Raw genomic sequence first — 72,089 nt, 5'->3', positions numbered from 1 at the left:
TGACAAAATCTTTATAAGAAAGAAAAATTACAAACTTACCTTTTCATGATCACAGAAGCAAAAAATCTAAACAAATGATTAACAATTTAAATTTATGACATGTGAAAGAATAATACACCATTAGAAAATTAGTGTATTTCTGGCATGCAAGATTGATTTTAAATTTTTAAAACATCAATTTTGTTTTTAACATTAACTAAATAAACTATACTATTTTACCACAATGGATGTAAAAGATATCTATTAAAATTAAACATCATTTATGACAAAAAGTCTCATCTCAAACCAAGGGTAAAAGGAAAGTTCCCTATTTTGACAAAATGTACCTATAAAAGTCTATATCAAATACCAAAATTAAGGACAAAATACTTTCCCTGCTGAGATCAGAGAGTAAAAAAAAAATGTACATTATCACTGTATCTGTTCAACTTTGTATTGAATTTAGCCAATAAATAATACAAAAAATAAGTAAAATATATATTGAAGGAAAGAAATAAAACTGCTATAACTATATAGGATGATGTAAGTGTGCAGAACAAGTTCCAAAATTTAAATATAAAGTCTTAGAATAAATAAATAAAATTAACTAGGTAACTAGCACAAACTCAATGTAAAAAATGAGATACATTCCTATATATCACAAAGTGGTAAAATTTTAAATAAGATATATTTATAATAGTATCAACATAGTCAAATACCTTGAAATAAATCTTAAAGAAGACATGTGTAAAATCTACACCCAAAACCATAAAACATTGTTGAGAGAAATTAAAAATTAATTAAAGGGGACAGATATATTATGGTCCAGAATTAGAAGACTCAATACTTTCAAAATATCAGTCTTTACCAAGTTGATTTATAGATTTAATATAATCACAGTCAAAATTCCAATAATTTTTTAAAATGAAAATTGATAAGCTGATTCTAAGATGAAAAGGTAAACATACAGGAATAGTAAAAGAAATTGTGGAGATCAAAATTGGAATATGTGTACTGCTAGATATCAAGTCTTGATTACCATAGCTTTATAATAAAACAGTGTCATATTGACATGAGGATTGATTTGGAAACCAATGGAATAAAGAGTCCAGAAATAACATTTTAACACTCTTGAACATATATGGTCTCCTGATTTGTGCCACTGATTTGTGCCACTGGTGACAAGGCAAAGTGTGGAGAAAGAATACCATTCCTATAGTAGTGGTGAGTCAATTGAATATCACCATGGTTCCCACTTAATATTGTAAGTCAGTGGGGACAGTTTTGACCCTCCTTCTCCCATGGACATCTAGCAATTACTGATTGTAGTTACCAAGGATGGGGCATGCTATGGTACTTAGTGGGTACAGGCTAGGGATGCTGCTAAGTATCCTACAAAACACAGGAGAGTCTCCACACAATGAAGACTTGCCCTGTCCAAAATGTCAACGGTGCTAAGATTGAGAAACCCTGCAGAAAACAAAAATCATTCTTAGGAGAAGTGTAGGCTTATACATGAATTTAAAACATTAAAGTTTCTGAAAGGTTATAAGAAAGAATATACTCATGACCTTGTATTGGTGAAAATTTCTAAAACATGACACAAAAGAGCAGTAAGCATAAAGGAAGAGCTCCATAAAGAAGAATGCAAGTTGTTTATCAAACCACATCCCAAACACAGTAAGATGTTAAGCCATGAGGCAGCTATCTGCTCATGGATATAACCAACAAAGTACTTGTATTCGGAATACATAAACAACGTCTACAAATCAGTAAGAAAAAAGACAACTCAAGCAAAATGAGCAAAAGAATCTCTTTGACAATATGTATATGAGAAAGTGCTCAACATCATTAATCACGAAGAAAATAAAAATTAAAAACTGAAAAATAACATTATACACTCACCAGAAAGATTAAAATGTAAAGGACTGGGAAACTGTCTTAATCCCACTGCTAATTAAACTGTGGAACAACTCAAATTTTCATACACTGCTGACAGGATTGTAAATTGGAACAACTGCTATGGAAAACCATTTGTATCTACTAAAACTAGACATGTACATAGCCTTGTTACTTAGCAATACCAGTCCAACAGAAATGCATACATACGTGTACCGAAAGATACATGCATATATGCACCAAAAGATATATATCTTCTATCATGTACATACTTACAGATTTTACATGTTATATCATAAACATATGCATACACATATATATACACATACACACATACACCTTCATATGTATAAAAATTTATAGGAGCATTCTTCATAATAGTTAAAAACAGGTAACAACCTAGTTGTCTAACAACAGTATGGATAAGGTCTAGTATATTCACAGAATGGAATTTCTCACAATGATGAAAATGAATAAACCATTGTATAAACAATAACATTAATAACTCTTACAATGTTGAAAGAATGTCAGACACAAAAAGGTACAGGTACATACGATGTCATTCATTATATTAATATAAAAATTGGATGTTGCAATTCAGGATAGTGTTACCTTTGGAGAGCAAGACAGGGTTAGGGACTGAGAGAGGGCCAAGGGAGGGTTTCTGTGGTGTTAGTGATATTTTATTCCTTATCTGAACAGTGGTTATGCAGGTGTGTTAATTGTACAAAAATTCACTGAGCTTCACACTTCTGATTTGTATGCTTTTTCTATGTGTGTATCAATAGAAATATTTATTTGAAAAAATGTGTAAGAGTGTGATGGAGTGAGAAAAAAAGTTGGTGCAGAAATAAAACATGCTCTTAGAGTCAAATACCATATAACATCATTTATAAGTGGGTGCTAAATAATATATCCATATGGATGCATAGTGTGGAATAATAGACTTTGGAGACTTGGAAAGGTGGGAGGATTGGATGGGGTGAGAAATTACTGAATGGGTACAATGTACATTATTCAGGTGATGATTACATGAAAAAAACTAGACTTCACCACTGTGCAATATATCCATGTAAAAAAACTGCACTTGTATCTCTTACATTTATACAAATTCTATATATATACACACACACCCCCACACACTCTCTTAAAATGTGTATTCGCATTTGAGTTTGCAAGATAAAAATTTCTGACCATAAGTTTCCTATCCAAAATACTGGAGAATTGTAATGCATTTTTCTCAATTCCCTTATGATAAACAAGTTAGCAAAACAGCAGGTATTTGTTTCTTACCAAGTATATCTAGTTTAAAAAAAAAATTAGTATGAGCCTGAATTATACAAACTTTCTTTGTCCTTTCCCTTCCTCAATTTAGTTTACCTTGCCCACAAGGTCGAATCTGAGCTGTTAGAACCATAGTCTAAAGACCCCTCTTGTATTTATAAATATTTTCTTCTTGAGAGAGCTATTGGCAGAGGAAGGAACACTGTTCTGAGGGTCGCATTCCTGAGTGGCAAGGAAAAATCATGTTCCCATTCTCAGGAGTACAACATGGCATCTATCAGTTATTACAGTGATGTAACATGACAACAGTAGATGACTTCTAGTATACGGTGGTTTTTTGTTTTTGTTTTTTGAGATGAAGTTTCACTCTTGTTGCCTGGGCGGGAGTGCAATGGCACAATTTCAGCTCCCTGCAACCTACACCTCTTGGGTTCGAGTGATTCTCCTGCCTCAGCCTCCCGAGTAGCTGGTATTACAGGTACCTGCCACCACACCCAGCTATTTTTTTTGTATTTTTAGTAGAGACGGGGTTTCACCATGTTAGCCAGGCTGGTTTTGAACTCCTGACCTCAGATGATCCACCTGCCTTAGCCTCCCAAATGCTGGGATTACAGGTGTGAGTCACCACACCTGGCCTAGTGTTTTTGCTGACGAATTGTGTTAATATGTTTTCCCAACACACATTTATGTAACCTCCACAAAGTAAACTGGCATCAAATCTGTACCATTAAATGGATAATTATTATTGTACTTGATTTCCTTCTTTTACACAATAGTCTCATTACTTTAAGATATGTTCATACATGTTTCAAATTCACTGAAAGAGCTTATGGTTATATTTAAGAGAATCTATTATTTCAAAATTTTCAAAGCTACTGACCAATTTTTACATTACAGCCAAATTAAATTCTATCCATTTTCCTAAACTTTTGGACAGTAAAAGATTATGTCAAAAGTCTGTTTCAGTTATGCATAGGCTCAAATTTAGTTTTCAAAGCTATTCTACAAATTAAAAAAATGTTCACTTTAAAATTTTAGCTCTAGAATAAATGGGATCTTTGAAGGTAGCAAATCACACTGCCATGTGTTTACCTATACAACAATCTTGCATGTTTTTCACATGTACTCCAAAACCTAAAATGCAATTAAAAAAATAAAAATAAATTAAAAAAACAAATTAAAAAAGATAAAATATCGAATTTGAAAAGAATCTGAGAAATTGACATATTTTAACTCACACATTTAAAGAATTATTTAATCATAAAATAGACAAAGTATTATTGTTTTTATCCTACAGTATGATTATAGCTTTAATAAGAGAAATTCCTTTTACATTCAATAACACTCAATACACTTGAAAAAAAAAAAAGAATAAATGGGATCTTCTTGAGACATCACTGAATGTCAACAAAAGTTATTGCAGTCATCCCTCCCTAACCATGGGGGATTGGTTCAATAACCACACTGATACCAAAATTCAAGAATGCTTCAGTTCCTAATATTAAAAAGGTGTAGTATTGGCATATCACCTACACACATCATTCTATATATTTTAAATCATCTCTAGATTACGTGTAATAATACAGTGCGAATGCTATGCAAACACTTGTTATACTATATTGTTTCTCCATTTGTATTATTTTTATTGTTATATATATATTTTTTTTACTTATTTTCCTGAATATTTTTGATCCACAGTTGGTTGAACCTGAGTGTGCAGGACCCACGGATATGGAGGGCTGACTACACAGAGAGAAAAATGGGAAGAGAAAACACAGAGGAGACTTTTGTACCCTAACAGAGCCTTTCCAGAAACTCCCATCTTGCAATGACATACTTTTGTTTTAAACACGTCCTGCTGGAATTATTGCAGCTGTGGTGCATGTAGCAGAGAAGGACTGTTCCTGAGGATGAAATAGTAGTCACATTCTGCAGTGCAGATGAAGTTGTATGTGCTGTGGGGAAGTAAGAATGGGCAGGGACAGTGAAAGTAGGAGAAATCATCACTTAAAATTGGTATAAATTCTTTATTTCTTGCTTACTATAATTGCAAAAGAACTCCAAAAAGATAATACTTAATTATGTGGACTTAATGCCATGAGTGCATGAGATGAGAATGAAGTGCATCAAAGAACTTGGAAATAAGGGAAATGAGGTCACTCTGTGAGAATCATGCCATCATAATGGTGCACATGGAAAGAAGCATAGGTAGTTACCTAAAAGAGACCTTTTCAGCAGGTGAGGGAGCTTCTCAGAGAACTGCTTTATATGTGCTTCAGTGCATGTTCGATTCTTCTGCACTGGCCTCCTCACTTATTGCCATGATGTCACCTTTCTCTTTGCTGTCCCTTCTGGGACACTGGATGGACTAATGACTAAAAACTAATGGAAGCTATACCTACCCTCCTGAGCCCATTTGCATGAGAGGATCATTGTTTGTATCATTTTTGCACAGGTCCTGCCCCAGGTCCCCACAATGCAGCATTTATAACATCATGTTATAAATTTAATGAGGCTTTACTTAAGGTTTGAGTAGAAAGGCAGCTGTAAACTCTGGGGAAGAATTGATAATGGTAAGTAAGCCCAGACTCACCCTCAAGTAAACTCCAGGTGTGGTCTCTGTTCTCTCCCAGGCTACTGCTAGGTGGCTCTGGGCCACCCTCATCCTGCCTTCACATCCAGACTTCTTCATACATCTGAATCCAGGAAAAATGGTCTTTGGCTCCAGGAAGAATTTGTTATTGCTTTCTGCCATCCCAACTAAGGCCCTCTCTATTACGTAATGTGTCTGTCTTGATCCCAGAGGCATTTTTAGCACCCAGCAAAGGGCCTAAGACTTGGTGGGTTACAGTTTATTCATGCAATAAATAGTAGGTTAATGAAAAAAACAAGAATAGTCATTTTGTGATTGTTTATACCTCTCTGGAGACTTGACAAATACATTTGTATTAATCAAATTAACTAGCACTCTGATCATCCTTTGGAAGAAAGCAGGGCCCCCTGAGGTTATCTGAGGATGTATTTTCTGACTGATACATACTTTATAGGCCAGATGACAACTGCCATTTGTTCTTTCTCTTTTGGTTTAGGAATTTGATAACACAGATTTCTCAAAGTTTTTGAAACCCTGAAAGTAATTAGGTGAATTTTGATCACATGACCCAGTGTGCTGATTTCTAAGATGGTTTTGTAAATTGCTTATCTCAGACAGAACAATAGTTTCGGTTAGTTCTCTGCAGCCCTACTTGAGTGTGGTCCCACAAGAACAGTATCAGCATCACTTGGGAGTTTGTTTGAAATTTAGATTCTCAGGACTCATCTAGAACTTCTGAATCATAATTTGTATATTAACAAAATACGAAAGTTAAAAGAGGATGTGTGTAGGCATACTAAAGTTTGAGAAGCACTCCAAGGGTCATGAGTTTTCGGACTCTTGTTTAAATTGCTTGCTTTGAGAGCAGTCCGCATTTACAGAGGAAGAAAAATTTCCCCTTGATTGGGATTTTCTTTCTGTTTCTCCTCTCTTATTCAAACATCGCAGCTCTTTTGATCTGAGTGAAAAGAGCAGGGTAGAATATGGTGAAACATTTGCCTCTTGCCTTCCTCTATACACTGGTAAACTTCAATACATAAGATATGCACCAGAAAAATGTCTAGATATTATGTCTGCAGCACCAGCTAACACCTTTGAAGAGACTGGAGTTCGTCACCATCAATCCAGCCACTTCCTGGATACTCTGTGCCCAGATGGAGTAACTGCTATTCAATTTACCTCTTCTCAAACTTTTCTAGCCCTTTAGAAAATTCTAGCTTCTAGATAAATGTAGGTTACTGAATCTAAACAGCAAATAATTGTGGCCTATTCAAATCTCAAGAAAATGGCCTAGCTGCTTGGAAGGCTGAGGTAGGAAGATTGCTTGAGCCTGGAAGTTTGAGTCCAGCCTGGGCAGCAAGAAATACCCTATCTCTAAAAGTAAAACATAAAAAATAAATTACATTTAAAAAAAAGATGGCTTAGTTTTTGACTATAGACCGACTTTAATATTAGGGCTGCTTCTAATTCTCTATTCAGACCCTGAGCAAAACATCTATTTTATTAGGATTTTCACCTCAATCCTCATGAAATGAGTGTTAGAGATTATGTCAAGGTTGTTTCATTTCCTGGACCATTTTTTAACCAACAGAATATTATGAATGGGTTTTCTTCTTTGCAATTATTTTTGTGCTTATGTCAATCTGCTGTAATAGCTGCACATATATACAAATATATGTAAATATATATATATAGTTTATATGGTCTATATTATTTCCATGGGTAAATTTTTAAAAAATTTCCCATCTCCACCAATTTTCAGGGCTGTTATGTGGGGTTACATGTTTATATTTTCTCATCATTTAAGCTTTTGATCTCTATGGTATCTCAGACCTTCTACATTCTTTTTTTCTGGCTGATTTAAGCCTTGATTTCTTTGCTCTCCCTTTTCTGTACTAAAATAATTTTAAAAACCGCGAAGGCTCTTCTTGATGTAGCAGCTGCCAAATTAACTAAAATGTCCCGTCGGTTACCATGAGTTTTCCTCTGGATAAGATGGACTCCTTTTTTTTTTTTTTTTTTTTTTTTTTTGGACAAAATCTCCCTCTGTCACCAGGCTGGAGTGCAGTGGCACAATTTTGGCTCATTGCAACCTCTGACTCCCTGGTTTAAGTGATTCTCCTGCCTCAGCCTCCTGATTAGGGGGTTTCACCACATTGACCAGGATGGTCTCCATCTCCTGACCTTGTGATCTACGCACCTTGGCCACCAAAGTGCTGAGATTACAGGTGTGGGCCACCACACCTACTCGACTCCTCTTCCTACCATCTTTTCTAACAATGTTACCAGATCCAATGCATGCTTTGATACAATTTCTCCTACTGCTCTCTGTTAAATAGTAGTTTCCAGAAATTCCTATTTCTAAAAGCAACTTTGTTTCAAAGCAGATTTTCTAGAGACAACTCTCAGTTTCTAGAACCTAATGGTTTCCACAACAGGCTGAGCAGTCTCCCAGCCAGCTGGTGCAGTAACTGGCCAGTGTCTCTAAAACTTACCCAGGCTGGATTCTAACCTACCTTGACACCCAGCATTCTGACGTTCCTAGCAATATTCTTTCCGTTGCCCTTTTTCTCTGAATTTTACTTTAGAAACTCAGCATTCGAAAGACTGAACATAAAACAATCACCTTCCGCATACCACCCTTTCCAAGTACTTCTGGAAGACTGTGGAGTAGCATCTTCACTGCATTCTAATGCTATTTTCTCAAACATGCGCACACTAGTCCTGAATGTTTTCAGTCATGTTTATTTTTGTTGTTTTCAAAGGACTTTCATTTCTGTAATATTCAAAATTTTTTCTTTTAGATTTCTTTCTCATTATCCTGCCAGCTCATTTTCACTGACAGTATTTTTTGAGTCCTTTTTTAAAAAAAGAGATATAATGTTATCTCTAATTTTATTTAGATTATGGTATTTTTAGATCTTCCATTTCCTTGATTAATTGTTCTTTTGTTTGTACATATTCTTTGCATGCCTTTTGTTTATATTGTTCTCTCTCTCTCTCTCTCTCTCTCTCTCTCTTTTGCAGTTTCTTTGCATGTGTTCATACCCTCATCTCTTTTCCGATTATTAGCTTGTATTTGAAATGAGTCAAATATTTGTTATACAGTACTCTAAGGAGGGGAGCGATTAGGGGGTGGGATAATGGCAGGAAAAGCAGGAAAGCATGAGGTGCAACAATTCACAATTTCTGTCTGGACTTTAAAAAAAAAACAAACAAACAAATAATCATTCACCAAATAAGTTCTATCCTTCTCCTGGTGGCATGATTCTCACAGGATCTTCAGCATTTATGATGTTGATGCATCAGGTTTCACCTCACACTTTCCTGTGGGTAGGTGTCCAGACTGTAGGCAATAAAAATGATTGGTAAGATAATTCCACCTTTGGTATATCTTTGTATCCATATCTATGGGATGTAACCTAATTCTACTAGATCCTATGTCTCTATTCAGATACTCACTAGATTATCACTTGAGGATGTGATCATTCTAATTAATTAATTAATTAATTAATGTGAAACTATATTTCGACAGAATATTTGGCAGGAACACTTTGTATTTTGTGACTATTGCCTTGTTTTGATGAAGATTCATTCTCCCTTTTTTGTTAGGTGAATTTATTATGGCATCTTTCCCTATATCCTTAGACTATAGTTTTCTTTTTTCTTTTTCTTTATTTATTTTTTTTAAATGAGGGTTGATTGAAGTTTTAGAGAAAATTGAGCAGAAAATCAACATAGAGAATAGAATAGACCTCCAAAACCTAGATCAACCCTTAGTATATTGAACTCCTCTTAGGATGAATAACGAAAGAGACCTCCATTGCTTTTAGATGGCAGCCTTATTTAGACAAATAGGTTTGTAGTTTAGCTTGAGAGTCCCACAGTACAAACATAAGATAATGTGCTGTAAATACATTTCCAAATGTCTTGGTTATTCATTTGCTTCCAAGTTTTGTTATTACATAAAGAAGAAATGTGGCAAACAGTAAAGAATTAATTTCCAGCAATGAAAGCACAGAAGCAGGATAGTTGGAAGGGCAGCTTTTGTTAGGACTCTCTAAGTCCTCTCCAGGGGATGTGTCCTCTTTAGTAAGCAGTTATTTTGTCTCCTCATTGAGTTGCTGAGGGCCACACCCTATCAGAATAAATGCTTTTCAACATCTGAATCAATATCTGAATATGACCCTTTTATTCTAAGTCCATTCTGACTCTTTCAAAATTTGATTTCCTGTGTAGTTTGTCTATAGTGAAAAATATATGCAGGCCTGTCACAACAGCTCACTCTTGTAATCCCAGCATTTTGAGAGGTCAAGGAAGGCAGATTACATGAGGCCAGGAGTTTGAGACCAGCCTGACCAACATGGTGAAACCCCACCTCTCCTAAAAATACAAAAATTAGTGAGGTGTGGTGGTGTGCAGCTGTAGTCCCAGCGACCTTGGAGTCTGAGGCACGAGAATTGCTTGAACCTGAGAGGTAGAGGTTGCAGTGAGCTGAGACCCACCCACTGCACTCCAGCCTGGGTGACAGAAAAAGAAATTAGAATTATACATATATATATATATATATATATATATATATATATATATATTCATATAGCATGGTTTCACATTCCTAACTTAGTCTCCAAAACAAAGATGAAGTAGAATTTCAGAGCATTCAAGGCTAATAGCAGCCCCAGAATATGGTCATCACACCAAGTATATGTACCTGAAGGGAGTCAGTCTTGTCAGTCTTGTAGACAAGACACGCTTTTCTGGCGTTGCTGCTTCAGCAGGATAGGGCCCCTTACATTTGAAACCCCACCATGTATACATTGTTTACCTGGAGGAAAAACTGATGGGACATTCAAACACTGGTAGAGTTAGATTTATCTAATAAAAGTATTTTTACAACTCAGCCTTCCACACAAGGCTTCCAAGCTAAGAAACTTCCAAGCCTAAAATAATTTTAACCAATGTTTTGAGTAGGCAGGTCCATGCAAACCTACCCCAAAGGCAAGGAAGAAGAAAGGTCAAAAAAAGAGGCTGACAAATCCACTTGTTTAGAAGGGAACATTTAATAGGGGCTTATGAACAGAACCCATGTCTGCATCTCAGATGGTGACAAGACAAGGTGGTAGATCCCCATGCCACTGCCCCCAGATTTAGGAATTATACCCGTAAGGGAAGGGCACATGTGCTTCAGAGGGAATGGATAGAAATTTGCCACCCAGGCAGAATTTACGGTCAGCACTGCTCTTACACAAGGAATAATAGAAAGAAAGAGAGAGAGAGAGAGAGAGATCACACCCAAGATGGAAGCTGCAGCCTCTCGAAAGCACAGCCCATCCCAGTGGCCACATTCTATACCTTAGAAATGTGTCACTAAGTCCAGCCTGCACTTCAAGGGGAAGGAAATTAAACTCCACCTTCTGAAAGGAGAGTCACAAAGAATTTGCAGACATATTTTGCAAACCACCAAAAATATATTGTTTTGTCATTATCACCTTGTGAAATTTGTATACTATGTTTCAAGACATATATTATGCTCTTTTATGTTATCATTAGAACAAATTGCGTATTACACATTTTAACTTAATGAACCTAAATGTATTAGGGTGTTTGTGTGTGTGTGTGTGTGTGTGTGTGTGTGTGCAAAAAAAGAGAGAGGCTGGGAGAGGGAAAAACAGTACCTATTTAAATAGTGCAGGGGAAAGAAAACACAATACAAGCTACTTCATGGATTCAGGTTTGAATTAACCAGCTCTAAGAGATATTTTAAGGAATACCACAGGGAATTTGAATGTAGACTGGATATTAGGTGATCTTAGGAAGTTAGAAATTCTATTAGGTGTGATGATGATATTGGGCCGTGAAAGAAAATGTACTCTTTTGAGAAAGGTAGTGACTGACATTTTTCAGGGTGAATATGATATCTGTCATTTATTTTGCAATTTTAACCTCCTCCCAAAAGGTGAAGCAAATATGACAAAATTAGCGTTTGTCAAAACTTAGTAAAGGTTATGCAGCTGTCTGATTTACTATTTTCTACTCCTCTGTGCTTGAAATTTTACAATAACAAGTCAAAAAACAAAAACCAAGCAAACAAAAAATTCTGTGCAGTGCCTCTGCCTCCACTTGGAGTACACAGACCAGGGAATGAGGTTGATGTGAGAGTGCGGGCTTGCTGCAGGGTGAGTGTCTTGCCATTCTGAAATAAAATCTGTTACAAAATGATATTTTACTTGGGTTTGTTCATTTATTAAAAAAAGACTTTATTGTCTATTTGTCTAAACAAAATTGTTTATATTTTATTTCATAGGCTATTTTAGGGAATTGGAAACTATTTTGACATCATCTAAGTTTTGCCTATTATAATGCTGTTAGAACTGAAACCCAAGTGACTATTTTGTTTTGTGTGTGTGTTTGTTCGTTTGTTTGTTTGTTTTGAGACAGGTTCTGGCTCTGTCACCCGGGCTGGAGTGTAGTAGCACAGTCTCTGCTCATTGCAACCTCCACCTACCAGGCTCAAGCGATCCTTCCACCTAAGCCTCCCAACTAGCTGGGACTACAGGCATGCACCACCATACCTTTCTAATTTGAAGAGACTGTTTAATAAGGATGTCTAAAAAAGGCCACCTAAAGCCAGCATGTTTTGGTCTGTGCATTACAGGCAATGGCAATACAGGATTCTCTCTGGTTCTCAGTCTGCCCAAATGATCCAATCGAAATGCAGTGGGTTAGAATGTGTGAAAAAAGGCAACCTCCAAGCCAGGTGAATGTATATCGGGATTCATTTTGCCCCAAATGAGAAAGCTTCAGAGGAGTAGCTTGGATTCTCTAATCTTTGTAGCTCAAGTGTCTGATTTGCCCAGGCTCAGTGCTGGATACTGCCAGCTTGGGCTCGATAGGCTGAGAATACTGTGGAAGAGGCAAGGTCACCAGATAAGAGTGTGACCATGAGACCAAGGGGTAAAGAGAGGTCCAACAGTGGGGAAATTGGAATGGCAGAGGAGGATGAGGGCTCAGAGGGAGCTGGGAAGGAGAGGCGATTGCAATTGAGGTTGGAACCGGAGACCGTTGTTGATTTTAGGGTCAGAAAAATCTGTTGTCTAGATGAAGAATTAAATAGAGCAAAGACAATTGTTGCTCCAACTCCAGGTTTCACTCATAAAACAACGTGGGGTAGATCTGCAGTTACCAAGTGAAAGAAACCTTGTGTCTAATTGATCCTTTAGAACATTTACCTGTAATGATAGAATTAAAACATGATCTGTGCAGCGCTCCTGCTGAAATGCTTCAAGCGTGCAGTGCACGGGGGGGCCAATCAGATCTCATGCACCCTCCCACTAAGGCGACACTCAAATCTGTCATAACCATTCTCTGAATTCCATCTGTCACGAGCCCCAGTTGGAGCAGTGTGGATTTGAGCCCTTTAAAAATGGTTTTCCCTCAAAAGCTCTTTTATTGTGTGTGCTTGTGTGAACTTCCCAGCAAATCTCAGACTGAAGTTTACCTAGACACAATTACTACTCAGTAACTTAGTAATAGCTGATATGTAAGCATAGTTTCCACGTCTGCTTGTAACAAAGCTGATTCCCATTCGTTTGCCAGAACGCCACAAAGCTCACCAGAGTTTTGCAGTGGTTTTGCCCAGTCTGCAGTGCTCATGTCATATTTTTATCAGCGTTTGTCGGAGACTCAGGGTTGAAACTATTGGAGGTCCAGATGACATCTGGCTTCTCAGTTCCCCTGGAATACTGGCTGCAGTGCTTATCAGTGCATTATTCATCAAAACTGATGATGCAAGGTACAACATGCTGTCTGTCGTTCAGTGTATGAGTCAAAAAGAGTTGGCAGAAATGCCTGGTGTTCTGTGAGCAGCATGTAATCAATAGTCTGGGTGCTTGTTCACTTCGTGTTGATGACTATTCCCTCTGGTACATTTCTGTATATTTTTGGGTTCACTGTACTACCAGCTGTGCAATTTTTCTTTCTCTGTTCCTCATACCAGCCCTGATAGACAGAGCAGAAGGAACAAACTTTTAGTGCGGTGGGTGTCAAATCAAATAATCTAACGACCAAAAGCAGGGCAGCAGGCACTGGCAAAAAGAGACAGTTCCAATAATTTCCAAGTGTACTCAGTAATAAAATCAAATGAGCTGCGCTGCTACTCAGACTTTCTGCTACTTGACTCAAATTAAACAATGCCAGTACTCCCCTTTGCTCCTTCTCAAATGACAAACAAATCATGGGCATCCCTTCTCCCATATTCTCCATTGAGAGAGAGAGAGAGAGAAAGAGAGAGAGAGAGAGAGAGAGAGAGAGAGAGAGAGAGAGAGAGAGAGGAGAGAGAGAGAGAACCCACTACTATCTGTAAACCCCATTCCCTCTAAGCAGAGGGAATTGAGTTTCCTTTGTTAAAGACAAATGCTCAACATTGTCACTGAGTTGAAGAGTGTGAGACAATGTTATTAGAAATTGCACAAGATGATGTTCTAGAATCAATACTGAAACCCACCTTGTGATATCTGAGATGAATAAATTAATTTTCACTCACAAATTAAGCAACTATCCATTCCTACAGCTTTCAGAATTTGATTATTATTTTAAAAAGATGTTTGTTCAGACATAAGGAAAAATAGATGTTCAAATGAAAAAAGGTAGTTTTCAATGGTCAAATCAGTCTCAAGTTTTAATTAACGTTTTAGCAATTATCTTAGAAAATCTTAAGATTTTAACATTCCTTGTAATTTGGAGTTTTCAAGAGCTCATTTAGAGGCCCCACTGGCTCAGGCAGCAGTGAAATGTGTTGTTCAGCAGGTGATTTGAAGGCTGGGTGGCCAGCATGCACCCTGTTGTTGGTGCCATGTCCATGGTTTAATAGTTGTGTCTATCATTTTTGTCAGGCCTGATGATTACTCCATGATCATTACAAAACGTTAACTGGTCTAGTGTCTCCACACCTCTTAGGCATTAAAAAAAGAAGGATTATCTATTTTTAGAATGAGTAAGTCCAGCTAGCCTGATTTCTAGTTGACAGTAATATTATTTTGTCACAATGAATACCTCAACAGGAACTTGCTTTGGACTCAACACATCTATCTAGTCTTCAGCTGAGCTGACATCTACCTCCTGACAAATGAATCTCCCTGGCCCCTGGACCTTTAACTTGAAACACAGCTTAAAACAGGTAAGTACATAAACAATATGCCACAACTTGGTGCAGCTGTAGATGGGATGGAAACAAAAGAGGCAATTATTAGAATAGTAGCTGAGACCACAAAATTCAATTTTGGATAGTGTTATGGTTCCATCACTGGTACTCATTCAGACTGCCCATTTTCAAATCCTGGCTCTGCTATTTACTAGCTCTGAAGCCACTAGTAATGTTACAACATCTCTGTTGTTCAATTTTATTCTATGTTAAATGTAGGTAATAAAATTAGTCAGAACATAAGTTATCATCAGGAATAAGTTGAGGTATATAATGTAAGGGATTAACAAACCCCTGGCACCTAATAAGTGTTCAGTGAAAGTTATCTATTATTGCCAATGACCAGCACATTGAGACTTTGTAGTATTATTTTCATTCAATTCTATTCAATGGCAACAGTATTATTGAATATCTAACATGTTAAAGCATTATCCTATGTGTTGAGGGATAAAAGTATCACCAAATTATGGCTCTGACCTCCAAGAACTTAGCATTGATAGGGTGAAGTTATATATGTATATAACTGTAACAGTGATGAAGGTTTGAAAATACCAGAACAGAGGTACAAACCATGTCCATACATGATTTGGGCTGGAGGAGAATCTATGATTCTTACATGAAGTGGAAAGAAAGATGGTGGAGGAAAGCCAGCTGATCATTTGAGCTAGTCCTGGGATGACAAGTCAGAGTTATTAGTAAAAAAGAGATTGGAAGTGTGAGAGGCTATTCTGATGGATTACGAGGTGCAGGAAGGTGGGAAGTTGTAGGGATTTCTCTGAGACTGACAAATGGTCTGATACATATGAAGCATGTATCTCATTTCATGGGAAGCCTGCATGACAGCTAAAGGAGCACCAGCTTTGGAGTCAGCTTGATCCAGTCAGCTGTGACTGGATCTTTGTTCTGTCTCAGTAAACATGGCCTGGCTATAATGTGGAATCTCACTTCTGTTATATATGTAATGATGATGATGATAGTCATGTATGTCCCATAGTTGTTGTGGGCATTTATGGGAATAACATATGTAAAGCCCCTGGCATATGATGGACACCAGTAAATATTTTCTTTGTGGGGCATAGGAGGTTTGCTCACTAGTGTTTTAGATAGCCCAAATGCCAGCCAAAGCGCCCCTGTGCTCTGAGGCTTGGAGAAAATTGTCTCAAGCCCCAAATGCACTTTTTATTCTGGCTCCACGTTACCAGATCACTCCTGGTTCTGTGCTTCACTCTAACTCTCCTCATGCTTCTTGCTTCTCTTTCAGAAGCTGTCCTTGTGCTGAGAATGGTAGGATGAAGATTTTTTTCCCTTAGGCAGAAGGAACAGTAAATGCAGAGACCCTGAGATGAGGAAAGGGTGCTTGACTTATTCAAAGCAGAGCAAGGACACCCAAAGACCAGAGCAGAGTGCAGGAAAGGGGCAGTGGTCTGAGATACAGCCAGAACAGTGGTAAGTCCCCACAGTCCATGGCAAAGACTTCAGATTTCATCCTTAATAGGAAGACAAGTCTTTGGAGAATTTTGATCAAGGAAGTAAGATGAAATATCTTAGGCTTAAAAACAACCATTCTGACAGCTAAGTGGAAAATAGATGGATGAAGAAAAAGAAGCCACAAGGAAGCCAGTTCAGAGGCTACTGAAATTTTCAAGTGAGAGATGATGGTGGTCTGGAACAGGAATATAAGAGTGGAAGTGTTTAGAAATGCTCCAGGGAGAATTAAAATGACTCACATATGGATTGGATACAAAGGTGGGAAAAACAGGAGTCAAGGGTGTGTCCAAGGTTTTTAACCAGAGCAACTGGGGGCATTACCATTTATTCAGTGGAGGAGGACTGAAGGAGGACCACATGTGGGAGGGGAAATCATGGGTTCTGTTTTATATATGTTACATTTGAGATGCCTTTTCCCATTGATCATCTGTGCTAGTCTGTTCTAACATTGCTATAAAGAACTACCTGAGACTGGTTAACTTAAAAACAAAAGAGGTTTAATTGACTCACAGTTCCACATGGCTGGGGAGGCCTCAGGGAACTTACAATCATGGTGGAAAGTGAAGGAGAAGCAAAGCACATCTTACATGGCAGCAGGAGAGAGAGAGTGCACAGGGGAAGTCACCCTTTTTCAACCATCAGAGCTCAGGAAAACTCCCTCACTATCAAAAGAACAGCATGGGAGAAGCGGCCCTCATGATCCAATCACCTTCCACCAGGTCCCTCCCTCCACAGGTGAGGATTACAATTCGAGATGAGATTTGGGTGGAGACACAGAGCCAAACAATATCATCATCCATCAGGTGAAAATGTTGAGCAGGTAGCTGAACACACAATTTTGGAATTCAGGGGAAAGGTTAGCGCTCAACAGTAAATTTGGAAGTATACCATTTTTGACTATTAGATGAAGACATTGCATCTGCAGCTTGAAACTGTGGGCAAAAACATGGATTTTTATTTTTGACAAGGAGGAATTAATTTTGTTCTGGGTTTGTTTGCTGTAAAGACCAAATAATCTCAGTGCCTAGGAGGCAGGAGCCTGTGAGTAAGTCCAGCTCCACATGTTGGCCTGTGTGTGTTGTCCAGTGAGGAAACTGAGAGTCCAGCACCAATGAATGTAACACAGAGACCGAGGTCTTTAAAGAGGAAGCAGAAATCAAAACTGGCTCCAGAGCACATCTGGAATAAACAAGCAAAACTCATCTTCCTTTATTTTGTGTTTTGTATCACTGAGCAATTTGATTAAAACAAATCAGCAGGACAAAAAATGAAGTTGCTTTTCTGTGGGGAAACAAAATCAATGAGAAGACTCAAGGTTGAGTAAATGTCCTATGGATACTCAGGGAAGATAATATTCCAATTTTCAAAATATAAAGGAAAATTTTCAGAATTAGTTGTTTCCTAAAACATGAAGTTACTTTTGTTTTGTACCTTAAATGACATTGAAAGTATGGGACACATGTAAGGGTAAATAGCTCATACCTAAGAAGATCTCAAAAGTGCTTATAATACATTTTTACTTGATAAGATGTGGACGTTTAAAATAAAAGAATGTCTTTATGAAAGTAATTGCATAAGTGATTTAGATAGAGTAGGCATCTAAATCAGATTTGGCAACACAGGTGAAATGATCTGATTGGCTGTCATAAATTTCAACCCATGCAATCACACTGGAAAAGAATCAATGCCTGCAAGTGGTAGTCATGGTGGTGCACCACTCAGAGATGCTTCCAAGGGTGAACCTGCTACAAGGAGTGCTCATGGCTAACAGTCCCTGGCTGTGCTGACCCTGGGATCTGCCTCAGCTTTTGAGCAGATGCCAAGGACTTGCAAGGCAGCCTCTTGCCAATGACTGAGCAAAGCAGCAGCAGTAGACAGGCTTGCAATTTATTTCCGGACAGTGAGATGCTCCTCTCTGGGCCTTTCTTGTACCAGAGCTACTCATTGGGCTAGCCGAGGCTTTCCCAGAGCTACACCACGGTCTAAGGCTCTCCTTCCTCATCTTTCTTCCTTCCCTCACACCTTTGCAAGGTGTCAGAGCTCCATCATGGTCTAAAAGGCTTTACCTAACTGCTCTTGTTTCTTTTTCCCTTTCTCTTTCAAGTCACATTCCCCAGTTAACGTCTTGCATTTCTAGTTCTGTCTTGGCATCTGCTGCTGGGAGGACGCAACTAGTTTATTGGATTATCCTTTACTTTGTCATATCAGGGAGCCCTCGGGGAAGATCTGGGACTACAATAATTAAGCTTGCTTTTATTGTTTTTCATTTATTTATATTTCCCCATTAATACCAATTTTTGCTTTTTAGGAAGATATGACATACTCTAGGACATTCCTTGTCTCCAATTGCTGCTTTTCAGATTTCTGCTCTGGTTAGGTTATATAGATTCTTTCTGAGACAGAATCTGGCAATTTTTGAAAGAATACTAACCTTTGATTTTTTTAAAAAATATACATCTTTAAAACATACATTTTACTCTGACAGCAAAAAATACTACAAATTATCAACTATATTCTAATTCTTCCTTGAAGTCCTCTGATGCAGAATTGGTTTCTACCAAATATAACAGATTTATATTCTCTAACCACAACAGATTTAGAAAGGAAAGATTGTGATGGTGAATCTGAAAACAACTGAGATGAAGTTGGGATGGGTTCACCCAAATCCAAGGCTTCCTCAGACAAGCATACCAGGGTTTTCCTGAGCACAGGGCTCACTGTCATCGAATCCGCACAATTGCCAACCTTTTAGTGCCCATGTATGATTATTATCAGATTTTTGTTTTATAAGTCTTACAAGACCTATTATCCTTCCTTCTTATTTGACGGCTGAACAGAATCCCAACATAAGTTTGGAATCATGAGCCCATGACATCAACATAGTCAGGTCAAGTATGAAGAACACTGCACTGTGAAGTCAGGGAGCCTGGTTTCTTCCTGGTTTCCACCTTAGCTCTACATGTGACCTCAACCAAGTCACTCAAGCTGTTAGTCTCTCTATATGGATGAAATGGAGAAGTTGAAATAGCTACTCACTGTGATCCCTTTCAGCTCTGAATGATTATAATTCTATGAAACTAGAAAAGAATACAATGTGTTTAAAGTCATTCTCTGACACTGCTTCTCCTTCTTTAATAAACAAAACAAAACACAATCTTAAAACATGTTTGTTTTTTCAAAGACAGTTTTTGCTTTTATTCACACTCCTTCCTCTGTTTTGTGGGATGATCTCAATGAATTTCTGAGGGACTGAGAAGACCAATTTTCAAATCATCTGGAGTAATTAATTCCAGTGGTTGGAGTTAATTATGATGAGGCAATTCATAAAGTATACAGTAGAAAAAAAAGCAATTGATGAAACTTCATCTGCAGTGAAATTTTTTTCAAAGGCATTCTTCTGGTAATGCATTTCAAAGTTAAACATATGTGTGCTTCAATGGTGGGAAAATAGTTTACAAGGGTGTGAATTACATGCATATGGTCCTATGTATATTTTTACAGATATGATACATACCTAATTGGTGTATAATATGGGAGAATTAATAACTATAGCAGGCACCTCAACTCTATCATGTTTTTTATACTATTTACTATAGTATATTTACCAAAATGTCCATTAGTAAAATGGCATGATATTATGAAATAATTTTAATATCAATGTGAAAAGTTAACAGGAATATATTGAGTATAAAAACAATAATTTGGGAAGCATTCTGTATTATAAACATAAAGAATTTGTAATAACGCAATAACAGGCAATATTTCTGTTTTATGATTCTGATAATAAAGCACTTAAGTTCCACTTTCATGGTTTATGCTGTTATCAGAACCCCCTGATATAATTAGATGGCCTTGTTTTAGATAATTACTTATATTTTGTTATTGCATAGCAAAAATCCCACTGGAAAAATCCTCAATATTTTAAATGTAAGAGCTATATTGCTGGAATAGGCCAAGAAAACTGGAAATCAAGTTTATTCATAATACAAGAGCCAGTTTTTTTTGCAAGCTGAGTAAAAATGATAATTCCACTCTCGTCCATTTTTACTTTTTTTATAGTTCACAAATTGATTTTATTTTTATGATTTCTCTTATATTATTCTCTTACCACTCCTGAGAGGTAGTTGTTATTATTCTCATTTTATAGATGGGGAAGTTCATGCTGAGGGGTTGTGGTCAGACTAAGTGGTGGAGCAGAGATTCAGACAAAAACCTGTCATCTTACTCTGAAACTCCATTCAACTCCCAACTTCTGAAATTACAAGAAAAACGATCTGGTTAAGAAGCATCATGAGCATGGCATGTTTTGCAGTAATAATTGAACCTTTCTCAGAGATGCCTATGCTACACCTTCCACCCTGGAGTTAGATGCCTGGGTTCTAAGTCAGGTTCTGTTATCAACTGACTTTGTATCCTTAGCCAACTAACTTGTCCACTCCCAAAGGTGGTGGTGGTGGCAGGGTTTTGACATTTGGGAGTGGGGGTGCGGTTGAAATATTTTTCTAGATCTAAAGTATCTGATTCAAATTTTGTTAAACTAAAATTAACGTACTGCCGATTGATTGACCATATCACTGTCATTTATGACACTGTACTGTAATGTTATAGAATGCAATCAATCACTCAGAAAGTTATCTTCAATCAAGACAAGCTAAAATAAGCTTGCATAAGATATTTACTTAGAAAATCATTATATCTGGAAAGTTTTTTTCTCTAAAATATCTTGTATAAATAGGACTAAACTTAGCCTACTCTGTTGAAACAAGAAAAAGAAGAGAAATAAAAGGAACAGAAGGAATAGGAAAAAAGGGGAAGGGAGGGAAGAAAAATACTCAAACAGATTAATATACAGTGTCTTAATAATTTTCATATTTTTAATTAGGTTGATGAAATAGTGATTGTGATTTTGACATTACTTTTAATACTAGTTTTGGATCAAGATCTATAGAATTTTTTTTAGTTATGTGAGCAGGAAAACAATCTCACCAGTCATTTGACATTAATATAAGCATGCTTGCTCACATTTACTGTGCTATATTATATAGAATGTCTAGAAATGGTACAAATGTATTTACAATTGAAAATGCAAGTGCAGCTCAAATAATCAAATAATTGTTAAAATATTGCCCCCATCTGATAAATAGATAAATTTGGAACTAATTTGAAACTTTGTTATAAATACAAGCGTTCAACTTTTGCTCCTGAATGTCTGTGGCATTTCAGGTAAAAAGTTGTCAAATAAAACATTTCTACTATAATGATATATTTCAGCTGAAGTTACATATGTTTCTTGTCTTATGCATTGACAACAAGCCCTGCTCAACTTTGCCCTAAGGGAAATATTCAATGTATTAATGATAGCTACTGTTTATTATGGGCTGAGCATTGATTTGTATTATTTCTATCTTCTATTACTTATATCTTCTAAACAACGCTGCAACTCAGGTACTGTTATCTCAATTTTGCTCATATGAAAAATGAGCTCAGTAGTATTTACCTTCCTCTCAAGGTCAGTTGGTTTCATTAACCACAAAACCTACTGTCCAGATTATATCTTATCACCGATTTTAGTAATTTATATATTTTTATTGTAGGAAATATGCACACCAGTGGTGGAAATCTCTCTGTAGTGGTTTTCCTGGAGCATAGGGGAATTCTAGGTTTTTTCATGAGTAGTTATCAGAAATACCAAATTTTCCTGTAAGAGGAAGATTCCTTTATATTTGGGGATGGGTATTCATTAGTTGTCTAAACTGACGCGCTTTGGTTTTCATTTGTGTATTCTGTATTCTTGTCAATTCTCAGACTTTTCTGGGCTTTCTCTCACCCCCCAGCACATGACCAATTTTTTATGGGAAGAGGCATGACCTGGGACATTTGCCTATTTTATATATAGAACTATAAAGATAACGATACCCTCCAGCAAATGAGGAAACTTGTGAGCTGTAAATGCCTGTGTCTCTAACTAATTCACAGAATTCCCTCCAAGGGAGGGACTTATTTTGCATTTGAACTCCAAAACACCTTTCAAGATTGTTAAACTTAACACTAGCCTGAAAATCCCAGTCATGCTGGATATCAATTAACTGCTTCCAGAGCTCTACTAGCAACCCTTTAAGATGTTTGCATTTTAGAGTAATTTGGCCATTATCACATTTGTATCAAATGAAAACATATCATTATTTTGAGTGATAAGACATTCAGTTAGAATATTCAAACCCTCTAGAAGCTTGCTTTTTTACTTACTTACCTTAGCTAATGGTCAGATATCTTTTTCAGATGCCTTTTTCTTTCCCCTCTGTATCAGTGTCGAATCTCAGCTTGTCTTCTTCTGTACACTTGTTTTATTTGATTTCATTCTTTCCACTACATGATTGCTTCTCACATTCCCACATTAGGATTTATATGCTCTGAATATACCACTCTTACATTTTTCAAGCCAACTTTCTCCTGTTGCATCAAAATTTATTACTTGACTACTTGATTACCTAATTCTTTGTCATTAACTTTAACATTTTAAAATAACAACCTTTTATGGCAACAATTGGAGCTTATTGTAGAAGATTTATATGATTAGATAAAGAGTAAAAAGAAAATAAGAATCACTGCAGTATCAGTCACCAGAAAGAACCACTATGGTGGTGTATAGTTTTCTTTATTTTCAAGCATATTTTTAGTCACAAATACTGCAATAATAAATTATGCTGTACAAACTGTTTTGTAACGGATGCCCACAATATAACACGAATATAATTCTATCTTCCTATTCTTTTTCAGCCTCATTTACAATGGTTTTATAATTTTTTCTTATATGGATATATACAGTTTATCCAACCAATTTTCTATTGTTAGGCTTGAGATTATTTCAATGTTTTTGGGCATTTTAAACAAACTTATGATAAACAATCCTGATAAATAAATCTTTGGCACATCTGTGATTTCCTCAGATTAAATTTGTAGAAGAGGGAGTACTGGGCTGTAGCTTGTACACAATTTCAAGATTACAAAAATGGATATATTTTTCCAAAATTTCATCCAGAATAATTATACAAATTTAGTCTCACTAATGGTGCTGATGGTTTCTGCATTACCATTTCTAATCATCCCAAAATATTACTAATTTTAAAGTTAATTTGCTAGGCAAAAATTTATTGATTTTACTAGCATTTATTGTAATATCTGAAAAAAATGCACTTAAAAATTTTCCTGGTCTGTTTGTTTGTGCACATGGTTTTTTGCTTCATGTTTTTTACTCACTTGTCAGAGCACGAGTTCTTTCTTTCTAATTAATTTGTAAGGACCTTCCCTGTATTGTATTAACGATAGTAAAATTTTAATGTCATATTTGTTATATGTATTTTTTCTAGTTTGCTAAAAGTCTATCAATGTGTATTTGTTTCAACAGTTCAAAAATATGTGAGGTCATCTTTCCTTTAATGTGCTTTTTATTTTGATGTCACAATTATGAATAAATTTTTGACCTTACATGCATTTTCAGCTATAGTATATGTTCTAGTACTTTTGTGTTTACTTATAAAAAAAAGAGAAGAATTGCATTATTTAAAATAGTTTGATGTAGGATTTTTCTTTTCAGTCATGTTGCAAGCCAGGGACCTCTGGCTGGCAATGCCCATCTTGGGCCCCACTCAGCCATGCTGGTGTGCCCCAGCTTGCCCACGTTCAGTGGTCCTGAGCTCTTGTACCGCACCCATGGTAAGGAGGGCAGAAAAGAATTTTGTGAGCAATGCAACAGCTTTCAGTGGAGAGAATGTGGGAGTGGTTACATTACTTGAAGGCAGAAAAGTTCCCCCTGAGGCTGGGTCCAGGACCTCTTACGGACTCAGAATGGGGGTGCATGCTGATTGGTTTGTGAGTATGTAAGAAAAAGGTTAAAGCGAAGATATGACTCAAAGGTGAGCACAACAGTGTAGAAAATCGATTAAGAAGGGGTATTTGTAAAACAGGTAAAGGATGACGCTCAATCAGAGGAAAGTGCACCAAGTGGGAAGGCAGGTTCTCAATTCAGCTGGAGGATTGAACTTGTAGTTTGGCTTTGAAGCTTTAAACTATCTTCAGCTTGGTGGTGGAGTTTCACTGGGGAACCACCCATATCTGCTCAGGCATTTGGCTGCCTCCTGCCACTCTCAAGTTCAGGACACGACAACATATTAGAAAGTTCGCAGAGAAAGATGCAGGGGAGTCTCTCCTACTACCTTCCCATACCCACAAGATGCTTCTGGGCTGGCAGGAGAGGTTTGATGCTGATGGGACATGATCTTAGAGGAGGTCAGGAATAGAGACTCATCTTGCCCAGTCATGTGAGAAGAATTGTCATCAGCCTCTGGAGAGGCAGTGACAAGGAAGAACGATGCAAGTCCGGTGAGCACTATCTGTCACCTGTTCCCCAGCCAGTGGTTCAGTATATGAATGTTGCCCATCTGCAGAGGGTTGCTTTCCTTTTAGGATCATCTCCCATGCCCCAGATTTCACTGAGTTCCACCCAAACGTAGTGTGAAGACCCCAACTTTCAAAGGTAACACTCTGAAAAAGAGGAAGGTGCCATTGACACCCAGAGGAACCCAGCGGTATGGAAAGGAAAATGAGGTACAACTGTGTCATGGGAAAGCCCATTCTGAATGCTTTCTGTACCGTGTCCGTCCCCCTTAAACATCATCTTTGGCAAGAATTGGTCTTAGTCATGATTGTATCTTCAATGCCTGAAGTGCAGTAGGACCTCGGTTTTGTGGAAATACATTAAACATGGTACATGAAGGCATGAAGGAATGTGCTGCTTTAAAGTCTGTCACCATGTTTAATTACCTTCTGATGTCTGCTAGACAATAACGATACAAACTGTGGGTTACTAAAATAGTATGTAATTTGCTTATTTTTCAAAGATAAGAATAACATGATAACTGGGGCTATGTATAGTTTCACTGTATCATCTCAACCTCTTAATTTTATTTTGCTTATTTTTTATTTTTGTTTTTTAAGACAGATTCTCACTCTGTTGCACAGGCTGGAGTGCAGAGGTGCCATCTTGGCTCACTGCAACCTTCACCTCCTGGGATCAAGTGATTCTCCCACTTCAGCCTCCTGAGTAGCTAGGACCACAGGCATGCACCACCATGCCCAGATAAATTTTTGTATATTTAGTAGAGATGGGGTTTTGCCATGTTGACCAGGCTGGTCTCAAACTTCTGGCCTCAAGTGATCTCCCTGCCTTGGCCTCCTAAAGTGCTGGGATTACAGGCATGAGCCACCATGCCTGGCCCTCATCCTCTTAATTTTAATGAGCAAAGACGAGCATGTCACTTTAAACTAAATGAAAGAGGCCAGAGGAAAACAATAAGTTGCAAATAATTATTGGGTATCTGCTATGTGCCAAGCACTATTGTATATGCTTCATGATTCATATTTCATTTTTCCTTGAGACTATTATTTTGTTTCACAATCAAAACTACCAGTTTACATGTAAAGAAATTAGAGCACAAAGAAGTTTAGACAAGCATTTTTAAAAAGACAAGATGAGCGACTCAGAAGTTGCATTTAAAAAGTAACAGGAGACTAATTGGATATAGAAATTGAAATGATATAATTAGATTCAATGACATTTAGCATTCAAATATTTATTATCTCCTCTGTAGCTAGAACTATGCTAAGTAGTGAGTGAAACCACATTATTGGGCAGCTATACCGAAGTATTTATGCCACAATATTAAAGAAAACCACTGTCCTACACTACCATTTGATAATCAAAAGTTAAGAAAGGATAAATGTTTATTCCAATAATCAACAAGAACGTTAGTGTATAGAGGAGTTTCTAATCTATTTGTGGAGAACATGTGAGCGTGTGCACACACACGCATGCACACTCACAAGCAAGCTGTTTTTATTTGTAAAGAGCTTCAGTTATTGTTTTATTAAAAACATAAATCATTTGAACAATTCAGGAGAATCAATAATGTGATAAGTAAGTTGTAAGCAAGTTCCAAAAGATACTATGCTGACATTAAATATTCTAGGCCCTTGAGCAGGGATGATGTCAATGTGCTGGCTTTGGTTTGGATAAGATAGGGTTGGGCCTTTAGGGCCACTGTGGGATTTTGAACATTTGGAAGGCAATAAAAGAAAAGATACTAAACGTTGGATGGGAAAATAACATTCTTTGCTATTGGTGGGGGAAAATTTGAGACTCACAACTTAAATAAAAAGTGATGATCCTAAATAATAATATGTTGAGTAGAATATTAATTATTGACTTCATTACCTCATACAATTATTGTGAATATTAAATGAAGTAATGCTTAAGAAATCCTAGCCATGATTCTTGATTTTTATGAACATATTTACTTTAAATGGTGTAATGCCTATAAAATATTGGACAGAGCAAATGCTTGAGAAATACTATCTATAATTCTTTGCCATTATGAAAAGGTTTTATTCTCTGTGGTTTTTTACTTCTGCTTCATAAGTTATATGAATACAATTCTATGCAGAGGTTTTCATTTCCTATCTACATAATCATTACAGGTTTAACCTTAAAGAAGATGGCAGTGTTTTCTAATCACATAGCATAAAACATCAGTTATGAAGAATGTTTTGGGAAGCTGTAGCAGGTGATATTTATCTGCCTTACTGGACTGCTGTATTTTTATAACAAGTCGATTCATGAAGGTTTTTTGGAATCAAGGTTGCTATAATGAACATCCAATATGTGTAAAACTATTTGAGAAATCTTGGTTAATGTAATCTATCTCACATTCTGGAAGACATTAAAATGATAATGAATATTAAAAAACAAACTTTCATCGATGGGCATTTGGGTTGGTTCCAGGTCTTTGCTATTGTAAACAGTGCTGCAATGAACATTCGTGTGCACGTGTCCTTGTAGTAGAATGATTTATAATCCTTTGGATATATACCCAGTAATGGGATTGCTGGGTCAAATGGGATTTCTATTTTTAGGTCCTTGAGGAATCGCCACACTGTCTTCCACAATGGTTGAATTAATTTACATTATACACCATGGAATATTATGCAGCCATCAAAAACGATGAGTTCACGTCCTTTATAGGGACATGGATGAACCTGGAAACCATCATTCTCAGCAAACTGACACAAGAGCAGAAAATCAAACACCGTATATTCTCGCTCATAGGCGGGTGTTGAACAATGAGAACACATGGACACAGGGAGGGGAGCACTACACACTGGGGTCTGTTGGGGGGAAATGGGGGAGGGGCGGGGGTGGGGAGGTGGGAAGAGATAGCATGGGGAGAAATGACAGATACAGGTGAGGGGACGGAAGGCAGCAAAGCACACTGCCATGTGTGTACCTATGCAACAATCTTGCATGTTCATCACATGTACCCCAAAACCTAAAATGCAATAAAAAAAAAAAAAAAAAGAAGAAAAAAAAAAAAAAAAAAAAAAAAAAACTTTCAAAATATGCTGCAACTTAGAATTATAGAATCATTGAATTTGAGGTCACAAGGATTTTAGAGGGGAAACTGAGATTCAGAGTGTACAGAATGAATAAGTGGCTTATGGAAATTCACCTACAGATAACAGCATATATTATATTTTGTCTTATGAAGTCCTAGTAAGTAGAACATAAAAAGTTTTTGATAGACACAGCTCTATGTTTCCTTTTTATAATGTAAATGCCATTAAAACTGTTATGTTGTGATCTCCACTATAACTAGGAACATCATATTTGTTAGATGAATTGAGAAAAAATAATGACAATACCAATAATTAGGATATAGGACTGATTTTCTGTTTCTTGTCTTATTTATCCCTTCCTGAGATTCTGCTCTGTACTTGTTTTTCAATGAAACTCAAAATAGAGCCTTGACCTTTTCTTGTTTCTTGGACTTATTAGCTGGAAATAAGAATCCAAGAGAAAATTAAGACCAAAGAATGATTTCCTTGTGACTTCATTTTAGAATCAATAACACTTTGTAAATGGCTACATGACATCAGCAGATAACTTTGATTATCTGTTATTCATTTAACCACTCCCAAAACACTCAGAACATTGGTTCTGCTATCCTTAAATGGGACTAAAAGGAGTACCTACCTCACTGTGTTGCTGGGGCTTAAATGAGGTAATACTTTTTAAAAGATGCAGAATACACACAGAGTTGCAGTCACTATTCTTATCATAAGTAGTCTTATTATTAGTATAATAATTGGCATCTGCCTGACACAAACAAGGGATTTTGTTGAGTTGAAAAATATAAGATATGCCACAGATGTCCTCATGTTCTGTGGTAGGGACCATTTTATGACTGTCTAATCTTTTAAAAAATCCTGTTGGCTTCTAGCAAAATATATTTCTTGAATCTAACTTTACATGGAAATTCTCAATATGTGACTGCTAGTAGAACACACTTTAATGACTTTCAGAAAGAGCACAACCTCCTTAGGACCATCCCAGCCTGCAGATCACTTATAAAAACAGCTGGAGCTAGCATCTGTTCCTTAAAAATCTTTCAAAGTTGTAACAAAACTGGCCTGATTTCATAACCACAATATGAATTTCAGTTTGTGCATGGGAAATATGCCTAGGAAACCTAATAACGCTGGGTGCATGTGATGAAGGCCTTGTCCTTTAATTTGCATCAGGAAGTACCAATGAAGAGAGACTTAAAAGAAATGAAGTATGCATTTGACAATTTTCTAAGTAAGCATGGATTTTATTCTTCCAGGTTGATGCAATGTGGCAAATCTGTGCCCTTTTAATGCTTTTCACCACTCTCAAATTACAGTGGGAGTAGGTTTGAAATTGGTCACTCTGACTTACAGTTATAAAGGTAACAGAGTGAGTCAGAAAACCTGAAGCAGGACTTCCCCTCTTTTTAAACACCAGCTTTCCTAATGTGTATTTTTGTTTATAGTTCCTTTGGTCACCCTGTAATAGATAGTGAGCTCTTCTGCCAGTTATGTCATGTGTCACATGACAGATTTTTCTATATGATTTTCATTAAATGCTTCAGAATCCTGGGACAGAAAGAAATAATGTAAATACAAGTTTTCATTACTGCTTTGTTTTTATTACTTTTCTCCTCTGGATTTTTATCGCCTCATAGAATACAGGTAAATATGTTGATCCCATGTTGAGATGGGGGTTTGTATTCTAATGCCTCTGTTCTCATACTTTGCATTCAATCCATGTTAATTATCCATGATTTCCTAGGCAAAGAGAGGAATGTAGACTCCATGCTGTCTGCAACTACTTCAGTCATTCCTTTACTGCCCGTGACACCATGTGAGACCTGCAGATGCTAAACAACCTCTCCCTGCACCAGCTCAAACAAAAAATGCTAACCATATGCAACTCCAACCTGTTTATCCTTAAGCAATGCAAAGCCATGTAGTGCTACAGACGGGCAGTGGGGGAGAGCACAGAGCTGCCACTTCTCACAGGGTTGCCTTATGAGAAAGCAGAGCATGGAAGCATAGGAATTTAGGGCAGGGATAGTTGGGCTAGGTTCTTTTCTTTCAACTTTTCTTACTGATAAAGACAAGAGTTTTTCTGATGTTTTATTCATATGTGTAGAATTGATGAATTTACTTAAAAGGTTAGCCCCTGGATTTCAGATTAGGAGTGTGAGGTGTTTTGGGGGACTGTGGATTCTGAGTGCCTAAATACTTTGAGACATGATCTAGTAGCTACTGGTAAGAATCGAGAGTTTATCAAGAAAATATAAGGAGTTTTAATTCATTTTAGCTCATATTTAATTTAAATCATAATTTTCTGTAGAACACTATTTTTTTTGCATAGATCTTTTCAAAGCATTCTTCACTTTGGCAGCTGTCATTTCTGGAAAAAAAATCCTAAGAAATTATTAAATGTAGAAAATTTAGAGGACATTGTAACATAAAAATTAGAAGATAGAAAAGATAGAAAAAATAACTCAAAATGATAGAATTTAAAGCTGTAATCTCAGTCTTTTTTTCCTTCAAAATAGACGTATTTATTTACATTTAATATTTCTTCCCCTTTGAACTTAAAACAATATAGTCAAATTAAAAAGTATTTTGGAAAAGGAAAAAAAGAATACTTTACTACACCAATTATTATTTCCAGTTGTGCAATTTTTTTTAAAAGATTTTGTTCCTCTGCAACTTCCTTACCCTTTATATACCCATTACCTGAGAGACACAAACGGATCTGGTGAGGTAAGCTTAGGAAAATCTTTCTAAACATTGGGAACTAACAATCATATAAACATTAGAGACAGTGAGTTGGAAATCATAATTCTTCAATTTAGTGAAGAGAAACTGTACATTTTCTAGTTAAATCCAGTTTGTTTAGGGGACCTATTTTCAGTCATCTCCCAGGAACTTATTCCTTATTCCATCTTTAGTGGTCAAAACCCTGTGCTATTGGCCAGGCACAACAGACAGATAGAAAATAAAAATATAAATAGAAGCTATAGTTCTTACTTCAAGCAGGAATACCATACCTGAATATACACTCTCAGAAAGTAGTGGTAAAGAATTCAAGTATGGAGGCAGACCTCTTAGTTGCATACTGGCACCTCCACTCACTAGTTCTATGACCTTGGTCACGGTACATAACTTTGCTGAGAATCAAGTTTTTAATCTGTAAAATCAGTATATTATTAGAATCTAACTAATTGTGCTGGCATGAGAAACAAGTGAGCCAAAGCAGGTAAACATGCTCAGCACGGAGTCAGACATACATATTATTATTGTTGTTATACTTAATATTTTACATTAAGTTATCACATTTCAAATACTGTGCAGGATATTTGATCACAACTAAAATCAAACTGATAGCAACATATAAAAAAGATTATGTACTATGACCAAGTAGGATTTATATCAGGAATGCAAAGCTGGCTTTGCATCTGAAAATCAATCAGCATAATACATCATATTAATAGAATAGAGAACAAAATCCATGTAATTATCTCAACAGATAAGGAAAAGCACTTGAAAAAAATCAAACACCCTCTCATAATTAAAACACTAAACCAACTAGCAATAGTAGGAAGCTTCCTCAACTTGATAAAAGACATCTCAGAAAAACCCACAGCTAATATTACCCTTACTGGTGAATTGTAGCACACATTTCCTGAAAGATCAAGACAAAGATACCTGCTCTCACCACTTCTCTTCAATATTGTGCTAGAGAAGATCCTCACCAGAGCAACTAGGCAAAAAAAGAAAAAAAAAAGATTAAAAGCCATCCAAATTCTAAGGAAAGAAGTAAAACTTCTTTATTGATAGATTATATGATTTTATATAGAAAATTTTAAGGAATCTATGCCAAAAAAAATAGAACTAATAAAAAAGTTCAGTAAGGCTGCAGCTTAAAAGATCATGATACAAAAATCAATTACATTTTTGTATATTAGCAAAGAACAATCTGAAAGTAAGACAATTTCACTGGCATCATATGTAATACAAATAACTTAGAAATAAACTCAACGGAAGTGCAAGTCCTGTACACTGAAAACTGCAAAATGTTGGAAGAAATAAAACAAGGCTTGAGTAAATGGAAAGACGTCTCATGTTCATGGATTGCAATACTTAATACTGTTAAGATAGCAATACTCCCCAAATCGATCTACAAATTCAATGCAATCTCAGCTGCCTTCTTTGTTTTTGCAGAATTTGAAAAGTGGATCTTAAGATTCATATGAAAATATAAGGAATCCAAAAGAGTTACATCAATTTTGAAAAAGATTAAAAAACTTGGAGGACTCACATTTTCCAATTTCAAAACTTACTACAAAGCTACAGTAAACAAGACAATGTGATACTACTATTAAGGGAAGAGACATTGATCAACAAAATAGAATTGAGAGTTCAGAAATAAATCTTGCTCACAAAAGTGTTTATATAGAACTTTTCTCAAAGAAAATTCACTAATGCCCAATAAGCATATGAAAAGATGCTCCACATCACTATTTATTAGAAAAATGAATGAAAATAAAAAATCATGAGATGCTGCTTCGCATCTACTAGAATAGCTAAAACAAAAACAAAAATGAATGCAACAACATAAACCAAATAGACAATAAAAAGTGTTGGTGAAAATGTGAAAAGTTGAAGCCCTCCTACACTACTGGTGTAGTGCAGCCATTTCAGAAAAGAGTTTGGAATTTTCTGAAAAGTTTAAACCTCAAGAACTGCCTTCCTACTCCTAGGAATAAACAGAGAAATGAAAAATTATCTCCACACAAAAACCTGTGCATCAATGTTCATAAAAGCTTACTTCTGATAGCCAAGAAGTTGAAACAATCCAAATGTCCTTCAACTGATGAATAAACAAAAATGGTATAGACATACAGTGCAATATTATTTGACAACAGAAATAAGTGACTTTGTGATATTACTATAACATGGATATATATGCTTAATAAATTGACTAAAAGCACTTCCTCATAAAAAAGCTCCTATTATTTTATAGAATGAAGAGGAGATTTCTTTATATAGACAAGATTAAATATTTCCGTGATGCTATACTTTATCCACAATGAGAACATTCTCCTAAGTGAAAGAAGCAAGTCACAAGATACCAGATGTTGTATGGTTTCATACTGGAGTACAGTGGCACCATCTTGGCTCATTGCAGTCTCCACCTCCTGGGTTCAAGCACCTCTGCTGCCTCAGCCTATGGAGTAGCTGGAACAACAGGTGCCCACCATCACACCTAGATAATTTTTCTAATTTTAGTAGAGACAGGATTTCACCATGTTGACCAGACTGGCCTTGAACTCCTCATCTCAGGTGATCCACCCACCCTCGCCTCCCAAAGTGCAGGGATTACAGGCATGAGCCACCATGCCTAGCCGGACATTTTGTTTTTGAGGAAAATCTCCAAAAATCAAGAGTGATGATGGCTATACAACCAGAAGTATACTAAAAAGCCATGAATTGTACACTTTCACAGGATGAGTTTTATTTTATGTGAATTACATCTCAATAAAGCTGTTAATAAAACAAAGCAAAAATCTGATTTTACATTTCTTTTCATTATTTTGCCTTTGCCCTTCCCTTTTATTTTTTCAAGAGTTTTTGTTCAAAGTCTGTGGAGTACTGGGGAAATCTCCAGTGACTACTCCTTAAGAATAGTGTATCATCCTTCAGTGAATTCATTCCCAAGAGTCAACAGTATTATTTGGCTTCTGAAATTTATCAAGGCAACTTGTCAATGTTGTTGCTTATCCTGCTTAATCACACAACTAAGGGTACTCTGTAATTTTCCACATTAGTTTAAAAAAGATCTGTGGTCAGTCAGAGAAAAATAATATCTGAGAGGAGATCTCAGCATGGACACTTGAGTTCTCTAAACCTCAATAAACACAGGCTATGCTGACCAAAAGCAGGATGTGGGTTCCATGGAGGACTTATATTGGTACTGTGTGATCTGGTGATGACCAGTTCTGTCCCATACAGGGTCTTCCAGTCAGAAGGCTCAAAGCGAACTTCTATCATAAGAGGATGTTTATTTAAATTATATTAATATAACTTTTAAGAACTAAGAAGACTGATCTTCATGAAGCTAAAAAACTGAGTAAAAACACTTTTAAAAAGCTTTTATTATTTTATATAATGAAGGGGAAGTTTCTTCATATAGACAAGGTAAATTCATACTTGATGCTACATTTTAGCTTGAATTTGTTAACTGGCCAGTCTATAGCCTACACTGTAATCATTAAATAATTATACAATACTTTCATTATGTTCACTATCTGCAAATAAATGTTCATGAATAACTGCTGTGTTAAACATTATTTAATTTAAAACCAAATCAAAACAACATATATTCTCAATTTTGTTACTTATCAGTGAGGAAGTTAGAACAAAAAAATTAGAAAATTAAAAAATTAAAATTACAGGTATAGGTTAGAAAAGGTGGTGTGATCATGCTATTTCCTCTTGCTCTGGCCCACCTCTAAAAGGGATAGAAAAGGAATAAAATAGACTAAAGAAAAGGAAAGATAAAAGGAAAACAGATAGAAGCAGATGAAGGATTTCAATATGTTTTGGAAAATGGCTCTTTGTGGACTCAATAAGCATGGAGGAAGATCTTAAGGTCTAAGAGTTTGTAGTGATGAAAGTAACTAACAGAAAGTGAGCTGATGTGCACCTCAGAATTTCTAAGGGACTCAAGAATTGGGATTATCAGTTCAAGTTAGGGCAGGGTGGAAGTATCACACTGAAAATCAGGAATGATTAGAAATATATTAACAATACCAGAGCCCAGGAGATCCCCTTTACCTAGCAAACTTAGCTTTCTCCACTTTCCCCTTGGCCAGGTGGACTGGGAGCTAGCCTCGAAATAACCTGGAAGGATACGCCTCAGGACTCAAGAACATTGCTCACCAATCAACAAACCTGTCTAGTGGCATAGAGTATTAAATCACACTTAATCATACTTTACTAAATTATTCTTAAATATAGATAGAAATCAGGGTAATAATCCAGTTTTTGATGCAAGTCCACAAGGTGGAGAAATAGAAAAAAATTACTTGAAAGAAACAGATCATGCTGAGAACAAAGGAAATACTAAAAATTAAGCAACCAATCAACCACCACTACCACCAAATAACTACACAAAAACTCCAGAAGAATAAAAGAAATATTTTTAAAGCAATATCCTCAGATGTGAAAAAAGGGGATAGTAAAGCATCCAAAAAAAGTAAAAATATAACCAGAAAATTAAAAACTAAATTATAAAAATGTGAAAACATCTTCAAAGGTAGGATAAAAGGATCAAAGATGAAAAAACAAGAAAAAATACAGATATTTAGATATATAAAATAAAAAAGTCTAACATTCTACCAATAAATGTTCTAGAAAAAGAGCGTGAAGAAAGTAGGGTAGATGAATAGATTAATTAAAACACAATTTTTTCATCCTGAAGAATATGAGCTTTGAAATTCAAGGTGCTCAACACAATAGATGGAAATAAAATGACCATATCTGGCAAACTGTTGGGAATGCCAGGCCCCCAGAAATAGTAAGACTTCAACTTCTTGACATAAACATAATTTTCGTCTCATAATTTTCTACCCAATCAAACCATTCATCAAGATTTTGAATATGGAATAAATCATTTCCAGATACATCTTCCATTGTTTATTTATCTGTGTTTTTGGCAAACTACCAGAATTAAGCTTCAGCAGAACCAAGAAATAAATGAAGAAAAGGGAAACATAGATCTTTGGGAAAATATGTACATTTTATGAAGTTAAGAAAAGAAAATGTCAGATGCTATCTAGATAGTAGGCTTAAAGAAGCACCAGTTTAGAATGAAGAAGGAAAACCAGGGTTATAGGAACAAAATTTCCAGAAAAAAAATGGGTCTGGGTGAAAAGAGAATTGCTAGTATACCAGCCGTTTGGACATTTGAATAAAAAAGTATTAGTTTTAAATGTATGGTGGCTTCAGAGGAGAAGTTGGAAAAGTTACTAATTCGCTTCCAAAAAACTACTCAAGTAACAGAAAAAGACAAAAATAAATTTCATCAAGGGCAATTGTACAAGGAAGGAAATGTAATCACTGTAATTACCTGATACCATAGTACATAGTAACGTGAACACTGATTTTTGATTTAACTCTTTTTTGTTTTAATTATATTGAATCGGGGAGAAGTGGTAGATATCAGAAAGTCAAAGTGGCCTTAGCCACTAAAGACACACTAAAGACACTGTGGCTTAAGCAGATTATCAGAGATAAATGTTAAGTGAAGCAGTTAAAAGAGGGAATGACTGCCTTTAAAAAGGAGAACTGGGAAAAAGTAGGGCAAATTTCTGCCTGTTTTCATCATAACTCATTAGTTATTTTATTATAACTTGCTAGCATATTATGATTCATTAATATTATTATAAAAGTCTATAAAAGATTATAAGGTAAAGTTTAACTTGCAAAATGATATAAAATTATGGTAAAGAGCTCCATGTTCTGCCTGCTTCCCCACGAACGAGAAGACTTGTGCTCTGGTTCTCGGACTTCCCCAGAAGCATGGCCCTCAAACGCCAGTCTCCACTCCTGCCTCGAAAGAAGAAACCAAGACCACCTCCTGCTCTGGGACTGGAGGAGATATTCGCCTCTGCAGGCTTGCTGAAGAAGGGAGAAAAAGAACAGCTAGAAGCAACTGAACACATTGATGAAGTATAAAATGAAACAGACAGACTTAATGAACAAGCCAGTGAGGCGATTTTGAAAGTAGAACAAACTCTGCCAACCATTTTTTCAGAAGAGGTCAGAATTGATCACCAAAATCCCAGATTTGGGGGCAGTAACATTTGTCAGCCATCCACAAGTGTCTGCACTGCTTGGGGAGGAGGACGAAGAGGCACTGCATTGTTTGACCAGAGTTGAAGTGACAGAATTTGAAGATATTAAATCAGGTTACAGAATAGATTTTTATTTGGATGAAAATCCTTACTTTGAAAATAAAGTTCTCTCCAAAGAATTTCATCTGAATGACAGTGATGATCCATCTTCAAAGTCCACTGAAATCAAATGGAAATCTGGAAAGGATCTGATGAAATGTTCAAGTCAAACTCAAGACTAAAGCCAGCAGGAAGAGGCAGCATGAGGAACCAGAGGGCTCCTTTAGCTGGTTGACTGACCACTGTGATGCAGGTGCTGATGAGTTAGGAGAGGTCATCAAAGATGATATTTGGCCAAGCCCATTACAGTACCACTTGGTTCTCCATATGGATGATGAAGAAGGAGAAGGAGAAGAAGATGATGATGATGATGAAGAGGAGGCAGGATTAGAAGACATTGATGAAGAAGGATGAGGATGAAGATGAAGAAGATGAAGATGATGATGAAGGGGAGGAAGGAGAGGAGGATGAAGGAGAAGATGACTAATAGAACACTGATGGATTCCAACCTTCTTTTTTTTTTTTTAATTTTCTCCAGTCCCTGGGAGTAAGTTGCAGTTTTTTTCCCCCTCTTGTGCTCAGTCACCCTGTTTTTGAGGTCTCTTTTCTCTACACCATGGTTCTCAACCTCTTTTGGGGGAAATATCTTGAGCAGAATACAATGGAAAAAGAGTCTCTACCCTTTTCTGTTTGAAATTCATTTTTATCCCTTGCTGCCTGAACATAAACTGTATGGAATCAACACCACTGAGCTCTGCGGGAAAAAAGAAAAACCTGCTCCCTTCGCTCTGCTGGAAGCTGGAGGGTGTAGGCCCCTGTGTAGCAGTGCATAGAATTCTAGCTTTTTTCCTCCTTTCTCTGTATATTGGGCTCAGAGAGTACACTGTGTCTCTATGTGAATATGGACAGTTATCATTTACCAGCATGTGTATGCCTACTTTCTCTGTTTTTTATTATTATTATTTTTTATTGCATTTTAGGTTTTGGGGTACATGTGAAGAACATGCAAGATTGTTGCATAGGTACACACATGGCAGTGTGGTTTGCTGCCTTCCTTCCCCTCACCTGTATCTGTCATTTCTCCCCATGCTATCTCTTCCCACCTCCCCACCCCCCCGTCCCTCCCCCATTTCCCCCAATGGACCCCAGTGTGTAGTGTACTTTCTCTGTTTAAAAAAAGGAAAAAAAAAACTTTTAAAAATGGGGTTATAGAAGGTCAGTAAAGGATGGGTTTGAGATGTGTGGGTGGGTTAAGTGGGCATTTTGACAACATGGCTTCTTCTGTGTCATGTTTAATTGTGATATTTGACAGACATCCTTGCAGGTTAAGATGACACTTCATTAAATTCTCTCCTAATGAAAAAAAATTATGGTAAAGAGAAAAATAACAAACTGAGTTGATTTTGTTTCAAGCTGATCATTTCCTTTTCCCTCGATACACGATGAGCAGTTGAATTTTATCAGAGCGTGTAAGAGCCAGAGAAAAAAGACCTGTATCAACCAAAGGATGGCCATGATGAAATGAATCTTTTCAAGACATAGACCTGTCACTTGCATGCTCTAAGAAGTGGGCAGCAAAAATATTTTCTAAACTCAGTAATGATAGAGAGGACCATAACATAAACTGATATGTATCTGAACTACTATAACATAATGTAACCAGAAGTATTACTTGCCAGTCAATTAGTTATCAACCAGTTGCATTGCAGTTGAAGAATGTAGATAAGGAAATAGATGGAAGGCTCTTCCACTTACCATTACGATCCTTTCCTTTATATTCCAGAAGAACAGGGGTTTATTAAAAGGAAAGCAAATGTCCAGAAGCAAAAAAAAAAAAAAGACGAACAAACAAACAAAACCCCAAAACACCAAAAAGTAAAGAAGCACAGCTTTATACAGTAGCTTCTTAATTAGAATAGTCATCTTGATTGTGCCATCATTGGAAGCAGCCGCATATACTGTAGTTAAGGGGCAAATGGTGAGTGATTTGGGGTCCAATCAAAATGATGGGATTAACCTACATGGATGCTTTCAAAGATTCTGGAAGAGAAAAATTGTAGAAACATGAATGATTCAGAGGGTTAGAGTCCTCAAGTCTATAAAAGTCCTCAAGTCTAAAAATGAAGGATTCAAGTGCAATCAGGAAAATACATCATTAAAAAAATTTCGATTGAAGGATTTGTCAATCTTGTGCAAAGGGAATTTAGTAATCAACTCAATTTGCCAAATGTTTATGACTGCTTCCCATGTTTAGAGAAATACAAAGTTGCAAAAGGCATATTTCACATAAGGAATTTAGGGAAGAAAAATAAGTCTGATTTTATTGTTATTATTACTATTTGAGATGGAGTCTTGCTCTGTTGCCCAGACTGAAGTACAGTGGCATGATCTCAGCTCACTGCAGTCTCTGCCTCCCAGGTTCAAGTGATTCTTCTGCCTCAACCTCCTGAGTAGTTGGGACTATAAGTGTGTTCCATCATTCCCAGCTTAATTTTTGTATTTTTAGTAGAGACCGGGTTTCACCACATTGGCCAGGCTAATCTTGAACTCCTGACCTCAAGTGATCCACCTGCCTCAGCCTCTCGAAGTGCTGGGATTACAGGCGTGAGCCACCATGCCTGGCCAAGTCTGATTAATTATTGGTAGGAAGAATATTATAAGACCCAATTTATTATTATTTTAAACAGTCAGTGAATCAGCTTAAGTAGATACTCAGTAAACACTTATTGAGTACTTATTTATTTACTGCACTTGAAATCAGTACTTGAAAGATAAAGATGAGAAAGAAACTGAGTAGACTTGGAGGGAAATGAATAAACATTTATTGGACATTTATTATGATTCAGGTATCTGCTAGATACATTACATAAATATTTCATTTAAACCTCACATCAATCCTGTATGATTGTTGCTATTTCTCGGATTTTCCAGAGGGGAAAACTGAAGCGTAAAGAGTTAGATATTTTGCCACAGGTCATACAGCAAGTAAGTGGTGGAGTTAGGACTGGATCCTAAGCTGTTTGATCCCATTTCTACTCTCCAAGGCCAGTCCTCACAGTGGCTAAAGCCAACTATGATTTAGAAAAGCGAGGGTACAGGGCACTGTAATTAGTCTTTTAAATATAAAGTTAAATGGATTTGCTTAGAGAAACATTCATTATTCTTAGCTTATGCTCTTCCTGTGTGCATGTGTGTGTTACATTGTCCAGGTAAGGATATTTTGGTAATAGAAGATAGTGATTTCTAAATGCTTCTCTCTATTTATAGATCAATCTGTAGAACTATATGAATAGATCTATAGATGTATAATTTTGAATGCTTACCCTTACATATTTATAAATCCATAGGTGAATAGATGTATAGGTCCATCTATGGATATGTTTCTACACACAGATATGCTTTTACATGTATAATAATGCTCTTATATGTATTTTCTCATATATATATTTATTTTATATGTCATACATAATGCTCAGATATAGATTATGTATATATATATAAATGTAAAATTTTATTTTTTTAAATTGAGGATTGGGCTAAGTAATATTATATAGGCAAATCCCCATTTAAAAAATTGTACTTGATATGGAATCTGCAAATATAAGAATTATTCAAACATAATAAAATGATTACCCAGTCATCTTCAGGTATTTTCGATAGTTATTCCTCAAAAGAGAAACGGTTTGTAATCACTAGTGTTTCATGATTGCAACATACAGTGAAGGGCAAAATTTTTTTTAGATAAGATTTCAGTATTTTTGATAAAAACCCATAAGAAAATGACTTTAGTATACAATCACATGATTAGGTATACTGTCATTATTTGGGATATTTTAAAACAAAACCTTCACATTTGCCAACATTTTCTGAAGATAAATTTAATGAATAACAGTAGTTTCTAATGACAGAATTGTTTATTTTTCTTGAAACAGTCTGTCTCACCAAATTGTGAAAGGAACTTACATTTCGTGGAGAAGAGAAAAATTTTGTTTTCCGTTTCCCATGAACCAAAATGCCACTGTTAGTCAGGACCTAGGCAATGAAGCTTAGTGTTTTGAGAATTTTTGGGAGTGTGGCTGGAGGGTCAAGCACCAAACCCAAAGCACCTTTGCCATTTACTACCATAAGATTTAGTAAAGTCAGACTGGGTTTGGTATGGTTTGAATGTGTCCCCTCGGAAATTCAGATGTTGCCAATGTGATGATATTAAGAGGTGGGGCTTTAAGACATGATGACGTCCTGAGGGCTTCTTCCTCATAAATGAGATTCAGTTCTTTAGAAAGAGGCTTCACCAGTGACTCACGTCTGCAATCCCAGCACTTTGGGAGGTTGAGGAGGGCAAATCACCTGAGGTTGAGAGTTTGAGACCAGCCTGACCAACATGGAGAAACCCAATCTGTACTGAAAATACAAAATTAGTGGGGCGTGGTGGTACATGCCCATAATCCCAGCTACTGGAGCTGCTGAGGCCGGAGAATCGCTTGAATCTGGGAGGCGGAGGTTGTGGTGAGCCCAGATTGTGCCATTGCACTCTAGCTTGGACAGTAAGAGCAAAACTCCGTCTCAAAAAAAAAAAAAAAAAAAGAGGCTTCATCCAGCAGTTGACCCTTTTATCTGCCTGCTTTCTGCCATGTGAGGACAGAGAGTTCTCTCTCCAGAGAATGTAATCCTCGTTCCTCACCAGATAATAAAACCTACAGGTGCCTTGATCTTGGACTTTCCAGCCTCCAGGCTGTGGGAAAATAAATTTATTTTGTGTATAAATTACGCAGGCTCAGGTATTTTGCTATAGCAGCACAAACATACTAAAACAGTGTCTCTGAGACTTAGTTTCCTTGCGTGTAAAATATGGATGTTAACCATGGCCCACTTGAGATAAAGCATGTTAAAACCTTTTCAAACTAGAGTTCTACATGAAGATGACACGTGAAAAGGACTGGCACAACATTTTTAGCTAAGAATGTATGTTTAGTTGATTAGCTATCTTCAGTTGATTAGTTGAGAGGGGAGCAGAATAATAGTTATATTTAGTTGATTAATTGAGAGGAAGCAGAATATTGACTCAAGAAGTGTGTATTTTGGTACAAACACTAGGAGTGAGAACCAGGTTTATCTCAAAAGCCTTTGAGGGTTGCCCTCCTCAGGCTCTCCCACTTTTTTCAAGGACCTCACTTCCAGCTACCAGCTCTCTCCCTTGCTCATTCTGCTCCAGCAGCCTTTTTGCTGATTCTTGAAAATGTTGTGTATGCTGTGGTCTCAGGGCCTTTGCATTCGCTCTGTCCTACTGCTGGTAATACCCTTTCTTAGCCATTCACAAGGCTTGACCCCTGACCTCCCTCACGTCATTATCCATGTGACATTGCTGGTGACCATCTAAAATCACAAACTCCCCATCCCTTTCTACTTTATTTTCCTTTATACCACTCATTATGTCACTTTGGTTTTTTATTTTTGTTTGATAATTGTCTGCATTCCTTCCTCTAGAGTGTGTGCTCCAAAGCACAGGGAGTTCTGCCTGTTACATTTACTGTTGTGTCCCTAGATCAGTGTCTGTCACATATAAGGGACTCCATTTATGTATTTGTTGAATGAGTGCTGGTGAACGTTCCCTTTTCTTACCACAGAAGAAGCAGCAAAATATCCAGCCAAAGTTTCTGTTTGCCATCTATTCAATTTAATACTAAGAGATTTGTGCTTGACGGTCTTTGAAGAAATTGAAGAGAAGGTTATAGAATGTTGTATGGGGTCTATTTAAAAAGCCACCGCAAAAGGGTTGCAATTAAAAATAAAATTTGACAAGTGATTAGTCTACATTTCTTTTTTTAGTCTATATTAGTTATCTTTTTTAATTTTGAGAGACATTACAGATTGGTTAAGATATTTCATCTCTGATTTAGCAAATACATCCGATGGTAATTCCTGTATAAATGTTACTCTTTTCTACTCCTCAAGATATATTGCTGGAAAATTTTGATGAATTTTGAGTCACACAAACCAAATTTTATAGTTTAGGATACACATAAAAGACTGAATCTAGGGGTAGCACTAAGTTTTTCTAACTATAAATGTACCCATTAACATTTATTTAATATTTTATTTTTTCTTGTGGTTAAAATCTCTTATATATAACTTCTTTTACCACTTAACACATCATGATAGTTAATAGGTACTAGGCAAAAATATTGACATCTCTTTATGTGGGAATTAACAAATATTACATTGATGACGTTAATGTCGTTTTGCAAGTATTCAATGGGCTGTACAACGTCACACTTAATAGTGCAATACTGTGACACAACAACAACAACAACAAAATACCGAGTGATAATAAGGACACTTATTTTGTCTCATATCTACATACCCAAAGGGTGAGAGCTTTCAGGTTTGGGTGAGTGATGCCATTAGAACCAAGATTTCTTCATTCTTCTGTTCTATCATTCTCAACACAAAATGCTTTTCTCTTTAATCTAGCCCAAATATACTGCCACCTCCCTCTAACTAGTGTAAGAAATATCTTCTGTCCCATGTAGTTTACTTCTGATTAGAGTTGTACGTGGAAAGGCAGCCCTTCCAGGTACAGAAAGCTGAAGATTCCTAGAGCAGAAGTCATAGGAAGCAGCTGACATTTCACAGAGTATGGCGAGTATGGGGAGTAGTGTTGATCTGCCAGTGCCGATAGGGGCCCTACTACTCATTAGCCATACTAGCTTGAGTAATTACTTAATTTCTCTGTGTAAATGAAGGTAGATAACAGTGCCTTCCTTAAATACATTAAAAATATTTAAAACTATGCCTGGTATATGATAATTGATCAATAATCATGACTTTTCATGATTATCTCCCCAGTTATACTAGATCTCCCAAGTTCAATATCAAATTAGCTGTTGTCTGGATAATATAAACAATAGTTCAGGCCCAAATTCTTGCTTCTTTAATAATCTGGAGCTTTTAGGAATCAGACATTTTGTTTGTTTAGTTTATCTGACTAATACAATGTACCTTGTTATTGAGTTAGTGATGAGGTTAAAGTTATGGTATAAAGATGCATAGGTATCTGGGAGATAAATGGATTGAGGTTACACCTGCAAGTGATACCTAAAGAAACCATCGGGTAGTCAAGCACTGATCAAACCTATTAGCAAGCTATGGCATGTGTGGATCCTATGGACAGACTGTAGTACGGGGAAGCTTTATCATTTGATATTTCACATGATAACCTGATTAAATTTCTCGCATGTCCACAAACATATATGTATATATTTTAATATTCATGTACATATAGATACAAGGGCAGAAAGAGAGAGCACTCCTAAGACAGAAGGTATCATCCTTGTAGATCTTATCAATCAAAGATCTAGAGAAAACAATGGACTAAAATATTTGCACAAATACCTACAGAGGGATGAATGATTTTGGAGCAACCCTGCTCAAATCAGCATGTTCTTGTTCTTCTTTTTTTTTTCTTTTTAAAGTCCTGCACTTGCTGTTCTTGTCCTGTAGGTACAGAAGTGGAGTTGATTTTACAAATGGCTGTTGCCCTGATGTTTTTAAAGAGCTTCAGGAAAATAAGTGAATTCCTACCGAAGTGGACACTCAAACTTTCTTGAGAAAAAAAACCCTCTTGCCTTCCTCTCTGATATGGCAACTTTTCAAGCACTTTTCCTTCCTTATGAAAAGAAAGGATTGTGTTATTATTAGTAGAATTATCAAGCTGTCTGCATTCCTATTCTATAAGAAAAGAGAATAGGATATCAATCATGTAAGTACCACATTGGTTTTAATTTTTAAAAATATTCTTTCTTTTTTTAACATTGTGATGAGATCCTGATATATACAACCCTAAAACTATTCACATGCTGCTGTTGGGAAGTCCCCCGAAACCTAGGGCAGTGTGAAAATGAGAAGAAGATAGTATTTTTTAAAGCAGGTGGTTGAGTGTTTTAACCACCTTTGTTCTATGATCCTGGATAAAATACCCCTTCCCCCCATCCCATATCTGCAAAATTCTAAGAAAACAGTTTTGAGTCCATTCTCCTAGTACAGCAGCTACTCAGGCCCTCTTCATTCTTATAAGATGGATATTGACAACCTAGCAAGTCATAAAAGTGTGTTTAGTTTCACTCTGGAATAAAAAACGGGGAAAGTCAGTTGCACTTTGTGTGTGTGTGTGTGTGTGTGTGTGTGTGTGTGTGGTATGTGTGGGCATGCATATGCACAGAGGGTCATAGTGCAACCTTAGGTGTGTGTGGGAGTGTTTGTACATGTGTGTATGTATGTATAGAGACTGGATACAAATTTGCCATGGCTTTTGTTAATCAGCAAATAAGCTTTGCCCATTTGGACATACTATCAGAATTCTGAATTTCTGGTTAAAAATCTCTTTGCTTGAACATGTCTGTTGGAAATCACTGCCGTTACTGTTGCCAGGGGTCATTAAATGTACAGGAGAGGAGGCAAGGCAGAGATGCTCTTCCTTGTCTTAAATGAGCAAGGGTTAGTGCAGAATACTGGCGGATGAGCAAGTTATATACAATCCCAGGGATGCCGGTCCCTCTCCTGGGGACTGCGAAATTCCATGCCACTGTGAAGTGGCTTAGAAATGAGCCGACAAAGAAGTCCATTGACTTTAACGTGAATATGCTTGAATCACACAGAAGACAAGAATAAATCACCTTACAACTGTGTCTAGTGTAATTTTCCTGTTTCCTTCCAGTTCCCCCACCCCCACCCCTTTTGTTCTTTGTGGATGTTTTTGTTATCAGCAGCATCATAGAGAAGCTGCCTTTTTGGGATTTTTCTATGGGTGACTAGGGTGTGAGCTAGGTGCTGCTGCAGTATGAATCTTTTAAAAGCTGCCTAAGAAATATTTAAGACCCTGGTCTAGGAGGAACGGCTCTCCCAGGCATAATTTTTGGTGCTGGTTGCAGCAGGGAGCGTATGCTGGGAGGAAAGTATTATTTTTCTAAATGGAAGGTGTCAGATGGTCACGCAATGTGACTGCATGTTCGAGATCACTGCCTCCCATCTGCAATTTGTGACGTGTGAAAGATTCTGCCCAAATGTGCTCACCAACTGGAAATCCTCGGCACTTTTTTTCCTTATCAGGAGAGACCAAGATAACCAATGGTTTACAGATCAGGGATCCTATCAAATTAATATCACTGTAGGATAAAATCTGTTTTAAATACAACTCCTAAACTCCAGCAAAGTTAACTAGTACAAACAAGTTCATTCATCTGATTAAGAACCACTGCTCAGGAAACAACAACAAAATGAAATCTGCTTATCACTGTCTCCCTTCAAAATAGTCTTATGTTTGCAGCTTTTGCAAACAGGCTGGATCCCAAAGACGATATATTTTTCCATGCTAATTAATATAGAACAAATGATAGCATCCACCAGGACTGAAGCAAAGCATTTTCAAATCATTGTTAGCTTTTCCTCGTCTTATACTCCTCTGAGTCCTTTTCCAATTAAATACAGCAAAACCCAGAAAGAGCAGACTATTTAGCCATTGCCTAAGTAAGGGTTCCATGTTTTGAGCTGAGTTCGAACCTTTGAGCTCTGTTTATTCTTGGCTAGATATAATTCCCAGTTTCTCAGATAAAAGGGTCGTAAAAAGGCTCATAAGATGCTTCAGACATCAAACAGCTCATACAAAACAATATCTTGATGAGTTAAGTGCAAATGAATCAGAAACATAATGGGCTAAAATTTCCTTGTTGTGCACAGGGATTGACATTTCAAGGAGAGAAGTACTTGGCCCTGCAAAGCACACCTTGAGTTTCATCACAGTCGACCCTTGGAAAGGGAGTGTCTAGATTTGGCCTGAGAGGTGGGCTTCATTTGCTTTATTCTAACCTGACAGAGTGCAAACAAGGGAGAGTCTTGCTTCAGGTCTTAGTTTCTCATCTGTATAAAATTAGGAAGGAGGAAGGGCTGGAAGAAGGAAATCCGCAGGCAAGTGCAAAAGCTGTATTCATTCCCAAATCATTTTATATTGTATATTTTGCATCACAAAGCTCTTCACAATCAGTGACAAAATATAGAGGGATTACAAATTCAAGAGATGGATCACCATCACTGTTTTGTGAAGCGGCATGCTGCTGTTGGCTGCTGAGGGTACGTAGGAAATTACAAAGGGCTGAAATCCTCTGTGCTAAGACAGTGATCTGGAGTACAAAGGCATGGGCACAACACCTCCTTCCAAAGGAAGTGCCTGAAACTGCCCTTGAGGGGCAAAGAACAACATGATCTCATTGCTTTTCACACATACCATTGCCATATACTGAGGCCTGGCTGGTTCGCTTTAGGGGTGACCCAGGTAGGCCAACTAAAAAGAATAGTGATGTGAAAAAGAATATGGTAAGAGACTGGATTTTGTTGAAGGAAGAGAACATACAGCTGAGAGGAGGCTGTTCCAGAAGAATTTATCAGGGAATAAAGAATGAACAGAGTAAAATCGGCCTTTTACTCAATAATAGCCCTTTGCATTGATTCTTTGGGTTCCTTTATCAGTAAAGCCCTTCTCTCCTCTTGGCAACCCCAAATCCTGTCTAAACTTTAGAACTCAGCCAATCCATCCTTCTCTGTAAATGTTCCTGGTTAAGAGCCTGAAATTAGTTGTACTCTTCTTTCTCTGAATTCACTCACCAAATATTGTTTCTGCAACCATTCTGACAATTAACGGAAAGTCAATGACTTTTTAGTGGGCTTACACATTTCATAATTTTTTTTTCGTTTTCTATTGAAATTAGAGGTTTCTGGAGGCAAGAGCTTAGTCTTAATTTTCTCTTACATTTTTACTTAAGTAGGGCAAAGATGCCAACTTTGTGCCCTAGGTCACTGCAGTGTACTTTTAGGTGGGTATCCCTGTGCCTTCTTTAGAGGCCAGGAAATAGATTCTGGGAGGCCATGTCTCATGTACATGTCACAGCATAAGTTGTGGAGCCAAGTTTGGAACTCTGACTGAGTTTTTTTCTTCCTTTTTTCTTAGGTGATAAACATGGTAAATAGAAACCAAGTAATTGGTTTCCGTGTTTATAAAAACATCAGGGAAATGTCTCATGAATGTGTTCATTCTTTTGTTTTAGAGAGAGAGAATCCCTTAACATCTCTGTTCTCTAGAAGGCCTGTATTTGCTTACTCCAGGAGGAGAGAAGGCATAGTCGGGTTTTGATGTGAATTGCTGGCCAAGGTACTTCGGAATCTTGTGGTGGTTTGGAGTTTGCTCTTAGATGAGTGATGTAGCAGTCAGTATTTCTAAATGCTGTCAAAACAGAAATCAGCCTGCTCCTGGCTGAAGCTTACTCACCAGCAGTTGTACCACTCAGGATTTGTTCTCGAGGTTATGAGTGACTCTTCACTCTGGCTGCATATTGGAGACATTTAAGGGGGCAAAAAAAAAAAAGCCTGGACCAGATTCTCAGGGATCCTGATATCCAACTGGTTTGTAGCAGGGCACAGGCATCTGTTTTTTGTTTTGATTTTCATTTTATAAGCTCTCTCCTTGCTTCTAACGGCACTCAAGGTTGAGGAACCCCGAGAGACCATGCTGGAGACCCAACAGGTGCAACAAGGGAGCCACTGGAGGAGAATTTAGTGCTGGTGAAAAGAACCCTCTGACAGCCCCTTCTCTTAAACAAAGCAGTCACTGTGACACACACTTTCCCACTCCGCCCAGTAATCTGTGTTAATCCTGGTCTAGAGCAAGCACTTCTAAATAGTAAGAGTTTAAAAACTGCTTTTCCTCTTTCATACTGTGATGCTTTGGGGGCTGCTGTTGCTGGTAGTGTGATGTATAGCTGTGCATATAATGAAGACAGTGGGGTAGCCTACTAGATGTGAGTCCAAGCCATGGTCTGAATCTGACTGCAGATTTTCCAGAGCCCCGTGAAACAATGTGAGTGACTGTGTCTTCTCACCTACTGTCCTGGAGCCATTGCCCTCTCAGGTACCTGCCACATCCCTTCGCCTCCTAGGCCCAAAGACTTCCAACCCACATTCCTAAACGCTGTGAAACTCAACATAGAGGATGTGCTGATATGGCGAACATGCAGAGCCCATGTCTATAAGCTTACCCCCCATGATGTACGGAAGCAGTCTCAGCTTTGCCTGTGTCAGATCTGTGACAACCCCACACCACCAAGAGGAATGCCCAGCAGGACTTCGATCACTTCTACCTTCCTGCTCATGGGAATGGCCAGATGTTTTACTTGTCCCTTTCTTCTCATTTTCTGATGGTTTTTGATGGGTCCTATAAGGGGCACAGTGTTGAAGAGAGGGGAGAAGGCAGGAAGAGAAAAGAGCTTCTCAGCCCCTCACTGGCATTCACCTCCTCAGCTGATGCACATTCATCTTCTGGACACTTACTTATTTTGTCCCTTCTTTCTGTCTCCTTGGAGATGCCAGTTCCTTTCTTCATAGGCATGCTGGTGGTAGCATTTGTTGTGTGTGATCTAGAATCAGTGCTTTCTTCAAGATTAGAGAAAGGATGAGTAGTTAAAAGGAAGAGTTAAAACTGTGGAGCAGAGAAGAGGGAAGGAAACAGGAGACAAAGAGCGGGGGCTAGTAGGATGTACTAGCCACATTTTCAGTCTCTCTGGAATTTTCAAAGCTTTACTGGAACTTAAAATATTGGTATTTTCTACTCAGGAGGCTGATGTGGAAGAATTGCTTGAGCCTAGGAGTTCAAGGTTGCAGTGAACTCTGATGGCACCACTGCACTCCAGCTTTGGCACCAGAGTGAGACCCTATCTCCAAAAAGCAAAACAGAAAAGAAAAAAGAAAAAAAAAATATATATATATATATATATATAAATTTGTATACACACACACACACACACACACATACACTCACACTGACACACACATACTATTCTGTCTTTAGACCTTACCTCTTCTCATTTTAGATTCCCTCTCTGAGAGAATTCATGTACTCATCTACTTGATTGCTTCAATTATTTTGTTTTCTCCCTCTCAGGATATTCAAATGTGTGTATTTTTTTTGATTTATAATTCCTTTCCTGAGCTATAGAGCAGTGTGTTCATTCACCTGTTAACGGTACAGCCCTGCTTGGATTTCTCAAGGCATCTCAAAATTAGTGTGTCAAAAATTCACCTCATAATTCTCCCCTCCCCACAGCCTGCTTCTCCCCTTCCCATTCTTTCTCAGATAATAATGCCAGCCCTACCAGTTGATCAAGTTAGAAAGCACAGGGTTTTCTTAGCCTTCCCCATCTGTGACCTCGTGTCTACAACAAGCCAATCATTAAATCCCAATTCCACTCCCTGAATAACTCTGAAATTCACCTGCATATCTTTTTTTGGTTGTATATTTCAAAGGCCTTGTGGTAGACTGACTAGTGTCCTTCCACAAATGTGTTCACATCCTAGTCCCCAGAATCTGTGAATATTTTACCTTCCATGGCAAGAAAGACTGCAGATATGATTAAGGATCCTGAGATGGAGAGATTATTCTGGATCATCTCAAAGGACTCAATGGAATCACAAGGGTCTTTATAAGAGAAAGTGAGCAGAGTCAGAGAGAGAAGGAGAGGCAGCAACAGAAACACAGGCAGGAATGGTGAGAGGCTATGACCCATAGAATGCAGGAAGCCCCTAGAAGCTACACAGGCAAAGAAATGGATTTTCCCACTTGAACTTCCAGAAGAACTCAGTCCTGTGGACCCATTTTAGACTTCTGACCTCCAGAACTATAAGAAAATAAATTTATATTGTTTTAAGCTCCTAGTTATGTGAATATTTGTTACAGCAGCGTCAGAAAACTAACACAGGCCTTAACCGTTGCCCTTCTCTCCAGTTATACAAACTTCTAGTCCCTTCCTGGCACAGCAGTCAGAGGCAGGGTTCTAGAACACAAATCTGCTCATGGCTATTCTAAATGTCGAGATGCCTTGTGCTAGAATAATTTTATTTTCCTTATTTTTACCTCTTCCTCTTCCACTTCTGGGACATGACATGTACCAATATACAACAGCATTGGGTGTTTTCCTTAACCCTAAACATCTTAAGACATAACACAACCAACCCTTTAGGGCTAACCTTACACCAATAACAAAATAGCATTCCTATTAATGCCATTGCAAATTGAGAAATGGAACAGAGGAATTTTTAGTGCAATGTCTAAGGAGATGCTAGGCGGTCACTTAGCTTCCTACTTTATTTGAGGACACACATTTGAGGGTAGCTTTCCTTTCTTCTACTCTCACTTACGAAGTAGAAGTGAACACTGGAGGAAACTAAGAGGTTCAGGAAACATGAGAGTTGGTGTCTAAGTAGGTGTAGGACCGGGAGATAAGTAACCTGGAAAATAATCTCTATAGAGTTGAGAGGAATACAGGTAATCATTTTTCTGATTACCTGTATTCAATTGATAATAATAAAATTCCAGCACTTTGGGAGGCCGAGGTGGGTAGATCACCTGAGGTCAGGAGTTCGAGACCAGCCTGACCAACATGGAGAAACCTCATCTCTACTAAAAATACAAAATAAGCTGGGTTTGGTGGCAGGCACCTGTAATCCCAGCTACTTGGGAGGCTGAGGCAGGAGAATCGCTTGAACCTGAGAGATGGAGGTTACGGTGAGCCAAGTTCACACCATTGCTCACCCACGAGCCTAAGTGGGTGTATTGCTTGAGCCCAGGCCTTCAAGATCAGCCTGGGCAACATGGTGAGATCCCATCTCTGCAAAAAAAAAAAAAAATTTATTGATTCTTCCCAACCATTAGCACGGAACGTTTTTCCATCTGTTTGTGTCCTCTCTTATTTCCTTGAGCATTGGTTTTTAGTTCTCCTTGAAGAGGTCCTTTACATCCTTTGTTAATTTTATTCAAAGGCATTTTATTCTCTTTGTAGCAATTGTGAACGGGAGTTCACTCTTGATTTGGCTCTATTTTAGTTTGTTGTTGGTGTATAGGAATGCTTGTGATTTCTGCACATTGATTTTGTATCCTGAGATTTTTCTAAAGTTGCTTATCAGTTTAAGGAGATTTGGGGCTGAGACGATGGGGTCTTCTAAATATGCAATCATGTAGTCTGCAAATTTAGACAATGTGACTTCCTCCTTTCCAAATTAAATATCTTTATTTCTTTTTCTTGCCGGATTACTCTGGCTAGAACTTCCAATACTATATTGAATATGAATGGTGAGAGAGGGCATCCTTGCCTAGTACCAGATTTCAAAGGGAATGCTTCCAGTTTTTGCCCATTCAGTATGATACTGGCTGTGGGTTTGTCATAAATAGCTTGTATTATTATTATTATTATTATTATTATTATTATTATTTTGAGACAGAGTTTCACTCTTGTTACCCAGGCTGGAGTGCAATGGCGCGATCTCGGCTCACCGCAACCTCTGCCTCCTGGGTTCAGGCAATTCTTCTGCCTCAGCCTCCTGAGTAGCTGGGATTACAGGCACGTGCCACCATACCCAGCTAATTTTTTGTATTTTTAGTAGAGACGGGGTTTCACCATGTTGACCAGGATGGTCTTGATCTCTTGACCTTGTGATCCACCCGCCTTGGCCTCCCAAAGTTCTGGGATTACAGGCTTGAGCCACCGCGCCTGGCCAGCTTGTATTATTTTGTGATACGTTCCATTGATACCTAGTTTCTTGAGATTTTTTTTAAGCATAAAGGGCTGTTGAATTTTGTCAAAGACCTTCTCTGCATCTATTGAGGTAACCATGTGGTTTTTGTCTTTGGTTCTATTTATGTGGTAGATTACATTTATAGACTTGCATATGTTGAACCAGCCTTGCATCCCTGGGATGAGGCCTGCTTGATCTTGATAGATAAGATTTTTGATGTGTTGCAATCAGTTTGCCAGTATTTTATTGAAGATTTTTGTGTCTATGTTCATCATGGATATTGGCCTGAAGTTTTCTTCTTTTGTTGAGTCTCTGCTGGGTTTTGGTATCAGGATGATGTTGGTCTCATAAGATGATTTGGAAAGGATTCTCTCTTTTTGTATTGTTTAGAATAGTTTTAGAAGGAGTGGTACCAGCTCCTCTTTGTATGCCTGGTAGAATTCAGCTGTGAACCCATCTGGACCACAAACAGATGGAAAAACATTACATGCTCATGGTTAGGAAGAATAAATATTGTGAAAAAGGCCATACTGCCCAAAGTAATTTATATATTCAGTGCTATCCCCATCAAGCTACCTATGACCCTCTCCACAGAATTGGAAAAAAAAAACACCTTAAACTTCATATGGAACCAAAAGAGAGCCCGCATAGCCAAGACAATCCTAAGCGAAAAGAACATAGGTGGAGGCATCACTCTACTTGACTTCAAAGTATACTACAAGGCTACAGTGATCAAAACAGCATGGTACTGGTACCAAAACAAAGATATAGACCGATGGAACAGAACAGAGGCCTCAGAGGCAAAACCACACATGTACAACCATCTGATATTTGACAAACCTGATAAAAACAAGCAATGGGGGAAAGGATTCCCTGTTCAATAAATGATGTTGGGAAAACTGGCTAGCAATGTGCAGAAAGCAGAAACTGGACCCCTTCCTGACAGCTTACACTAAAATTAATTCCATATGGATTAAAGACTTAAACATAAGACTTAACACCATAAAAACCCTAGAAGAAAACCTAGGCAAAACCATTCAGGGCATAGGCATAGGCAAGGAGGACTTCATGACTAAAACACCAAAAGCACTGGCAACAAAAGCCAAAATATACAAATGGGATCTAATTGAACTCCAGAGGTTCTGTACAGCAAAAGAAACAATCAGAGTGAACTGGCAGCCAAAAGAATGGGAAAAAAATTTTTGCAATCTACCCATCTGACAAAGGGCTAATATCCAGAATCTACAAAGAACTAAAACAGATTTACAAGAAAAAAAAACATGCAACCCCATTCAAAAGTGGATGATGGATATGAACAGACACTTTTCAAAAGAAGACATATATGAGACCAACAAACATTAAAAAAAATGCTCATCATCACTGGTCATTAGAGAAATATAAATCAAAACTACATTGAGATACCATCTCATGCCAGTTAGAATGGTGATCATTAAAAAACCTGGAGATAACAGATGCTGGAGAGGATATGGAGAAATAGGAACACTTTTACATTGTTGGTGGGAGTGTAAACTAGTTCAACCTTTTTGGAAGACAGTGTGACAATTCCTCAAGGACCTAGAAATAGAAATTCCATTTGACCTAGCAATCCCATTACTGGGTATATATCTGAAGGATTATAAATAATTCTATTATAAAGACACATGCACATGTATGTTCATTGTGGCACTGTTTACAATAGTAAAGACCTGGAACCAACCCAAATGCCCATCAATGATAGACTGGACAGGGAAAATGTGGCACATATACACCATGGAATACTATGCAGCCATAAAAAATGATGAGTTCATGTCCTTTGTAGGGACGTGGATGAATCTGGAAACCATCATTTTCAGCAAACTGACACAAGAACAGAAAATCAAACACTGCATGTTATCACTCATAGGTGGGTGCTGAACAATGAGAACATATGAACACAGGGAGGGAAGCATCACACACTAGGATCTTTTCGGGGGTAAAAGGAGAGGGACAGCAGGGAGTAGGAAGGTTGAGGAGGGATAACATGGGGAGAAATGCCAGATATAGGTGACAGGGGGATGGAGGCACCAAAGCACATTGCCATGTATATACCTATGCAACAATCCTGCGTGATCTGCACATGTACCCCAAAACCTAAAGTGCTATAAAATATATATTAAAATAATAATAATAATTAACCAGGCATGGTGGCACATACCTGTATTCCCAGTTATTTGGGAGGTTAAGGCAGGAAGTTCAATTGAGCCCAGGAGGTCAAGGCTACAGTGAGCAGTGATCTCATTGCTGCACTGCAGTCTGGGTAATAGAGATCCTGTCTCAAAAAAAGAAAAACAGGAAATATTCAAAGGAATCTTTCCCTATTTCCCCCCAAAATAAAATTCAACCTGTAAACACTTACCTCTACTGAGGCATTTACTATATTATAGTATAATCACTTTTATTTTCTGTGGTTTCCACTAGACTTTAAACCCTCCTGAGGGTAGGGACTATAGATTTTTCATTAAGTATCAAGCAAAGACCTATTGCATAAAGGATGTGCACGAAATATTTGCAGAGTGAATGCAGCATGCATGACTAAATGAATGAATGGAGCTAGGCCAGGCTATGGAAGGGCAGGGAGGTGTGAGGGTAGGCTAGAGAAAGGGTTCTAATTAACTGAATAGAATGAGAGGAAAGGAGGCCAGCACTGAGTTCCTAGAGTAAGACCCTCTGTACTTTGCACAAAGGATGAGATCTTGCCTTCAAAAGTTAAATATTTTGTTTTCTTCACAATAATAACTGGAACCACACCCGAATGCCTCTGATTTGTGTGGGTTCTGCTTCTCTTTTTAGTCAGTCAGTGTATTTGTCTGTTCTCATGCTGCTAATAAAGATATACTTGAGACTGGGTAATTTATAAAGGAAAAAGGTCTAATTGACTCACAGTTCAGCATGGCTGGGGAGACCTCAGGAAACTTACAATTATGGTGGAAGGGGAAGCAAATATGTCCTTCACGTGGTGGTAGAAGAGAGAAGTCAGAGCAAAGCGGAGGAAATGCACCTGATAAAACCATCAGATCTCATGAGAACTCACTTACTCTTATGAGAACAGCAGGGAGATAACCACCCCCGGGATTCAATTATCTCCTACTGGGTCCTTCCCACGATACATGGAGATTATGGGAACTACAGTTCAAGATGAGATTTGGGTGGGGACACAGCTAAACCATACCAATCAGCAATTCAAGAATAGGACTTTGTGCTTCATGCTGCCTCTGAAGGTCTACAGCAGTATTACCATAGCTTGCTCACTGGGTATGTATAATGATGGTTCATGGCTGATGCAGTCAAGATCCAGTAAAGAGCCTTAAACAAGCTCCTGTGCTGCAGAGGATCATCAGTGTGCTAGTTTCCTCTTTATAAACAATGCTTCTTTAAGACTGCCATGTGTGAAACTTTTCTGCACCTTAGTGTCATCTTTCAGGTCATACATCTTTTGGTTTATATTCAGTGAATTCTTGTAGTTCTTTTCTCATCATTAGAAACAACAACAAAGCATATTTCTAGTTGTTAATCACTGCACATCCTTTTAAACTAAAAGTATTTATATATTTTTTCTAGTGCCCCTAACACTGAGATGATCAAGCAATATTATTAACATCAGTGGTATAATACAGAGTGACTGTTGTGTTTCATACTGGTGAGCACTTAAGTGTACTATAATTCCTGGTTTGTTTATATTTAATTGATATAGTTTGAGGGCTCTGTCAAATTATGTGAAAACTAATAATAGCAAGTTTCTGCTTCCTGAGTATTGTTTATGAGAGGAACTAGAAAAGATAAAAAGATTTGGTTTTCATTCTTTATCAGGTATGATGTTGTCGAGAGAAAGAATACTGTAGTTGGAAGAATCTTGACTTAGAAGCACTGAGTTTTAGAACAGTATCTACCACCATCCAGCTGTGCAACATTGGGATAGCTATCACTCCTTTTTCCCTTATATTTAGTTTCCTCACCCATAAAATCAGAGTGCTGAGCTCTGTCAAATTCTAACATTTTATGATAAAGATAGCTATAATTGAATACCTGTAATATTTGTCCTATATTAAAAGAGAGAAAATTTTTGCAGAAGACCCTTATGCCCAATGATGCCCTCTGAATAAACAATCCTAGAGACTAAAAGATAAGAGCCTTACAATTCTGAGGCTATCACACTCTCAGGATAAAATTTGAAGCTATAATCCAAATAAATTCCTATAAATAAAAAAAGGGGTATCCACTCAAAGAACAAGGGAAAACCAATTTCTCAGAACTATTTCCTGCAACATTAGAACATTCTGGACTCAATTGGCTATTGAAAACAGGCCTTTAAATCTACACAATAGATTTCCATGTGAGTTAACGTACAACTTCTGACCTAAAATGAACATGACAAGGACTTCAGTATACTAGTTTGAATATACAAGACCCTGATTTTCTTAAACATTATTTAATAGATGCAAACTGGCAATCTTTTAATAATCTTAAACTTAAATCTGCCATGAGTTTTTTTGTTTTTAATCTTTTGGCATTTGACATTGCTGTTGATCCCAAAAGAAAGACATTGTTACATTTGTAAGTCAAGGTAAAGATTCAGAGAGCCTTCCAACACGCAGGGCAGATGGCGAGATGTCATGACAAAGTCAATTCAACACCCACGTGGATTAGGTTGGAAAACACTGAAACTCGATATGAGCTATCAAGAAGATAAGGGTGCTTGAAAACTGCTCAGTGAGAGAGAAAATGTCAACACACATTGAAAAGAGCATTTCAAGGTCTTCAGTGGAAATTATTTTATCAGTGGGAGTGTTTTCAACTCCATCCCACAACTCCTAATCAGTGGCAATCTCAAAATCCCTCCAACTCTTTATGAGGTGAGGAAAGCCATCAAGCAGATGAAAAACAACAAGGCATCTGGAGCTGATGGAATCCCTGCTGAAATCCTCAAATCGGCTGAGGAAAATGCACACTATGGCTCCTTGCTCTCATCTTGAAGCTTGAGAATGATGAAGAAATTCCAGATGACATCCGTGATGCTGCAGTTGTGACCATTTCCAGGCAAGGACACAAAGCTAATTGGAAACTTCTCAGGAAACTTCTTGCTGAGGCGCTTCCTCCATCATGTCACTTTTTGAAACGAAACAGAGATGCTAAAAATGTCAATTATTTAACTTTGGTAGTTTGGCCAGGGTATTGGTTTTTTTCTGATTTGTTTTAAATTACATGGATAGCAAATGGTGCAAACCATTGCAGATACCCATTGCATTGTTATTACTTCCCTATGTGTTTGATCACTCTTAGAAGATTTCAAGACAAGGCTTGCATTGTTCATCTATCTATCTCCAGAGCCTGGCACTCAGTAGGTGCTCAATATATGTTCAATAAATTAATAAATTACTTGAACATGATTAAGTAACTTGAATGTTAATAAGATACCACCAGTGGCCTGGAAATAGTATCTAATAGATAAATAAGGAATAAGGCTGTCATGTGGCTTCAGGCTCCTCTGGCCATGCTGTCAGAATGGGAGCGTAGAAGAAGATGAGGTCAGATCTGACACCTTCATTCACAGCCACTTCCTTAATTATGCACATGAGTGAGGGCAGGTGGTAGAGAAGACAGGAGAGACTGGAGAGTGTGAGGCTGGCAAAGGACAGGAAAACAGAGTTAAGGAAGCGGGAACATCAACCTTTCTTTTGGTTGTTGTTGACCTAGTTTCTGATCAGACTTGCACAGTGAGCTACCTCAGTGTCATAATGAGCATAGCATTTCCCATTGTGCAAATGAGTGAGCTGAGATGCAGAGGCTAATTGACTGGTCATTGCCCAAACCAGAGCCAACTCTGATTTGGCTATAAAGTTTGCATCTCCCTGCCCTCCAATGAAGCCAGAAGGCCAAATGGAACTGTACCACAAAAGCTATGTGGGGGCTGGGGCAGGGACAACGTGGGTCCTCTCTCTGCTCCAGAGGCACAGAGATAATACAGTGCACTATGTTAATTAACACTTAAAGCTGATACAGACTAAAATAAACAAATGTGCACCCATTCTGGTTCCACTTCTAAGACCTCATCCCGAGACCATAACACAGTTTGTTTTACAGCTTCCCTGGTCACGTGAGAGCCAGCATAATGAAACCTCTCTAATCTCTATTTTTCTAAAGTCTGTGTAGATACAGATGGCTCTGTTTTGGTCCCTGGGTTTTATTCTTATTTTGCCACAATTTTAACCTTTTATGTATCTCTTTCAGTGAGATATTCTCACTGCTTCCTCAGTGCCTAGAGGCTCTGAGAGGCCCTTCGTTTTCATTTTTCCAACCATTGTATCATATTGTTCTTCAGCATATTTGGGATTTTTAAGTAACAAGGCATATTGCCATTCCTCCTGGAGAATTCTGACATATAGAGATGCCATTCTGTGATTTATGAGAAAGTTTATATCAGCTTCATTTTTTTTAACAGCAGAATTGAAGAATAGATGTTTAAATTTCAAAGTATCCATAATCAAGTGTGTCTGGAAGGCCATGAACAGCAGAGAAAGGACCTGGGAAGCTATAATGTCTCATGCTTATGTTTTATGCTTGTGGGAAGAAAAAGAGACTAGAAAGGAAAGAAGAGAGGCATGAAGTAAAGAGAGCTGGATATTAGACGTGTTCTGAAAGAGAAAAAATGCAGGACGTTGTTGAGCCTCACATGCAGAGTCAAATTCAGAAAAAAGTGGCAATGTATAAACAGCTCACAAAGCACAATACTCAGTATCATAAATTCAGTACATTCTGGGTACCAGCCTCCAGCTTCCAGTTGCAATAAAAGAATTGCCAAGTAGAAAAATGACCAAAGCATCCCCCACATGTTTGCATAAGTGAGGTAAGCAGCTCAGAGGAGGGATTTAAAAGAAGACTCTGCATTGTTCGTGAAGTCATTCAAGCAGAAGGAGGGTGGAATTCCATCTGTTCAGTTCAGTTTGGTTCAGTGAACTGGGTCACTTTCAATGGTTCACTAAATTCTGACTATCTAAAAATTACAGTTAATGTATTTTAAAAATCTCGAGCTGCATGACAAGAACACCTTATTACTTGTTCTTCCTTGCCCTTGGGTTTATCACCTCTGAAACTGGGTAAACTGGAGTGCCTTTCATGAGATGGGTTGCTGTATCCCACATCAGGTGCCTACCAATAGCTCTACATTAAAAATAACAAACAAAACGCTTTTATATCCCTTACTTCCTTGATACTCTCCCTGACTGGAATTTTGAGGCTAGGGTCACTAATTCTCACTCATGTGAGATGGATATGGGAACATCTCTGAAGTAGAGGAAGGAGACCAGCATAGAACTAGAAAGCAGAAAAACTATTGTAGAAAATAATTACATGAGGGAAAAATCATAATTCATGTTTCAATGAAAGTTTGAAAGTCTCAAAGCACAGGATGCTCTGGGGAAGTGTTTCTGGCTTTAGGCTTCTCAAGGAGGTAATTTGTACCTAATTCCATGTGATTAAACATTGCCCCAGCTTCCTAACAGTGTTACTTTCATAGGTAAACCTAAGAAAATAAAAGAATTGGGTTGCCTGATACTGGATAAGTGTTGGTGTTTCTCTGCACAACAAAACAAACCTTTTGTCACAACATGGAGCTGCTTTTTAATCATGACATTATTAAGGGGGAAGTGATACTGAGCTACAGACGAAACACCTTTATAGAAAAGATGAAACTGTCAGGAATCAGAATGAGAAAAGGGGAGATTTTGTTCCAGTACTGAATTTGGCAACCTTGCTCTTATTTTCCATGTCGTCTTTGCCTATTAAAAATATATCTATTCTTCCTGGATACTGGCCGACATGGCTTCTTGTTGCAAAATGCTGCTTCATATGCAGTAGGACATCTCATCATGATGGACGAGAGCAGCAGAGTTGAAAGCAACACCTGAAGCTTTCAAATAGGAAACAGCACAAAATCAGCCCAAGGACATCTGCAAGTTTAAAAACAACATCCTTCCAAAGACAGTTCAAAAAAATAAATAATAATACTAGAATTGGGACTATGGCTACTTAATAGTGATGAAGATGATCAAGTAAATCTTTAATACTGATGGGTTGTTTACTTTTCTACTCAGACCTAGCTAGCTAGCTCAGAATTATTTGTTCAAATTGAAATTCAATTTTAGGAGGGCTAGATGCATGTGAGACTAGAGGAAGCCATCCTCGTTTGGTTCCGGTGTCTTTCTGAAGCATTACAAGTTGTACTCTTTTTTTTTTTTTAAATTATTCAACAAGCACAAAAGCACATAGAAAGCTGCAGATGAGGATACTTCTCCTTCAGGCTTGTATTTGCACAGGGTGGAGTCACACAATGATTTGGGGAAGGGACTGCCCCCATCTCTGGCCTTTTTTTTTTTTTGCAGTTTTCACACCTGCCAGCGTGGGAGGTATGCTTCTGTCCCCCTACAGATGGTCTATCAGCAGGGGTCAGAGCAGCTTCCAGCTCTGGACCAGGGCTGTGAATGAGTGTAGTTTCCCTCCAGCAAGATTTTCTTCCATGGGCTCCATTGGGGTTACTAGTGGTGGAGGACATGGTCTGAAGAACCTCTCTCCTTTGACCTGGTTTCTTCTTCTCCAGGCTTCCCAGCTCTGTGGCTGCCAGTTATAATCCATTTCTTACACTTCTGTCATGGAGGTCTTTCCCAAACACTGATGTGATGGAATCCCTCCCTTGCTTACAAGTCTTCTGAGCTTCTCTTAAGATAAAGAGTAATTTCCTTAGCAGATATGTGCATCTTTTTATCATGTATTTGAAGATACTTTACAGATTCATTATCATTTATTGAGGTTTTTGCTCATCCTTCAGGGATTGACTCTAAAATCCCCTCTGTTGAAGACTTCTTTGATTACTCAACTTTCTTTCATTCATCCTCTTCCCTACCACGGCCACCTCCATGGGAGCAGTGGTTGCAGGGTATTGCAATGATGTATTCATCTTTCTATTTTTCCACCAGGCTGTGTAGCAATCAAAAACAGGAATGTATTCATGCCTAGTGCGATGTTGAACACTTGTTTAAAATATGTTTAATTGGATAGGAATATCTGCTTTTTTATGTTTTTTTCAATCTCTTTTCTACTTCAGCTACCAACTTAATATAGTTCTATGGTATTATTCCCATTTCTGTTACTTTCCTTCTTAATATTTATGAATACGTTTGTTTGAACATATACTTGTTTATTGTTTTTTTTCTGTCAGTAAAATAAAAACTCAGTAAAGCCAAAGACATCATCTCATTTTGTTTACACTCTATCTCCTATTCCTATCTTTGTGCCTTCTTAGTAAATGTTTGCTTAATCAAAGAAGGAATTAATTAATAAATTCTTCAGCACAGGATGTCGAGTTACAGATATCTCATTTCTAATTCTTTAGGCAATGACCAAATGTGTTGCCTTTCCTTTTATTTACTTTCTTCTTGATTTTAATAATTCTTTTCTAATGGTTTCCCCACTGTTTAAAACTAAAAAATCTTGCATAAAGAAAAGAAAAAAATGAGTGAGAAATTTACAAAGAAACCCTTTTACATGTAGACTATGGAATCCTTTATAAATGGCTGAGTTCCCTCAATTCACGCACCAGTGAATTTCTTCTTTTTCCTGCTCAGAGGTCTGCCTGAATCTGCTGGCTAAGCCGCCTCCAATGCAAAGGGGAATTAATATTGTAGGACATTTAGAATTTGGTGTCCCTTCCACTGTGATGTTTTAAAAAATCAAGGTAGGGTTTTATCCCTGACCATAAGTTGAAATCTTAATATATTTGAACTTAAACTCATCAAATCTGAGCCTACATATGAATGATTATCTAATATGACTGTGGAAAGTGAAACTCTATGGCAAATAGGGGACCAGAATTATTGGCCTACACTTTAGTCTACATCATATTATTGAGTTTAAGTCATAAGAGCTAGGGCCAACTGTAAAGGAGGTGTGTGTGTGTGTGTGTGTGTGTGTGTGTGTGTGTGTGTGTGAGTGTGTGACTGCATGTGTGTCCAGGGATGCCCTGAAGTTAGGTGAGTGGTCTAATCCATCATGGCATCTCACAGGCACTTGACTATTTGAGGAGCGCCTGGTGAGTGAACTTGCCACTAGAAGGAAGGGCAACACAGCAATCATGGCTGTCCCCAGTAATTTTGTCCCCTCTGAATTTCAACAGTCCTCTCTTGGCTCTTCAGATAATGGGGTCTGCCACCAATATAGCACCTGTCTCAAGTCAGGCACTGAAACAACTCAAACCAGGAAATATATAGATATAGATATATCTCATTTAATGTTGATACATTTAACTTTTATGAGCTCAGTTTTCTCACCCAAAATAACTGGAGAGTGGTAGTAAATACAGCATGGGTTGTTGAGAGGATTCAGTGATATGTAAAATGCTCAGCACCAGTATCTGGTACATTTCAAGACAAGTACAGTGACTGTTATCACTGTTACTACTAGTCCTGAGGTTAGAATAAACCTGCTCTATCTTTCTTTCTTCTTTATATGTTGTCTCATTAAAAACAAGCAAACATTAGACTCCAGCATTCAAAGCCATTCACCAGTGGCTAAGAGCACAGATTCTAGCACCAGCTACTTGGGTTTGAATCTCAGCTCCTCAGCTTACTGGGAAGATAACTTTAGTTGAATTTTTTAGCCTCTTTATGCCTCTGTCTTCTCACCAGTAAAACTAGGATAAAGACTGCCCTATTTCCTTGGTATATGGTCAGTGTTCACTTATTTAAAGAGCTTGGGATAGTGTACGTGGTTAACAAATAGTACTTGGTAGATTCTTGCAGATTGGCTCTTTTGACCTTATCTCCTGTGACAAAACCTTGAAGTCTTTTTGCTCAGTCATGGCTGGCATGGATACCAGATCCAGCAGTGCATACTGCTCACCATATGAACTCCTATGGCTGGTGGAACTCTTGGCCTTTTCAAAATTTATTTCCTAATATTTTCCTTGTCTGTGGGCCTGGGATCAGCCCTTCTGGCTCTAGACTTCATTTCACTTCTGCAGCTAGAACCTGTCTTCTTCCCCTAATCTTTCAGGGAGACCCTCTATTGTGCCGTATGCCAGCAACACTGAACGAAATGGAAGCTAGCTAGAATGCATTGAAAACCTGGTATGCCAGATACATATAGTTATATGTGTTTAAATTTCACAGTAACCATGAAAAAACAAGTTTGATTCAAATTTGTCAGATGTGGAAACTAAGTCTCAGGAAGGCTGAATAATTTGCTGAAGTCATGTTGTAAGCAAGTGGTAGAGAAGGAATGTGAACTCAGGTCGGTTTAACTTTAAGAAACTGTGCTTGCTTCTTCCCTTACATCATGTTGTCCCATTATTTTGTAAAAATGATGATATGTTTATTGTTTACATTTTAAATTTGTTCATTCTATTTTAATTTTACATGGTTTATATGTGATCCTTCTGGAGGTGAAGGTTATGAATGGGATGGAGAGGAGTGAAACTACCATGAATTAAATACTTTCTTTCTCTGGTCCCCCCCCCCATGCACACACAGCACACACACATTTACCTTATCTATATGTTTGTCTATCTATCCATCTACCTATCATCTCTATGTATACATATACATATATATGTATTTATTAAATACCACCAAATATTTATTGAGAATTTATTTTATGCAAATCCAATAAAACTTTTTTCTTTTCCTTTTTCATTGTAACAGAAACTTAGACAGTCTGTTCTTGCTTTGGAATAGTCAATGACTTGCATTGAGCAGGGCCTGTCATTAGGCAAAGTCTTACTTCTGCACTTGCTTTCTGGGCTATTACCCAAGCCTAGACTCACCCTGCAGTAAGCTATTGTCTCCTTGAGAGCTATTCTACCACAGCCTGTGTTCCACAAGGGCCGGTCGAGGGAGAGCACCTCTCAGCTCAGCATTGCAAGTTGCCTAATGAACTTCTCACTGAATTCTTGTTTCAAATTTGAGAAATGGTTCTAATCTCAACTGATTTTTGAAGCTGAGACAAACTGATGAATACCTCTGATGTTAGTTATTTCTGCCAGTTTTCTCATTGGTTAAATTTCAAGCTATGTCTACTAAAGGTCTGATATGGTTTGTATCTGTGTCCCTACCCAAATCTCATGTTGAAATGTAATCCCCAGTGCTAGAAGTGGGACCTGGAAGGAGGTGATTGGGTCATTGGGGGCAGTTTCTCATGAATGTTTTAGCACCATACCCCTAGAACTGTTCTTGTGAGAGAATTCGCATAAGATATGGTTGTTTAAAAGTGTGCAGTACCTCCCTCTCTGTCTCTAGTTCATGCTCTGGCCATGTAAGACATGCCTGCCTCCCCTTTGTCTTCTGCCATGATTGAAAGTTTCCTGAGGCCTCCCAAGAAGCTGAGCAGATGCCAGCATCATGCTCCCCAAACAGCATCTAGAATCAGGAGCCAATTAAACCTCTCTCCTTTACAAATTACCCAGTCTCAGCTATTTCTTTATAGCAATGCAAGAATGGACTGATACAAGATCCCACTTATTCAAATAACTCAACCATCTGTCTGCCATGATACCCTTTCCTCTATTGGGGTCAGTTGATTAAGATTCTTTTTTTCTAAATGTAGCTGAAAATTATTTAAACATCACGTGGAAAGTATGTTAATATGTTATTTGTAAGGATTGTGTGTGAATGTGAAATCTCGGAGGACAGGATAAAAAAACCAGAATATACTCTCGGTCTTTCAGGGCTGAATGGCAACCTGAAGACTTCCAACTAAGGATTAAGTCTGCTATTTAAAAATTGGAAATTCGTTGGGGTTACTATCACCACTGCATCTTCTTGCAGATTGTCAATTTCCCATACTGCTAGCTTGAACACCTAACTGTCTGAAATGGGTCTTAGAATGGTGAACAAAAATGTTTGTGTGAGAGTGTGTACATGCATATATATATATATATATATATATATATATATATATATAGTGATAATTTCAAAGTGGAATAGCTATGATTGGTTGCAAGAGCCCTTAATAAATAAGCTAACTTCCCAGGGCTCCCACACTTTTTTTTTTTTTTCTGGAAGGCCATTAAAAAGAAAAAGCCAGCAAAGGGAGGATCAAAGGAAATGGGAGTAGGTAACCAGGAGAACCACAGCATCCAATATGGACACTTCATCTTGTAGTTTAAGGCAACTCTGGGGGTGCATTTGGTTGTATCATCTAAAAGGAGAAATGCAAATTAGTGTTATGTATATATTGTCATGTATTATCTTTGAGATAAAAAAACACTAATTTTTTTTTCTTTTGAGATGGAGTGCCACTCTGTTGCCCAGACTGGAGTGCAGTGCTGCAATCTCAGCTTACTTGCCTCCTAGGTTAAAGTGATTCTCCTGCCTTACCCTCTGGAGTAGCCAGAATTATAGGCATGTGGCACCATCCTGGCTAATCTTTGTATTTTTCAGTAGAAAAGGGGTTTTGCCTTGTTGGCCAGGCTGGTTTCAAACTCCTGACCTCAGGTGATCTGTCAGCCTCAGCCTCCCAAAGTGCTGGGATTACAGGTGTGAGCCACCCTGCCTGGCCAAAAAAACACTCTTATCTATTATTATGCTGAAAGCTCTACTGAGTCCTTAAGTGGGTCAGAATCCTCTATTTTTGTTTCTATGAGTAATATTTGTTAACAATAAAATCACGTCACAGAATATCTTGTGTGGAGGTGAGCAGCTTCTTGAGTGACAGATACCCACATTTAAACACAAAGAATCATGCTACTTATTCAAAGTTATAAAAGGAGGAAGGTCATCGAAAGTGGAAGTGTCCTATCCTGGAGGAAAAAGCAAGCTAGTTTCCGTGTCGATGTATTTGGACTCCTCAAAGTGAAACATGGTAAGGTTTATACGGGTTTTTGTTGATTTGGTTTTCATTGATTTTACTCTTCGTCCTTAACAAAGAAAAAGAAGCTGTAGGTTTATCCTTGTCTCTGCAGCTGCAATTGTGACTTTCCAGAAAAAAAAAAAAGCCAAAAGGACAGTTCTTTTCCGATTAGGAAGTAGAAAATTTGATAGCTTCTGAAAATAAATGCCTGTATTCCATTTTCTGGCAGGCCGCTGTGGTTCGCCTTCGGCCTGGGAACTGGGTAAAAACATCAGTGAATACTCCAAAAGAACTGCTGCCACAACAGTAGTGCCACCAATATTCACCATTCTCTCATTCACTCTCTTTTTTTTTAAGAGGCCTGGTCATGTCCGGGGGAATGCCAGGTACATTTTTCTTAATGTATGAGCACAAGTTACATATAACAACCTAACAACACAATACTGCCTCTTTAATGCTAATCTATTCCTTGCAATCTACTAGATACATGTAGAGTCATTGGTGTGTATCAAGAGAGCAAAATCAGATTCTGAAAATATCTGAAAGGATGCACTAGAGTGTACATAATAATGTATTTTAATCTGCCAGGCCTTAAAATTAATCATGAATTCCCACAGAGATTTTAATAATTTTGAGATGATGTTTTTTTTTTTTCTTCATAGAGTAATATTCTTGGACAGAGTTTTGTAAATGCTGCAAGGGTAAAAAAAAAAATAGGTGGGGGAGGGGGAAGCAGGGGCAGTTTCTCCTTTGGCATCTTAAGAGAAGATGTGTTTACCAGGGGAACATGTTTTTTTTTTGCTCCTAACTAAAAAGCAAGGTAGGTGTTTCAAAGAAAGGCTTTATCACTCCATAAAAGCTGGCAAATCGCAGGAAGTTTATTAGGGGTAATAATGTGCATTTGTTAAGCAGTGGGAATAGTCCTGAAGCAAAGAGGTCCACTCCAGCGAGGGGGTGTATACCTCGGCAACATTACAGAACTTGGCCGTCAGCAGTTTTCAGAGTGGCAGAGAAGGGAAATCTTGGTGATCAAACTGCAATAGGCTCTAGACAGGGTGACCATATTATTTACTGTTTGATCTGGGACTTTTGAGAGGGAAAATAAAAGTAAATAATTACCCTGGGATATATGCTTACTTTCAGTTCAAGGGCAGGTAGCAAGGGTCTGGAACTCAGGTTTCCGATTAAGCAGTAGCCTCTGCCTTTCAAACAGGGATGATCGTGTCTGTTTCTCTCACTGCCCTAAGATGCTAGGCCTGTAAACTGATTAAACTCTTTGAACTTTATGCAACAAAGGTGCTAGGAAAATTATAAATACATAGAATTCTGTACTGAATAATAAACAACTAAAAATATTGTGACCTAGATTGATGATTTTTCAGGGATATCCAGGGTACCAGAAAAAAAAAAATTGTTCCTAAAGGTATGCTGGGCTTTCTATATTTTTTAAAGTCTCCATAAAATACCCCATTACATGCTAAAATAATGTGTACACATGGACATACAGAGTGGACTGATAGACAATGGAAGCTTAGAAGGGTGAGGAGGTGAGAGGTAGGTGGATGATGAGAAATTACTTACTGGGTACAATATATGGTATTCAGGAAATAGGTACCCTTAAAGCCCTGACTTGACCACTACCCAATCTATGCATGTAACAAAATGGTACTAGTAACCCATACATTTATACAAATAAAAAGATAAAATAAAATACCCCAGCCAGGCACTGTGGCTCACGCCGGTAACCCCAGCACTTTGGGAGGCCGAGACAAGTGGATCATGAGGTCAGGAGTTCGAGAAAACCCTGGCCAATATAGTAAAACCCCATCTGCACTAAAAATACAAAAACTTAGCTAGGCATGGTGGTGGGCACCTGTAATCCCAGCTAGTCAGGCAGCTGAGGCAGGAGAATCACATGAACCGAGGAGGTGGAGGCTGCAATGAGCTGAGATCACACACCAGCCCAGGAGATAGTGCGAGACTCTGACTCAAAAATATATAAATAAATAAATAATAAAATAAAATGCCCCATTACAGTCTCTGGCTACAAGAAGGGAATTTCTTTTATGATCCGCCACGTTTTAGGTAACTCTCCTTGAAATGCAGCTGTCATAACATGTCTTTGTCCCTTTTCTCCCCATCCATTAAAAAGAAGTGTACTTAATTGTATATTTCAGTGTGTATTTAATTCCCCCAGTCCCCACCTCCAGAGTTTTCAGATTGAAGTGCAGCATATTTGTTAGAAGTAGGTGAAATGCTATGATTGATTTCATTACTTTGGAAGCATCAACATATTTTTATTGGCCAGTGTGTATGTGAAATGTGCTTGGAAATTTCAAGTGCAGTAATGGAAATTATACATAGGAGAAGGAGATAGAGACATGAGAAGGTATAGGGAAGAACTGTGTGATTATAAAGATAGAAAAGATGATTTTACCTGAGTTACATTACCTTCAAATAATTTGCAGGCTTGTAGAATCAGGAATCTCACTCGTGTGTGTGGTCCTTTAAGAAACTATCTTATTGTTCTTTGGGTTGGATAGTGGAATACAATTTGGAGATATTCATTTGGCCTAGCCTACACTTCCCTTCCAGATTTCCCACCTTCCACTTTTCCATTGAATCAGTGATATTCATTGCCTTAAGGGACAGTTATTGAATGGAGTACAGGATATAAAAGATCAGAGAAAGTGAAAAAAACACAAATCCCTGGCTTTGAGTTTCAAAAAAGGCCTCTGGAAATTCCTGGCAGGGGAAATGGCATTGGGAGCAAATCCTTTCATCTTACTAGGGGCAAGCATTTTGGAATAAAAGGCTAAATCTCCAGCTCAGCAGCAGTTTATACCTTTACTAGCAGTGCTTCCCGAACTGGAAGGGGCACCGGAATCACTGGGGAGCACTGTTAACGCAGAGCTTCCTATTGGGCCTGAGTGTCTGCATTTCTAATAAGCTTGAAGATACTGCAAGCTACTGGTCCCTGGTTCACATTTTAAATAATGAAGCCTAAAATAATGGTTTGGTAAGTGAAGAAGTGAAAAAACTGATTAATCAGACTAGAAAAAATATTTCTCTGTTCGAAAAGAGTTGCTTTGAGAGCTTAGCTTGTCCCTATGAAGAGAGCAAAGAGAAGTCCCTATGAAAGGCCTTCTGGCTGCTGTGGTATGGGGCCTACAGTGAAGCAGCTATGACAGCGACCAGGCAGAGCGTCTTTGGGAAGTCCTTTTGGGAACAGTGCAACAGCAGTGGGCGCAAAGAAATGACTGCCGGGAACTGTACAGATGCCCTCAACTGGCATATTTCCAATGCCTGAAGCCACCCAGAGAGGTGGGAGAACATCTCTAGATTTCTGTGCTTCCTAAGTGGGGTGTGGAATGCTTCCAAGCAGACTAGTAAAAGTGACAGACGGAGCCCTGGCGTTGTGATGTCGGGATGCAGAGTGACTAGGAGAACCTGAGCAGCAGGGGCCATGTGAGTACCTGGGTATTTCCAGTTAACAAAATCAGAGCAAAATGACCAAAGGCAAGACAAAGGAGTCACTTCTCATCAAGAATCTCATCTCATTGCAAGGGTGGAGGATGCCTACATGCCCTCCTGGAATGTTAATATCCCTCCGGGGAGAAAAGGAGCACTGATAGGCCTATAAATGGACTGGCTTGTCTGAAAGAGACTGAGACAGCCCTGAGGTGACTGAACATAAGCCCTATGTTTATCTGAACTAAAGTAATTTCCTTTGTTAGGTAAAACATGGGTTTAAAATGAGAATTAAGGTAATGCATATGTTAATTAGTTCAATTGAGCCATTCCACTATGTAGACATATTTCAAAACATCATTGTACATGATAAATATACACAATTTTTATTTGTCAATGAAAAAAATAAAAGTTTAAAAATGGAGGCGACATGGACATCTAGAAAAGAATTTAAAAGTTCCATATTTTACATACCTGAGTATACACTTATGAAATATCTGACCTACTGCACTGGAATTCCTATTAGCATATTGCTCATTGTTTAGTAGACACTGAGTAAATATCATTTCACTAAATAAATAGAATGTAAACAACTCAGTTTCTCAAAAACAAAAAACATAGCAAAACAAAAACAAAATCCTCAATAACAAGTACATGAAGGTCAAGTTTAATACTGTCTTAAAGATTAAAAAAAAAAACCTTTTAGGAGAGTGTTGATTAACCAATGCCAAGCCTCACTAGAGACGGAAAAATGTAAAGAAGCTTGAATCTTGGCACAAACCGAGTACGTCTCAAAGAGGCAGGTCCTATTGTGGTGTGCTCAGCAAAGGAGTGTATGAGCCCGGAATTTCTGGAGATCTTTGAAAATGAGATAGATAAGATAAATGTAGTTCTACTTAGAACCAGAAGCATGATGATGATTTCTTTTTCTTTTTCTCAAAAAAATATAGTTTCGGTTCAACAATATAGTTTTAAATCTAATACGAGGTCAATTTTTGTCCTCACTTTAATAGTCCTGGTTATTAACACATTCATAGCAGATATTTTAGGACCAGAGCTGCAATTCTCACTAACACATTATTTTACTTTTTGATCAATATTGTGTGTTTGATAAGAAACTTGGCATATAAAGCTAAAAATGCCACATGCCCTGTAGGGAGCCTTTTATTTCTAGTGACATATATTGGAGTTATTCTTCTTTGTTCCTATGATTTACCTTCAGAAGTCTATTGAATGTGCCCCGAGAGAAGTGCAGATAGCAGTTTTAATAATCATATTGGTATCTGGGTGGAATGGAGTGGATAGAAGCGAAAGAACTTGCAGGGAATATTGTTCCTAGAATCTGTGGTTCCACCAGCCTGCATAGAATAGTTAAAGTGCAGTAGCACAGCTAGAGTTTGCAGAATAAAGTTAGTAGTGATACTCTTGCAAATATTGGTCTTTCACCTCCTTCCCAACTTTGAGAGCCCTTAGCTCATACCAGAAGTGGAACAGCATGCTGCTAGGTCAACAGATGGCAGGGTTACACTACCTCTGTCTCTCTCCCACCACAAGCGAAAGGAATTTATCCAAAGCATTTGGCTGTCTGGTGTCCAGTATTGGCTTTAGTAGGGTTGATAGTGAGTCTTCAGGTTCTGCTTTTGGCCCTAGTGATTCTGTGCTATTGGAAAGTGCAGATGAACTGAGATAGCCCTTTGGCTTGGCTCTCATTGGTAGCATTTCTACCACGGTAAGCTACCACCCGAGGACTTGGTTCCTTGAATATAGCATAAAATGTAGAGTAGTAGAATAATAGACCATCTTAATATCTCTTGCTTGTATACTATTTTTCTTGAAATGTCCATATCATGCATGACAATCTGGGTCCTACACTGAATTTTTAGGCTATCTATATATGAAGTCTATTTTTAATTCTTAACACAGTGACTATGAAGTGCAGATTATGCCCATTGTACAGATGAGGAAAACAATGTCTTGAAAGGTGAAATAACTTGCTCAATATCCCAGGGATAGAAAATAGCAGAGCAAAGATTTGAAATCAGGCATGTTGATCTCAAAGTCTACACTTTCTTTCAATGCATGAGACTTACCCAGTGTAGGAGCTGCAATATATATTTGCAAGGCCACAGAAGGGTAGTGGAGTTCAGTAGTGGTTTAATGAACCTGATAACTAACTTTTGGATGTATGTAGCATACACAGTTTGCTCAGTTTACTTTTGAGACCTTCCAGTTCTGGTGAGTGATAGTGAGACTCTCTCCACCAAAGTACAGAATATCTCAGGATATGTGCATGGCACAAAAGAATGGG

At 37.7% G+C, this 72,089-nt stretch overlaps 1 pseudogene; it reads left to right on the top strand.

Annotated features, from left to right (window-relative positions):
• The first annotated feature begins 36,455 nt into the window (after positions 1-36,455).
• On the top strand, positions 36,456-37,340 carry LOC101030908 (protein SET pseudogene; annotated as a pseudogene).
• Positions 37,341-72,089: the final 34,749 nt, after the last annotated feature.

Source organism: Saimiri boliviensis, chromosome 13 (genome assembly GCF_048565385.1).
Source record: "Saimiri boliviensis isolate mSaiBol1 chromosome 13, mSaiBol1.pri, whole genome shotgun sequence".
In the NCBI taxonomy this organism is placed as follows: domain Eukaryota; kingdom Metazoa; phylum Chordata; class Mammalia; order Primates; family Cebidae; genus Saimiri; species Saimiri boliviensis.
Note: the sequence above shows the minus strand (reverse complement) of the source record. Positions and strands in the feature narration are given on the sequence as shown.